General features: G+C 50.1%; 2 protein-coding genes across 3 annotated transcripts in view; one reads left to right on the top strand and one right to left on the bottom strand.

Annotated features, from left to right (window-relative positions):
* The first annotated feature begins 8,918 nt into the window (after positions 1-8,918).
* On the top strand, positions 8,919-31,050 carry VIL1 (villin 1). Its single transcript, XM_056111620.1, has 19 exons — positions 8,919-8,993; positions 9,237-9,311; positions 11,105-11,301; positions 12,155-12,263; positions 12,381-12,491; positions 14,375-14,577; positions 14,657-14,735; positions 14,922-15,020; positions 16,106-16,259; positions 17,414-17,514; positions 17,610-17,747; positions 18,624-18,782; positions 21,091-21,270; positions 21,719-21,864; positions 24,079-24,223; positions 24,743-24,931; positions 26,846-26,914; positions 29,797-29,937; positions 30,937-31,050. The coding sequence occupies exons 1-19, from the start codon at positions 8,919-8,921 to the stop codon at positions 31,048-31,050; spliced, it is 2,484 nt and encodes an 827-aa protein (XP_055967595.1).
* Positions 31,051-35,834: 4,784 nt separating this feature from the next.
* USP37 (ubiquitin specific peptidase 37) overlaps positions 35,835-70,379 on the bottom strand; it is a 65,777-nt gene continuing 31,232 nt past the window's right edge. The window contains exons 10-24 of one of the 2 annotated variants that reach the window (XM_056111618.1): positions 68,250-68,381; positions 68,005-68,128; positions 66,460-66,650; positions 62,029-62,146; positions 59,614-59,693; positions 56,288-56,452; positions 54,405-54,470; positions 51,484-51,625; positions 48,818-49,073; positions 46,620-46,786; positions 42,943-43,003; positions 39,818-39,933; positions 39,296-39,365; positions 38,297-38,435; positions 35,835-36,213 (exon numbers count right to left, since the gene is read on the bottom strand). In XM_056111618.1, the coding sequence (XP_055967593.1) occupies positions 36,126-36,213; positions 38,297-38,435; positions 39,296-39,365; positions 39,818-39,933; positions 42,943-43,003; positions 46,620-46,786; positions 48,818-49,073; positions 51,484-51,625; positions 54,405-54,470; positions 56,288-56,452; positions 59,614-59,693; positions 62,029-62,146; positions 66,460-66,650; positions 68,005-68,128; positions 68,250-68,381 (1,915 nt within the window). In that variant the 3' untranslated portion in view covers positions 35,835-36,125. The remainder of the gene's footprint in view (positions 36,214-38,296; positions 38,436-39,295; positions 39,366-39,817; positions 39,934-42,942; positions 43,004-46,619; positions 46,787-48,817; positions 49,074-51,483; positions 51,626-54,404; positions 54,471-56,287; positions 56,453-59,613; positions 59,694-62,028; positions 62,147-66,459; positions 66,651-68,004; positions 68,129-68,249; positions 68,382-70,379) is intronic. The other variant, XM_056111619.1, reaches the window with a different exon arrangement.

Below are 70,379 nucleotides of genomic sequence, written 5' to 3' on the forward strand. Positions count from 1 at the left end.
TGACTTTGGCAAGCACCTGCCCTGTAAGCGAGAGGCTACGAGTTTCCCAGGGCGTCCACGTGCGTCATGAGTGGTGCCAAGCCTCGCTGTGGTTCCGGGACCCTCTGTGCCACCGCTCTGTGCAGAGTGCCATCTGCAAGAGCTGCGGCCAGGCAGGGGGGCTTTCCAAGCCTAGGGTGCACCCCCAGCTGAGCATCACCTAGGAAAGGGGCGGGGCGAACACTCCCGGGCTTCCTCCTCTTATCAGATGGCCGAGCCGCTGCCACGCCCACCGCTGCCGCTGCGCATAGGCGCACCTTTGCTCCCCAGAATGCCAAGGTGCGGTCACCAGGAGGGGCCGCCCTCACCCAGCCGAGCTCTCACTCACCCTCCAGGGCCCCGTCGGGAGCACCCGGATTCAGTGGTGACCCGAGAAGTTCTCCAGGAGTGGGGGTGGGAGGGCAGGAGCCCCGGACCCCCTCTACCCTGTGCCGCCGTGCGTGCGTGCGAGGCCCCTGGGTTCAGGAGGACGGTGGAGACCTCGGCTTGCCGGCGACGGTGGCCGGGCAGAGTCCAAAGGCATCTCATAAAAGTCCATATGTAGGGCCAGAGAGATAGGACCGACCGTGCGGAAGGTGCTTGCCTTGCACGCGCCCAACCCATGTTCCATTCCCACCATCCCATATGGTCTCCTGAACCTGCCGGGAGTGATCCTTGAACACAGCCCTGAGTCCAGCTGGGTGTGACCCCCCCGCCCCCCGCCACACACACAGCAGGCGGGCCTTGGAAGAACGTGGGGACGTGTACGCTGACTGAGCCTGGCAGCGCTAACTTTGCATGCATCCCGGTTCTGTGCCTTGGCACCACAAGGTCCCCAGAGCACCGCCAGGAACATCCCTGAACATGAGCCTCAGGGAGGTCCCTGAGCAACCCCCCACCCCCCACCCCAAACAAAACAATACGGCACTTAGCCGCCCTGTGGGCCAGGGTCATGCCCAGCACCAGAGACCCTGGGGAGGTACCAGGTCTGCACGCCCATAACATATGCCCCCTTCTCCTCTGGGGAAGGAGCAGGTAAAGGTACTAGGTCCTCTGGGTTGCTGGAAGGAGAGACTTTGGGGTGCTTCCTGGGTTCCCCAGCTGGGCCCTTGGCAGAGGTGTCCATCTCCTCTTAGCACCTGGGTGGGGCTCGCTGGTCAGACAGACAGTGGCTGTGCTCTGGGTTCCCAGGCACCTGCGGGCACCTGCTCCCCGCCCCCCCCCCCCCGCCCCCCCTGCCCCCGCCCGCATCTCTCACTGGGGCCCTGTCTTCCCTTATATGGAGAAGGCAGTTCCTAGAGAAGTAGGGTGGGGACAAAGGTCGCTCTCCTGCAGCCGGGTTGCCAGAACCGCCTGCGCTCTCCCAGGTGGCGGCTGACTCCAGACACCGGTAAGACAACCCCAACCCGGCAGAGGGACAAGAAGGGACCCGGGGAGGTGGGCTGCGAGGACCACACCAGAAGGATCCCAGCTTTGCTGTAGGGGTGAGGCTGGCGCTTGGGGTGCCTCTGCGGGAGTGTCCTCCTTGGCTGGCCTGGCCTCAGCTTTGCCCAGCGCACCGGTTCCTTCAGACCGCCCTGGTGTGGCTGGCGAGTCCAGGTGCCCGCACCTTGGGGAGCAGCCCCCCTCGAGTTCCCAGAGGCTTTGACACTGGAAACGGGGCTGCTCTGTTCAAGGGGAAGCTAGAGTCAGTCCTTCTCCCGCAGGCCCTCGGGCCCAGCCCAGCTCCCTGCCCGCTCCTTCCAGGTCAGAAACGCTTCTGGGAGGGCTGGTGGCTCTCAGGGCTTTGCACGGGCTTTGCATGTGGGCGGCTGGGGGTCCATCTCTGTCCTGGTACGGTTCCCTGAGCACTGCTAGGAGTGAGCGCAGAGCACCGAACTGGGAGGTGGTCCTGAGCACTGCTGGGTGTGGCCCTGAAGTCAAAATAGAAAGAAAGAAAGAAAGAAAGAAAGAAAGAAAGAAAGAAAGAAAGAAAGAAAGACTCCTTCGAGGGGGCACCCCAGAGATAGAGCCTCAGACGTACACGGGCAGAGGCTAGAGGGGGGTGTGGGGCAGACTTGGGGCGCTGGGCCACATCCTGCTCCAGCCTTCCAGGGCCAGCCCCACTGACACACACCTGAGATGCTGGGGTGGATGGATGTCGGGGAAGCAAGTCCAGGCCAGGGTGAGGCAGACGCCGGCCGAGATGCCCACTACCCATGCCTTGTCCCTGAGGGTCCAAGTCTGCAGGGGATGGAGCAGGTAAAGGTACTAGGTCCTCTGGGTGCTCAGGAAGGTCCCCTTTGGCTACGACTGCCACACCCCCAGTTCAGAAGCATTTGACTGGGAACTGGACGGTCAGCACCCAAAGTCCCCAGCACCCGCATTATAAGGACAGCAGAGAAGGACACAGGGGTCCGGGCAGCAGAAGCTCCCTTCCTCCAGGACCCAGGAAGGCCTCCAAGACCCCAGTCCAGTGCCGCGGCTTAAGGCTGTCCCCAGCACCTGCTGTGTGCTGGGTTGGGGGGCTGTAACGGATGAGCAGACTCAGATATGGGACTGGGGTGTCAGGCTGACAGGGTCTCTCCCCCCACACACACCAAGACCCGCAGGGTTCTGCTGGCATGGGGGTTCCCCAGGAGGGGGCCCCAGCCTAAGCCTGGGGAATCTGGGAAGGTTGACAAGGATTGAGTCTAGGGGAAAATGGGTTTTGGGGTGGTGGTGCTCAGGGCTGACTCCAGTCCAGGGGAACATTGAAACATCAGTGAAGAGAGGAAGCGCTGGGAAGGTTTGCAGTAAAATTGCTGTAAGAAATAGCACAAGGGCACTTGCCTTGACACAGCCAACCCAGGTTTGATCTCTGGCACCCCAGAAGGTCCCCTGAACACCCTCACCAGGAATGATCCCTGAGCGCAAAGGCAGGAGTCAGCCCTGTGCATTGCTGGGTGTGGCCCAACCTCCCCCCATAAAAAAAGGAATCAATAAATAAAACAAATAAAGTGGGAGGCAGCAGAGGGCTGAAGGAGTTGGAGTGTGTGTGTGTGTGTGTGTGTGTGTGTGTGTGTATTGGACAGAAAGACAGGAAAGGGACAGTGTGGCACAGATGGTTCTTTTTTTTTTTTTTTTTTGCTTTTTTTGGGTCACACCCGGCGATGCTCAGGGGTTACTCCTGGCTCTGCACTCAGGAATCACTCTTGGCGGTGCTTGGGGGACCATTTGGGATGCTGGGAATCGAACCCAGGTCGGCCGCGTGCAAGGCAAACGCCCTACCCGCTGTGCTATTGCTCCAGCCCCCACAGATGGTTCATTTTGTTGACGAAGTACCTCCCCTCTGGTTGAATGAGACAGGGGACAGAGGGACCAGGAGACCAGGGATGGTAAAGGCTGAGGAATCGGGCGGAGAGACAGGGGAGAGGCAGCCAAGCCTGTGCCTAGCGGGGGAGCCGATACCCCTACTCCATCCTATAGGTCTGGGGAGACCCAGTGGTTGGGGAGGAAGGGGGAGCGTTGACTGGAATCCATGGGGCACCCCAGAGAAGGGCACCTCTCCACCCCCTTTCCTGCAGGCTCCTTAGCCCCCCATGACTCTAAGAAAAGAAAGAGTCCCCCAGTCAGCCCTCTGTCCTCTGGGGCTCTGGTAGGATCGGGGGTCCTTTAGTCCATGCCCCCACCCCATAAAGGAGAAAGGGGTCTGCATGCTCTCAGCTACTGAGCTCCGGAAAAGATATGGCTCGGGGAAAGGGCAGGTGTAGACTGCAACGAAACCAAATGTTCTCCTTGGACCAAATTGGTTCTTCTGAGCCAGGGGTCCTGGACCCTTGGGATCTCAGCAGGGTATGGGGGGGTGGGGACCTCAACAGCTGGACACTCAGCTTCCCAGCCCAGGGCTGGAGCCTGGGATAGGCCCGGTCTTGGGATGGCAACACTGACCCTGCGGTGGACAGGTGATTTCACCCCTACACTCTGTATCCGGGTGACTCCTCAGGTCATGCAGAGGGAGTTTCCCAGGAGTGGAAGGCCAGGTCATTGTCCCAGCAGGTGACTCAGAGTCAAGGTACGGTAAGGAGAGATTAGGCTGGCAGTGCCTAAGGCCGATCCTGAGCATTGGTTGACCCTTCGCTCATTATTAATTGGTTCAAGGAGCAGTCAGGGGTGAGAGCACCAGTGACAATGGGGTGGCCTCTGGTCGGGGGTGGGGTAGGGCGGGGGCGCAGAGGAAGGCAGGAGAATGGCCGGAGAGAAAGGATTCTCAGCCACAGCTCACCTTCGCCTTCTGGGGGAGTTTTCTTTTCTTTTTCTTTTTTTTCTTTTCTTTTTGGGTCACACCCAGTGATGCTCAGGGGTTACTCCTGGCGGTGCTCAGGGGACCATATGGGATGCTGGGGATTGAACCCAGGTCAGTTGTGTGCAAGGCAAATGCCCTGCCCTCTGTACTATTGCTCCAGCCCCCTTCTGGGGGAGTTTTCCAACCACGCAGGCGCCCTCCAAAGGGAGCCGGCAAAGGTCTTGCCCAGTGGGAGCTGACTCTGGGGAACGCAGCCTGAGCAGCAGAGCTTAAGTGTGGCTCAGGGTCCCCCGAGATTCTGATGAGCAGCTGGAGTGGAGAACACAGCAGGCAGATCTAAACAGGAAGCAGCCTGGGACAATCCATGCTGGGAGTTTGGGGGGGTCCTTCCAGCACAGTCAGTGGAGGGAGGTTCACGCTGTCATTCACTCCATCATCTGTGAACCCACCCGCCCATCCATCTATCCACCCACTTACCCATCCACCCACCCTCTTCCGCACGTCCTCCTCCCTCTAGGCACCCATCCCGCACAGCTCTATCCATCCTCCTCCCCTCCCCCCACTTTGTTGAAACATCGTGTTTTGCAAAGTTGTCCGTGATGGTCTGTTCCAGGCATTCAGGATTCCAACCCGACCCCCACTGTCAACCTTTCCTCCACCGTTGTCTTCATTTCCCCAAGCACCCCTCAGGCCTGCCCACCTAGTGGGTCCACCATAATTTATTTTATATTGCTTATTACTCCTAAGTGGCTAATGGAATGATAAAAAAAAATATTTCCGTAGAGGAACATATGTGAAAATTGTGGTACCTCATCGTGAGGACATGAAGTCCTTGTCTGAGGGTTTACTCAGCTGCTTTGGAAGTTAACCTTCTGCGGTGATGTTTATGTTACTCAAGATTGGTTGGCTTCTATGTTACATCCCAGTCATCTAACTACTGTGATGTCAGTATTGGAGATACCGGAGATGTCTCCAGAAAAATCCAGAATTCTTAACTGGGCAGTCCAGCTGAATTAAGCTTTTTTTGGGGGGGAGGGGGAAGGGTCACACCCGGCAATGTTCAGGGGTTACTTCTGGCTCCTCACTCAGGAATTACTCCTGGCGGTGCTCAAGGGACCATATGGGATGCTGGGAATCGAACCCGGGTCAGTTGCATGCAAGGCAAATGCCCTATCTGTTGTGCTATCACTCCAGCCCCTGAGTTAAGCTTTTAACTGGACGGTGGCTTGGAGGTGTGGGAGCAGCTGCCAGGGCTTGGTGTGGGCAGGAGCGCCCTGGAGGTCTCAGCCAGGAACTGGAGTTTGAGAAGTTTTTGCAATTAGGTGATCTCTTTTGAGACTCTCTTTTTGGCTTTTTGGGTCACACCCAGCAATGCACAGGGGTTACTCCTGGCTTTGCACTCAGGAATTACTCCTGGCAGTGCTCAGGGGACCATATGGGGTGCTGGGAATCGAACCCCAGTCGACTGCGTGCAAGGCAAATGCCCTACCCACTATACCATCACTTCAGCCCCTCTTTTGAGATTTATTTGAGTATCTGGAGCAAGGCAGCAGAAGCCCACACAGACTTCTACATCCACCCACCAAGACATTAATTGTCATGCATCCATCTATCCATCCATCCATTCATCCAACCATCCATCATCTGTCCATCCACACATCCATCAAGCCTTCCGTTATCCGTCCCCCCACCCATCCTTCCATCTTCCATCCACTCCAACATCCATCCATCCATCCTTTCCACTCCACATCATTCATGCATCACCCAGCAGAGTGTTGGCCCTGGGTAGGAACCTGGGAATTGAGTACCAAATAAGCAAACATGTGCCTGGTGGGGCCACTAGCAGAGGGAGGGAGGAGTGTTTAACCGGAAAAGCAAGAGAAAAACTGCTGCTTGCACTTTATTTTCCTGGTGCTAAAATATACATTACCTAGGAGTCAGCATTTTAGACACTTTGGGTCTTTTATGTTTTGGCGAGGGGCGGGCGTGTCATATCTCACACCACTCAGGGTCTGTTCCCGACTTGCTGCTCAGGGGTCATTACTGCTAGTACCGGGGAACCACATGGTGCAAAGGAGAAGAACTGGGGATCCCTTTTGCAAAGCTATCTCTGTACCCCACCCTGAGTCCCACCATTTTCACTCCTTTAAAGCACACTGTTGGGGGCTGGAGTGATAGCACAGCGGGTAGGGCATTCACCTTGCACGTGGCTGACCCGGGTTCGATTCCCAGCATCCCATATGGTCCCCCGAGCACTGCCAGGAGTAATTCCTGAGTGCAGAGACAGGGGTGATTCCTGAGTATCACCAGATGTGACTCCCCTAAATAAATAAATAAATAAATAAATAAATAAATAAATAAAGCATACTGTTTAGTGGTATTTGGTACATTGGCGATCTCCGTTCTCTAGCTCCGGAACATTTGCATTATTCCAAGTGAAAATTCTGTGCCCCATGGCAGTTTCTCTGCCTCTCCTTCTCCCTGACAACCTAACAGCCACTAATCTCTCTCCTGGCTCCATCTATTGACCTGCGCATGGGGCTGTTTCAGATAAAGGGAGTCTTACAATCACAGCCTTTTGTAGCTGGTCCCTTTCACTGAACACAATGTACTCAGGATTTCATTCTTGTTCACGGCTGGATAATATTCCTTTGTGTGTGCTGCTTTTGTGTCCGTTTGTTTTCCCATTTGGCTGTTGACAGACATCTGGGTTGTTTTCCACCTCTTGGCTATTGAGAAGAAATAATTGCTATTATTTTCATGTGAAAGGTTTTGTTGGAACACCTGTGTTTTCAATTCTTTTGGAGTAGACACCTTACAGTCCTTTTTACTTTGCTTTTTTTTTTATGTAGAAGTACTGCTATTTATTCAGCCACTGATTAGGCTGATTGAATTGGGCATGAACTCCACACTTTTTTTTTTTTATTTAAACTCTGTCTACATTTAATTTTTTTTTCCTGGTGCATCAGAGCTGAACACGCTGAACACACTGAACACTTTTTTGGGGCTGATGTTGTGACTTCGAGATCCTGGTGGCAGGGTTGCCGGGACGGTTCTAGGCAAGTGAGAGGCCCCAGGACTGAACTCTGCCTTATGCCTGCAAGGAGGGTGCTTAACTGCCGAGCCTCCAGCCAGGTCTCATCTGCAAGTTCTTTGATAAACAACTTCTTTTTGTTTTGTTTTTTGGGTCACACCCAGCATTGCTCTCCTGGCTCATGCACTCAGGAATTATTCCTGGTTCATGCACTCAGGAACTACTCCTGGCGGTGCTTGGGGGACCATATGGGATGCTGGGAATCGAACCCGGTTCAGCTGCGTGCAAGGTAAATGCCCTACCCGCTGTGCTATTGCTCTAGCCCCTGATAAACAACTTTTTTTTTTCCTTTTTGGGTCATACCAGCGATGCACAGGGGTCACTCCTGGCTTTGCCTTAAGGAATTACTCCTGGCGGTGCTCGAGGGACCATATGGGATGCTGGGAATTGAACCCAGGTCAGCCACGTGCAAGGCAAACGCCCTATCCGCTGTGCTATCGCTCCAACCCCAATAAACAACTTTTAAAGAGAGATAGGGCAGAGGTTAAGGCACTTGCCTTGCACTCAGGCGAACCACAGTTTGATCCCTGACCCTGCCTAGGATTCTCTGAGTACTACAGCTATGACCCCTGAGCACAGAGGCAAGAGTAAACCCTGAGGCTTTAGTCAGAAGGTACAAAGTGTAAGGGCTTCAGCAGGTAGGGCGTTGTTTGCCTTGCACGTGGCCAACCTGGCCGACCCGGGTTCTATTCCTCAGTCCCTCTCGGAGAATCCGGCAAGCTACCAAGAGTATCGCACCCACATGGCAAAGCCTGGCAAGCTACCTGTGATGTATTCAATATGCCAAACACAGTAACAACAAGTCTCACAATGGAGACATTACTGGGCCCGCTCGAGCAAATTGATGAACGGGAGGACAGTGACAATGACACAGAATAGGTAAAGCCTATGTATGTAATCCCCCCCCACCACACACACACTTTATATAAACACGGTGGATTACAAAGTGGGCTATGGGGGCAGGCTTAAGGGGCAGTTGGTAAAATTGGAGACAATGGTGGAAGGAAGATATAATGGTGGTAGGATTGGCATGGAATATTGAATGCTGTAACAAATTACCATAAACAAATATTGTTATTTATTTATTTATTTTTATTTTATTTTGCTTTTTGTGTCATGCTCAGCAATGTTCAGGGGTTACTCCTGGCTTTGCACTCAGGAATTACTCTTGGCAGTGCTCAGGGGATCCTATGGGATGCTGGGAATCGAACCCGGGTCGGCCGGATTTGCAAGGCAAACGCCCTACCCGCTGTGCTATCGCTCCAGACCCATAAATACTGTTTTTTAAAGGCCTGCTACATATCAGAAATTCAATAAATGTTACTTAAGTTAAAACTTAAAAACAAAAGTAAGGGCTTGAGGGAGAGCAATGGGATCAGAGCTGAGGAGGAAGGCTGGGGTGCAGGGTGGGGTGGCCAAATCCACCCCACTTCCCCTTAGGGCCCTGAGCCTGGGGTGTGCCTGGAGCTGGAAGAGCTTCAGGGCTGGGTGGAGTGGGGGGCAGCACCTCACACTGCTTCTCCCTCCCCTAGGCTCATCACCATGACCAAACTGAGCGCCCAGGTGAAAGGTTCCCTCAACATCACCAGCCCCGGGCTGCAGATATGGAGGATCGAGGTGAGACTGGGAGTGGGGGATGGGGAGCAAATCCAGACACGGTGGGGGCGGGGTGAGGAGATGCTCCGGGGTCCCCAGTCCAGCCCTCTGTGTGTCCCCAAACCCTGTCCATCTGTTCTCCATCCTCTCCCATCTCCTCTTGCTCCTCCCCTCCTCCTCCTGTGTCCTTCTTGTCCCAAGAGGGGTGACTCTGTCCAGGTGCCTGATTTCCTCCTCTCTCACCTTCTCCGTCCCCCCATCCAGGCCATGCAGATGGTGCCGGTGCCTTCCAGCACCTTCGGCAGCTTCTTCGATGGGGACTGCTACATCGTCCTGGCCGTGAGTGAGGGTCACGATGGATGGAGAGACCCACTGTGGGCTCGGAGTTGGGGGGAGAACTGGAGGCCACGGGGGGTGGGGGTGGGCAATGACTAGGCTTTATCGGGGGGCTCACAGGGGCCACCCCAGTTGGCAGGAGCTCTGCGAGGTCAGAGGTGCAGGGAGCCAAGCCCCCAGCTAAGGTGCCCTTTTTGGGGAAGCTTCTGAATCTGCAAACTGGTGTCCTGCTAAGTGCACATTTCTAAACCCCATAGTTATATTCACACCCCGGTACCACCCAGACTATTCATGCCTCAAACTTTCCATGACTGGCTCTCTTCAAATACCATAAAAAAAAAAGGTAGGGCTAGAGTTTGAACCCTGAATATCCTGCCCTCCCGCTGCACCTCAACCCAGCCCTTTCCTTTAAAATGGAAACAGGGGCCTGAATGATAGTAAAGCGGGTTGTGCATTTGCCTTGCATGTGGTCAATGCATGTTCGATCCCCGGCGTCCCATATGGTTCTGCCAAGAGTACTTGCTGTGTGCAAAGCCAGGAGTAACCCCTGAGCATTGCAGGCTATGGCACCCAAACAAACAAACAAATGGAAATTGAGAGCCAGAGAGATCATATAGAGTGTAGGGTGCTTTCCTTGCATTTGACTGACCTAGGAATTCTATCTCAGCATCCCGTATGGGTCCCCAAGCATTGCCAGGAGTAATTCCTGATTGCAGAGCCAGGACTAACCCCTGGGCATTGCTGGGTGTGTAGCTCCCTGCCAAAAAAAAAAAATTAAAAAATTAAATGAAAATAGACAGGGAACTGAGGTGATAGTACAGTGGGTTGGGCATTTGCCTTGCACATGGTTGACCCGGGTTTGATCCCTGGTATCTTTTATGGTCTCTCAAGTACAGCCAGGAATGGTCCCTGAATGCAGAGCCAGGAGTAAGTCCTGAGCACTGCTGGGTATGGCTCCAGAACCAAAAAATAGAGTCCAGAGAGCTAGCTCAAGGACTGGAGTAGGAGCTTCACAGAGGGGCAGAGAGACAGTCCAGGGGGGAGGGCACTTGCCTCTCATGAGACTGACCCAGTCTGATCCCAGGCACCACATATGGTTCCTGACAACTCCTGAACACAGAGCAAGGGACAGACCCTGAGCACCATTGGGTGTTCCCACAATTAAAAAAAAATAAATACATTAATTGAAAAATAAAACTCTTGGGCCCAGAGAGCTAGGACAGGGGGTAAGACCCTGGTCTTTTGTGTGATCGACCGGGGTTCGATCTTCAGCACCACATAATGTTCCCAGAGCCCTGCCAGGAGTGATCACTGAGCACCATCAGGTGTGACCCAAATGCTACTCCTCCACCACCACCAAAAACATCAAATAAAAATAAAACCTGGGGGCTGGAGATGTGACTTAGCAGTAGAGCCCTTATCTCACATGTTTGAGGCCCTGAGATCTCTCTTTGCAAACACACAGACACATGGACACACAGACACACTCACAGACACACACACACACACTACAAATACAGACACACACACACACACACACATATATATATATATATATATATATATATATATATATGAAAGTCTGCCTGCTGCTCACCAGTGGGAAACAGATCTCCATATCCCAGACGGAGTTTCTGTGGCCGTTGCGACCCTTGCTGGTGGGCTCCTAGTCACCTCTGTTGGCCTGTTGTGCTGTTGGAGTCTTGGCCCCAGAGCTTCTCGGAGGCCAGCAGTGAGTTGGAGCCTGGGAATTTGGACCTGTGGGTGGTCCAGTTCCCGCTGCTGTGTCTTTGCAGATCCACAAGACGGGCAGCACTCTGTCCTATGACATCCACTTCTGGATCGGCCAGGCCTCGTCCCAGGACGAGCAGGGTGCGGCGGCCATCTACACCACGCAGATGGATGACTTCCTGAAGGGACGGGCTGTCCAGCACCGCGAGGTCCAGGGCAATGAGAGCGAGACCTTCCGGGGTTACTTCAAGCAGGGCCTGGTGTAAGGAGGGGTGCCGTGGGCTGGGGGGTGGGACAGGCTGGGCAAGGAAGGTGACCTGAGGCCATGGGGGACAGCCTACAGGAGACTCACAGTGGACTTCCTGCGTCCTTGGGCTCCCTCTGAGTGGCTGTCCAGAGAGGTCAGTCTGAATTCTATTTTCTCAGTACCGTGAATACTACCCTGGTTGCTTGAACTTCCTAACAGGTTGGGGCCAGAGTGATAGTACAGGGGGTAGGGCACTCGCTTTGCACACGGGCAACCTGGGGTCAATCCCTGGCAGCAGAAAAAGTGACCCTGGGCCTGGAACAATAGCACAGCGGGCAGGGTGCTTGCCTTGCACGTGGCCGACCTGGGTTCGATTCCCAGCATCCCATATGGTCCACTGAGTACTGCCAGGAGTAACTCCTGAGTGCAGAGTCAGGAGTAACCCCCTGTGCATTGCTGGGTGTGACCTCAAAAGCAAATAAATATATAAAAAAGAAAAGGAAGAATGACCTTACCTGGGGCTGGAGTGATAGCACAGCGGGCAGGGCGTTTGCCTTGCACGCGGCCGACCCGGGTTCGATTCCCAGCATCCCATATGGCCCCCTGAGCACTGCCAGGAGTAATTCCTGAGTGCATGAACCAGGAATAATCCCTGTGCATCGCTGGGTGTGACCCAAAAAGCAAAAACAAAAACAAAAACAAAAACAACAACAAAAAAGAATGACCTTGCCTGCCCATGACATTGAGAGTGGACACCGGGTGCCCAGCATCTCAGCACCCCCAGGGGGGCTGGAGAGAGCCAGGTGGGAGGGGCCTGGGCCTGCCACACCCCGGACTCTCCGTGGGCTCAGCGGGGCTCTCTCCCCAGGATCCGGAAAGGAGGCGTGGCGTCTGGTATGAAGCACGTGGAGACCAACTCCTACAACGTCCAGCGGCTGCTGCACGTCAAGGGCAAGAGGAACGTGGTGGCTGGCGAGGTGGGTACTGGGGGGGTGGGAGGTGGGGGAGGCATGGCCTCGGGGAGGGGAAAGGGGACAGGCCCAGATGACAGACCACATCTGAGTGCCAGGTGCGCCTTTTCCGCGGCACCGTAGGTGGAGATGTCTTGGAAGAGTTTCAACCGTGGGGATGTATTTCTCCTGGACCTGGGCAAGCTCATTATCCAGTGGAACGGGCCTGAGAGCAACCGGATGGAGAGACTCCGGGTAAGCTGCCCCTGGGATCTGCCCCAGCCCCAGCCGTGCCCACGTGCTCCTCTCTGCCAGCCAACAGGCCAGACCTCTGCCTCTCCCCGACCAGCCCCGTTTTGGCAGCCCTGCGCCCACTGACGTTGGGGCTGTGACCTGAGGTGGGATGGGGGGAGGGGGGAAACGCATGTATGTTGGAATCCTTCAGCATCTTTTTTTTTTTTTTTTTTGCTTTTTGGGTCACACCCAGTGATGCTCAGGGGTTATTCTTGGCTCTGCACTCAGGAATTACTCCTGGCGGTGCTTGGGGGACCATATGGGATGCCGGGGATTGAACTCGGGTGGGCCGTGTGCAAGGCAAACACCCTACCCACTGTGCTATCGCTCTGGTCCCTCCTTCAACATCTTAATGGCTGATGCCTGCCCCTGGGGGTGTCCTGCTGTGCACTAGACTTGGGGGTCCAGGGGTGAATGGAATGGCAGAGCTGACCTTGGGGAAGAGGGGTGGAGAGGAAGGGACCCAGGGTTCTTGGGGAGGAAGAAGTTGAGAAGGTGGGGAAAGGGGAGAGAAGTGGCTGGTGATGGGGAGAGGGGGACTGGCAAAGCAACGTCGAAGAATGAGATTTGGGGGCTTGGAGAGGAGAGTGCCCAGGTGGGTGGAGGGGTTGGGGAAGGGGCTGGGGTGTTCTCAGTGCCTGCGAGCTTATCCTGACTTCTGTGCTCAGGGCTCACTCCTGGTGGGGCTCAAGGTATACAGGGTGTGGGGGTTGAACCCAGGTCAGTCACATGTCAGGCAAGTGCCCTGCCCGCTGTACTATCTCTCTGGCCCTTATTCTGATTTCTGAGTGGCAAAGGGGGGTGGGGAAGGGTGTGTGTTTCCTTCTGGTGAGAACTGGGAGGGGGGGTGTCTTACTCTTAGGATTTACTGCGTGTGGGAGTAGGGAGAGCACTGAACTTGGAGGGTGGCGGCAGAACTCAGAGCACTGGGCTTGAGCAACTTGTGGGGACAGACGGGATCCCCGGGCACTGAGAAAGGAAGCACCAGGAAGCCAAGATTGGGGTAGAGCGTCAAGAGTTCAGTTTGGGAGGTCTTCAAGGGCAGTCTCGAGAATGCTGGATAACTTCGAGGGTGTGGACAGGTCTGGGCCCTCAGTTGTGTGCAGAGCCCGTGCTGGCTCATCCAGGGCCCAGGAAGGGACAGAGGAGCCTTGGTCAAGGGCTGGGAACTGGGTGTCCGAGGGCCAGCAGGTGAGAGTGTGCGTGCGTCCGTGCGTGCATGAAGGAGAGTATGCGAGGCTGTGCTCTGAGCCGGTGAACACACATGAATTGCTTTTTTTTTTTTTTTTTTTTTGGCCACACTCAGCTGTGCTCAGGGCTGACACCTGGCTCTGCACTCAGGGATCACTCTGGGTGGGGCTCAGGGAGCAGATGGCGTGCAGGGCATGGAACTCAAGTGGGTCTGCTCTATCCGCTGTACTATATCTCAGACCCTGCTCAGATGACTTCTTTGCCTTGAGCATGGGAGCCTGTGGCATGAGGACCTGACTGACTACTCTATGTGTGTGTATACATAGTGTATACATAGAGTGGGGCCCCGTGCATGTTGTGTGTGCAGCCAGCCTGCATGCATCAGGAAGAACCCCCAGGAACTCCGAACTTCGGGGCTTGCTCTGGTGGCCAGCGCTGTGCTGTGAAATCCCACCTTCCCAACTTGGTCCACCTGCTGGGGGTGAGGCATTGCCAGCGAGCTCCTCTGGCTAACCTTCGAGGCCACCTAGAGGGGGACCAGGGTTGGAGGCTCACTCCTTTGGATTGCTTCGGGGTGCTGGTGTGCTCCTGGTGGGCGGGGTGCGGAGGCTCTGCCCGCCAGCCTCCATGGGTGCCCTCCTGGCCCTCCGCAGGGCATGACCCTGGCCAAGGAGATCCGGGACCAGGAGCGCGGCGGGCGCACGTACGTGGGCGTGGTGGAGGGCGAGAAAGAGAAAGACACCCCGCAGCTGATGGAGGTGATGCTGTACGTGCTGGGCCCACGTCGGGAGCTGAAGGCCGCGGTCCCCGACTCGGTGGTGGAGCCCGCGCTCAAAGCCAACCTCAAGCTGTACCAGTGAGTGTCGGGCGATGGGGCTGGGTCACGGCCCTGGACCTTCCCCCCTTATCCATGTGACGGTGCCTTTGTCTGGCAGCGTGTCCGACGCGGAGGGAAAGCTGGTGGTCCGAGAAGTTGCCACGAGGCCCCTTACACAAGACCTGCTGAAGCACGAGGTGAGGGCTCTTGTGGGGTCCCCGGGGTGCCAGGTTCACCCGGCTAATGCCCTGGCCCCGCTCTGCAAGGGGAGGAGCCGGTCCAGAGGCCCACGGGTGGGCGAGTGTGGGAAGGAAGGGGGATCTGGAAGGCTGCAGTTCGGCTAGCCCGCTCAGGCTCTCGCCCATCTTTCTCTCTGCCCCTAGGACTGTTACATCCTGGACCAGGGAGGCCTGAAGATCTTCGTGTGGAAGGGGAAGAAAGCCAACAACCAGGAGAGGAAAGAGGCCATGAACCAGGCGCTGGTGGGTGTGCCGTGGAGGTGGTGCCAGGAATGGGAGGGCGTGGCCTAGGATGGGGCGTGGTCTAGGGATAGGGCGTGGCCTGGCGAGGGAGGGCGTGGCCTGGTGAGGGAGGGCGTGGCCTGGTGAGGGAGGGCGTGGCCTGTGGTGGGCGTGGTCTAGGGATGGGGCATGGCTAGGAGAGGGAGGGCGTGGCCTAGGGGTGGGGCGTGATCTGGAGAAGAGAGGGCATGGCCTAGAGATTAAAGGGCATATGGGGCTTGGTCTGGAGGAGAGAGGGGCCAGTATGGGGTGGGGTATGGGAGATGGTGGGCGTGACCTAGGGTGGGGCGGGGCCTGGGTGGGGGGCGTGGCCTAGAAATGGGGCAGGGCATGAGGTGAGGGTGGGGCCTGGGGTGGGGCGGGCCTTTTATTGGGCGTGACCTAGGGTGGGGCGGAGCCTGGAAGAAGGAGGGCGGAGCCTGGGGATGGGGGACCTGGAAGATAGTGAACAGGGTCTAGGAACGGGGCGGGGCCTGGAAGGAGGGCGGGGTCTGAAGGGTGGGTTGGCTTCAGCCCAGTCCATCTGGCATTGGGGGTGGGGTTCAGTGTCTGAGCCCTCTGTTCTCTGGGGCTCTTTGCACAGCAGGGAATCAATTAACAGCTAGCTGTGGGGGCCTCCTGGTCTAGACTACTGTCCACCTACATTTGAACTAGATTCAAGGGAGGTAGTAATATAAGGAAGAGGCAGATTTTACCTAAAAGGGTATTTGAGACCATGTGAAGCCAAGTCAGCGTCATTGTTGGGGGTGGAGCCATAAACCTCAGCTGAGCTGGGGTCAGTGTTAGATAGGCAGGTTGGGTTTAAGGTTGGATATGGAGGTTGGGGGGTCAGGCTTAGATTGAGGTAGGGTCAAGTTTTGACCCTGGTGTTGGCCTGGAGCAGGGTTGGGGTGTCAGCCTTGGGCAAGTGGGGTTCAGGTTCAGGCATGGGCTCAGAGGGAGGTTTGCTGTGGATGGTGTCTGATTGGATTAAAGTGGCTTTGGTCGGCCTTTCGGGGGTGGGTTGTCAGGGAGGGGTTCAATCTGAGTGTCCCCTCTCTCCCTAGCACTTTATCAAGGCGAAGCAGTACCCCCCCAGCACACAGGTGGAGGTGCTGAATGATGGTGCCGAGTCTGCCGTGTTCCAGCAGCTCTTCCAGAAGTGGACGGTGCCCAACAAGACCTCGGGCCTGGGCAAAACCCACACTGTGGGCTCCGTGGGTAAGTGCCTGAGTGCTTAGGACAGACCCCTGCCCATCCCTGACATGGCATCTGTGACCTGGCATCTGTGACCTGGCTCTGGGCTGTGTGGCGGGGGCAGGCTGACTCAGAGCAGGGACACCTCGTTCCCTCTACACCAACCACTTTCAGGTCCTGTTTGCTAGGGAAGCTGGGAGCCAGGCAGAGACTGTGTGTATGTGTGTGTGTATGTGTGTGTGTGTGTGTGTGAGTGCTCACATGTGCTTGTCAGCAAATGTGTGTATATGTGTGCGTGAATGCACACCTGCATGTGTGTGAGTGCATATTGGTGTGGATTACATGTGCATGTTTGTGTTTATGTTTTCATGCATGTTGTGTTTGAGTACATATCCACATTTGTGTGTTCACATCTGCCTGTATGTGTGTGCATGTCTGCCTGTATGTATGCATGTCCATCTGTGTGTGTCTACATGTCTGCTTGTATGTGTGCATGTCTGCTTCCATGTGTGTATATGCTTGTGTGTGCATGTCCACCTGTATGTCTGTCCACCCATATATGAGTGCATGTCTGTATGTATGTGTGTGTCTGCCTGTGCGTGCATGTCTGCTTGTATGTGTGTGTCCACTTGTGTGTGCATGTTCACCTGGATGTTTCCACCTATATATGAGTGCATGTTCGCTTGTATGTTTGTGTTTTCTTGTATGTAGGTGCATGTATTCACCTTATGCATGCATCACTGTCACTGTCACTGTCCACCCGTTGTTCATCGATTTGCTCGAGCGGGCCCAGTAACGTCTCCACTTTGAGACTTGTTGTTACTGTGTTTGGCATATTGAATACGTCATGGGTAGCTTGCCAGGCTTTGCCGTGTTGGCGATATACTCTTGGTAGCTTGCCAGGCTCCGAGAGGGGTGGAGGAATCAAACCCGGTGCAATATTCACCTTTATGTGTGTGTGCCTGTGTCCATGTGTGGAGCGTGGAGAGGGAACAAGGGGAGAGAGTTCCACAGACCGAGGGAGGGAGCCCTGCATTCTAGCCCAGCAGCCCTGGTTCTCAGGGCAAGCCTCCAAATGCAAGCCGGGAGCAGCCCCTAAGGACTGCTGCTGTGGCCGGGACTTCCGGCTCCCACCTGGGGGGGGGGTGCTGCTCTGAGGATCCCATCCTCCCCCACAGCTAAGGTGGAGCAGGTGAAGTTCGATGCGGCGTCCATGCATGTGCAGCCGCAGGTGGCCGCGCAGCAGAAGATGGTGGACGACGGCAGTGGCGACGTGCAGGTAGGAGACGGCAGGCTGTGTGTGGGGGTGGTGGGGGGGTGGCCCGTGCAGCCCACCTTGCTGGGCCTCACTGCGGCCTGCTCTCCCGGCCCCAGATCTGGCGCATCGAGAACTTGGAGCTGGTGCCTGTGGACAACAAGTGGAAGGGCCACTTTTATGGGGGCGACTGCTACCTGCTGCTCTACACCTACCTCATCGGCGACAAGAAGCACTATCTGCTCTACATCTGGCAGGTTAGGGGCTGCCCGGGCCAGCACCCCAACCCTGCCCCGTGTGGGGTGAACCCACTTTTCCATTTCCCTGGTGAACGCCTGCTCTGTTTTCTAATTAATTTTTTTTTTTTTTGCGGGGGGTCACACCTGACAGTGCTCAGGGGTTACTCCTGACTTTGAGCTCAGGAATTACTCCTGGCGGTGCTCAGGGGACCCTCTGGGATGCCGGGGATTGAATCTAGGTTAGCTGTATGCAAGGCAAGTGCCTTACCAGCTGTGCTATTGCTTCAGGCCCTGCTCTGATTATTGCTTTGTGTGGCTGGGAGGGAGTTCGGGGGTGCTGGGGTGTGAGTGCAGTGGGGTCCTGGTATATGCCTGGGAAAGGGCTGAGGTCTGGGTCAGGCTGTGGGTGGACAGGGATTGGTCTGGGGTGGGAATCAGAAATGAGGTGGAGGACTGGAGTGATAGAACAGTGAGGGGGGTGCTGGCACCCATCAGGAGGACAAGTTAGAAGGGATCCTTGAGGGCAGAGCCAGGAGTGAGCCCTGAGCACCACTGGGTGTATCCCCAAAACAGAGCTTGGGGCCGGAGGGACAGTATGGCAGGTAAGGTGCTTGTTTTGCATGCAACCAACCCTAATTTAATCCCCGGCATCTCCTGTGGTCCCCTGAGCATCACAAGGAGTGATGCCTGGGTGCTAGAATCGCTGAGTGTGACTTCAACACCCCCCAAAACAGAAGTGAGGTGGGTGCACCTTTGGTCGGGTCCAGGGTAGCGTTAGGTGGGGGAGGCAGATGCATTTGGCTCCTGGTCAAACTTGGGGATGGATGGTTGCTGGGCCTGCCCATGCTGGGACAGGGGTCCCCATGTCCCCTCTTCCATTCTGCTCGAACCCAGGGCAGCGAGGCCAGCCAGGATGAGATTGCAGCCTCAGCCTACCAGGCCGTCATCCTGGACCAGCAGTACAATGACGAGCCAGTCCAGATCCGCGTCCCCATGGGCAAGGAGCCACCCCACCTGATGTCTATCTTCAAAGGACAAATGATCATCTATAAGGTGAGGTGGTGACACAGGCTAGGCTGGGGGTGGGGCAGGGACTGGGGCAGGCCCCTGCAGCTCTACCACTGGCCGGAAGTGGCTGTAGAAATAGTCATTTGGTGCTTTAAAAATCTGCGCTGGATACTTTATTTTTTTTTAATTCATTTATTTTTGATTTTTATTTATTTATTTTTGGGGCTGGATACTTTATTAATAAATATATTAAAAAGCATTTTGAAACACGATGGGCCCTAGGAGAAGAGTAAAAAAAAGGTTCAAATAATTTAAAAACTGACAAATTTTGGTTTGTGCCTGTTGGGTTAATGATGGAAGTAAAAACAAAACAAAACAAAACAAAAAAAAAACCCAAAAAAATACCCAGAAAATATAATTTAAAAAAAAAAGTTTGGGCTGGAGAAACAGTGTGAGGGAAAGGAGCTTGACCACGTGGGCCACATCCGCACCTTTATTTGAATCCTGGCACTGCGTGCGGACCCCTGAGCACTGCCAGGCGTTGCTTCTGAGGTTCACCAAACAAAAACCACCAAAAAAGGCATTTTTAACGTTGATTTGTTTGGGGACTACATTTAACAGTACTCAGAGCCTACTGTGCTCAGGAATCCCTCCTGGCAGGGGTGACAGGATTCTGCACCTGGGTCAGCCATATGCAGGGCAAGTGCCCTACCTGCTGTTCTCTCTCTCTCTCTCTCTCTCTCTCTCTCTCTCTGTAATGGTTTGAGAGATAATAGTGGGCTCAGGTGATGCCCCCAATCCTGCTTCAATCCCTGGCATCGCAGCATACTCTGAGAACCTGGTGTGACCCTCAAGACTCCAAGTACCACCAGGTCACCAGGTGACCTAAGCTCTGGGTTTGATCCCTGGCACTGCGTGAACCCCCCACCCCTGCCCCCCTGCCCATCACTACTGGGTGTGGCCCCCACAACTAACACCATAGCACACACAGTGCGAGCTGAATCTCTTAGCAGAGGTAAGATGAGGGTGTACGAGCCAGGGGCAGCCAGGGTGAGCTCAGAGGAAGGACTTCAAACAAAGAAATGCTGAATTGGAGGGTCTGTTTCTTTTTTTGGAGGGTGTCTCATACCAGGTATTTCTCAGATGACCCTGCAGTGTGGGGGCTCAAACCCGGGGCCTCTTTTTTTTGCATTTTTTAATAGTTTTATTTATTGAATCACCAGGAGAACAGTTACAAAGCTTTCGGGTTTAAGTCTCGGTCATACAATGAAACACCCATACCTTCACCAGTGCCCATTCTCTACCACCAAACCCCCCAGTATATCCCCATCCCACACCCTCCCCCTACCTCTGGGGCAGACGATTTCCACATTACTCTCTCTCTACTTTGATTACATTCAATATTTTGACACCAGACCCACTGTTATTGAGATTTTACCCCATCACTCAGATCTGCTGAAAAGGCAACAGTAGACAACTTGTTTTCTATTCCTGGTTATGAATAACATACATTGTCGCGTGGCTGCAGTAGTGGCCACATGATTTTGAAATTCCGAAATTTTAACAATTAAATCTGGAGGGATTTCTGCCAAAACCTGCTGGGTTCCGAGATTTGTTCCTGAGTCTCTTGGATCATGGCTGTTAAGCAGCTTGATCAGGAGCCAGAAAGGCCGTTCATGGGTGGCAACTTGGGGTCTCGTTGGGATGGGGAGGAAAGGGCTGGCTCCACCCCCATCCCAGGAGGCCCTCCATGTCTCATCACGGAGGGCCTAAACCAGACTGTCCAATGGTCTCTGGAGGATGGCGGCCAATGAGCTGCCTAGGGGAGCAGGTGGAGGGACAGCACCCTTACCCCTCCCCCTGTAACCTACTGCGGGGACTGAATGCATTTCTGCCAAAAGCCACTGGGTTTCGAGAGTTGTTTCTGAGTCTCTGGGATCATGGCCATTAAGCAGCTTGATCAGAAGCCAGAGAGGCCGTGTGTGGGTGGCGACTCAGGTTCTCGATGGGGTGGGGAGGAAAGGGCTTGCTCCACCCCCATCCCATCAGGCCCCACATGTCTCGTCACTGTGGGCCCCAGGGCTCTTCCATGCTTTCTTCATGAACTCAATGCTCAGGGGTTCTTCCTGGTTCTGCTCTCAGGAATCACTCCTGGCGGTGCTCAGGAGACCATCTGGGATGCCGGGGATCAAACCTGGTTTGGCCACCTACAAGGCAAAACGCTCCACCCGCTGCACTATGGCTCCGGTCCCCAGGGGCTGGGTGTAACACGGATGACTTAGCAGCTGGAGGAGCAGCCGGATCCCACCCTGACGTCTGTCTCTACTCCTTTCCTTCTGCCCCCACCCCGCAGGGCGGCACGTCCCGGGAGGGCAATACGCAGCCTGAGCCCGCCACCAGACTGTTCCAGATCCGGGGAAGCAACGCCAATAACACCAAAGCCATCGAGGTCCCGGCCCAGGCCACCTCCCTCAACTCCAACGATGTCTTTGTCCTCAAGACACAGGCCTGCTGCTACCTGTGGTGTGGGAAGGTGTGTGCAGGGTCATAGCCCCCGGGGTCTCCGTGAGTCCTGGGCCGGGTACTGCTGCCCTCGGTGCAGAATTCCCAGTTGTTGGCTGCCCGCCGGTTCTGTGTCCGCTTGGTTCATCCTTCCTGGGCTGGGCTTGGTCCATCTGCCTGTCCCGAACGAATGCCCCCTGGCTGCCTCATTGATGATCTCTGCCCTGAGTGGTCTGGGGGGATGGGAGGGGGGGAGCTTTCTGTGTCCTTGGAAGGGGCGTGCAGCCTCTCTGGTCCCCTCTCCTGTTCTTTGAGGGGGTGGAGGGCAGAGGAAAGGGTGCATGTGTTCCCGAGCCAGGTGACCCCCCCTGGATCCAGGAGTTCCTCTTGAATCCCGGTGCTCTGGGCAGCGAACGGGCTGGAAGGTGGGGCAGGGGCTAGCGGTGTCTCCTCCAACACTTGCCTCGCCCCCTTCTCAGGGCTGTAGCGGGGATGAGCGAGAGATGGCCAAGACGGTGGCTGACACCATCTCCCGGATGGAGAAACAAGTGGTGGCGGAAGGACAGGAACCCTCCAACTTCTGGATGGCCCTGGGCGGGAAGGCCCCGTACGCCAGCGGCAAGAGGTGAGTCCCGGCCGGCGCCGGGCCCAGAGCTGGTGTGAACTGATGCCTCTGGGCTCTGCACGGAGTAAGGGGCACGGGGCCTGTCTGTGCTATTGATCTTGGCCTGGGGGTGGGGTGGGGGCAGTTTCCTGGCACTGGGGTTCATGTGCAGAAGAGGGCTGGAGAAATGGTATAGCAGATGAGGCTCTTCTGACCTGGGTTCATTTCCTGGTACCCCAGATAGTCCCCGCCACATAGTCAGGAGTGATCCCTGAGCATAGCCAGGCTTGGCCCTCCGCCCCCCACCCAAGATTGCCCTTTGGAAAGAAGCCAGAGCCCACCCCTCCCCCGCTCCTCACTGCTGGCATAAGCCCCAGATATAGGACCAAAGGGCTCAGAAGGCTTTGCATGTAGGAGCCCCGAATTCCATCCCTGGCAGCGCATGGTCCCTGGAGCACCATAGGAAGTGATCCCTGAGCACCACTGGGTGTGTCCCCAAAGCCAAATATTACCTGGCTATGGGCTAGAGAGATAGTATAGAAGCGAGGGCACCTGCCTTGCACGCAACCGATCTGGCCTTATGTATGCCCCCACCCCAGCCCTGCCAGGAGTGATCCCCAAGCTCAGAGCCAGGAGTAAGTCCTGAGCACTGTTGGGTGTGACCTCCCCCTCACCAAAATAAATAAATAAATAAATAAACAAACAAATAAATAAATAAATAAAAGGACCCAGCTGCTTAGCACCCATCTTCAGCCCTCTTCCAAGTGGCTTTTCAAAAGCTCCTTGATCCGTGTTTCCCAGCCACAAAGTCAAAAGTCAACCAGCAGAATGGCAGGAGGCACAGAACATCAAACCTCTGGCTAGGAGGATGCACAGCCAGGAAAGCCAGAGACTCTCCTGCCCCCACCCAGGGGAGAGTGGGACACCTTTTGGCAAGCCAAAGAAAGCCTTTTCCTGGGGCCAGAGAGATAGTCCAGCCAGTAAGGCTTGCATGTGACCAACCAGGATTTAGTCCCCAGCATCCCATATAGTCCCCTGAGCATCCCCAGGAGTGAGTCCTGAGCATCACTGAGTGTGGCCAAAAAAAACTGAAAAAAAAAAAAAAAGACTCATAAAAAAAGTAGCTATGAAATTTGCTTATAAATGGGTAGATATGAAGTATCATGCTGAGTGAAATGAGTCAGAAGAAGAGGGACAGATATAAAATGACTGCACTCATTTGTGGGATGTTAAAAAAAAAAATTAGTCTGAGACTAATATCCAAAGCCAGGAAAAACAGTGGCCAGGAGGGCTGGTCAATGGTTGGAAGCTTGTCACAAGTCTGTGGGGTTCCAACTGAGTGTTGAAAGGAGGTACGGGGAATTACAAGATAACCTTTCAGAATTTGTATTGCAAACCATAATGCCCAAAGGAGGTGAGGAGAGAGAAGAAAAAGGAAGAGGGGAGGAGGAGGAGAAGAGAAGAGGAGGAAGAAGAAGAGGAGAATGAAGAGGAGAGGAGGAGGAAGAGTAGAGGAGGAAGAGGAGAGAAGAAGAGGAAGAGAGGAGAATGAGTAGGAGAGGAGAGAAGGAGGAGGAGGAGAGAAGAGAAGAGGACGAGGAGTAGGAGAAGGAGGAGAAGCAGAAGAAGGAAAAGGAGGAGGAGTAGGAGGAGGAGAGAGAAAGAGGAAGAGGAGAATGAGGAAGAGAGGAGGAAGAGAGGAAGAAGAGGAGGAGAGGAGGAGGAGAAGAAGGAAAAGAAGGATTAGGAGGAGGAGGAGAAAGAAGAAAGAGTGTCATAGAGGTGGAGGGTAGAGGTGGCATGGGGGAAACTTGGGGACAGTGGTGGTGGGAACATACACTAGTGAAGGCAGGGGTGTTGGAAGATTGTGACTGAAACCCAATAAGTAACTGTGTATCTCACAGTGATTCAATTGAAAAAATTTTTTTTTCTTTTTGGGTCACACCCAGGGCAATGCACAGGGGTTACTCCTGGCTTATGCACTCAGGAATTACTCCTGGCGGTGCTCGGGGAACCCTATGGGATGCTGGGAACCGAACCCGGGTCGGCCGTGTGCAAGGCAACCGCCCTACCCACTGTGCTGTTGCTCTAGTCCCTAAAAAATATTTAAAAAATTTAACATCAAGCCTTTTCCTCGGAGGCCTTCCGCACGGGGGGTGTGGGGGGTGTGGGAGTGATGTACTCTCAGTCCACCCACCCCATCACCCACCCCCTAATGTGGCCTCCCCGTTGCAGACTGCAGGAGGAAAACATGTCCATCATCCCCCGGCTCTTCGAGTGCTCCAACCAGACGGGCCGCTTCCTGGCCACAGAGATCCCAGACTTCAACCAGGATGACCTGGAAGAGGATGACGTGTTTCTGCTGGATGTGTGGGACCAGGTAGCACGAGGGGGCTGGGGACACCTTCCTGCCACCACCTGGGTCCCCAGGGCCAGGGTCACGCGGGACTCTTGGGCTGCGAGACGTAGGCTGCGGGCCCTCCAAGGAACCTCAGGAGGAAGATGCAGGCAGCAGGGGTGCAGCGGGCGGGCAGGATCTCCCCCGCTTCCTTCCCCAGGCAGCAGATTCCTTTGTTGGAGGCTCTGACAGTTTTTGTGTTTGGTTTCTGGGCCACACCTGGAGCGGGGCTGTTCCAGGTCCTGTGCTCTAGGCTCGCTCCCAGAACCACTGCAGTGACCAGGCAGTGTCAAGTAGGGCACCCGGGACTCTGTCGTGGCATGCATGAGCTCAGCCCATGGAGCTGCTTCCCTGGCCCCCGAGGAGCTGGGATTCGCACACTCGCAGAGCCCCCAGAGCCCTTTCCCAAGGAGCCCCTTCCTCACCAGCCCGTATGAACCACAGGGGACACCCCCTGCCCCAGAAAGTGGGGAGCACTGAGCCTGCCCCACCTGCCCCCAGGTCTTCTTCTGGATTGGGAAGAACTCCAATGAGGAAGAGAAGCGTGCTGCGGCTGTAACGGCCCAGGAATACCTCAAGACCCACCCCAGTGGCCGCGACCCCCAGACCCCCATCGTTGTGGTGAAGCAGGGCCATGAGCCACCCACCTTCACAGGCTGGTTCCTGGCCTGGGACCCCTTCAAGTGGAGTGTGAGTTGTTGAAGCCCTGCCCTCTCTTGGGTGGGGGACCGGGGATTGGGGGAGGTGCGGGGAAGGGGCTTCTTTCTGACCCTGGGAGGGGGCAACTCTGGCCTTTCTTGCTTGTGGGGATCCGTGCTCCATGAAACATTTATAAAGGGTCCAGAAACAGTTTTGTTAAAGAAAAAAAAAGGGGAGGTTGAGGCCAGAGAGACAATGCAGGGGTTAAGGCATTTTCCTTGAACATGAACAATCCTGGTTCAATTAAGCTTTGCCAGTTGTGATTGCTGAGCACAGAACCAGGATTAAGCCCTGAGCACTGCTGGGTGTAGTTTAGATTATTAAGCCCGTACTGAGTGGAGGGACAGAATTTACTAAATCCTTACTGATTTCTGCTGGGATACTGGATGGGGCCCCCAAAAGTTGGATTCTATCAGTTTAGTGGTGTGTGGGGTTTGGGCAGTGTTTGGGACTACTCTGTACCCATGTTCTGAGAACCATGTTATTCTGCGGATCTCACTCCCGAATGCAAAATCGGCACAAACATTTCTCTCATGGCTAATGGCTAATCATACCATAGAGCAGAAAAAAGGAACATTTTCATCATCACGAAAACTTGGTAAAGCACGAGGAAATGTTTTCCTTTCAGTACATTCTAAGCAACATGGGTCCCATCTATCCGCCCATCTGTCATTTGTCCAGCTATCTATCATCCATCATCCACCCACCTATTCATTCATCCACCCACCCATTCATCCATCCTCTCACCCATACACCCATCCATCCATCCATGCATCCATGCATCCACCCATGCATCCATGCATCCATCCATCCATCCATCCATCCATCCACTCATTCATCCACTCATCCATCCACTCATCCATCCATCATCCTCCCTCCCTTCCTCCCTCCCTCCCTCCCTCCCTCCATCCATCCATCCACTCATCCATCCATCTACCCATCCATCCATCCATCCATCCATCCATCCTCCAACTGGAACTCTTTTTTCTTAAATTTTTTTTTTTATTGTATCACTGTGAGATAGTCCATTACAAAGCTATTCATGGTTGGGTTTCAGTCATACAGTATTCCAGCACCCAACCCTCCACCAGTGTGCATTTCCCATGTCAGTGTCCCCAGTTTCCTTTCCACCACCCAGCGCTTTTTTTTTTTTTGGTGTTTTGGGGCTGCACCTGGAAATCTCACCAGTTATTCCTGGCTTTGTGCTTAGGAATTACTCCTCAGGGGACTCAGTGGGGTGCTGGGGATTGAACCCGGGTCAGCAGCATGCAACACAAATGCCCTACCCGCTGTACTGTGGCTCTGATCCCTCTTTTTCTGTTGTTCTCATCATTGTTGTGGCAGTCAAACTCCGTTGGGCTCAGGGCACCAGGTCTCCACCCAGTGGCATTTGGGGGCCGTGTAGTGTGGGAGGTTGAGCCCAGGGCATATGTACCTGCTTTACCACCACTCAGCCACCTCCATACCCAAGTGGAGGTCTAGGGAGGGTTAGGTGGGGAGTCAGGTGCTGGGACCTGGAAATGGGGCTCCTTAGGGATCCCTGGGCCCTTTTTCTGCCTTCACTTCTCTGGAAGTGAGAGGAAACTCCAGGTCTCCAGGACACCCCTCCCTCCCAGTCCCCCAAAGCTTCCCCACTATTGGCAGGCTGTATTGCGGGGGTGGGAGAATAAAAAATTCTCTCATGCCTCTTAAGGAACTGGGTGGGTGGGTGGCAGCACCCCCACCTGGCTGGTAGGTGTTTGCCAACACCATTCACCCGCTTTTCCAGAGAGCCCCCCTGCTAGCTTCCGCCTGAGCCCCTCTCCATCCCCAGAGCCCTGGTGGGGCTCTGTCAACTCCTGAAGAAGCGTCTTGGGTCTCCTCTCAGAGGCCACGGTCTAACGGGTCCTTTATTTTTTTCTGCAGAACACCAAGTCCTATGAGGAGCAGAAGGCGGAGCTTGGAAACTCTGCGAACTGGGGCCAGATCACTGCTGTGAGTACCTGGAGACCAGCCCAAGTGGGGTTGGTCCAACTCGGGGTGGAGGGGACAGAGAGTTCCTGGGAGATGCTGCCTTTTTTTTTTTTTTGGTCACACCCGGTGATGCTCAGGGATTACTCCTGGCTTTGCACTCAGGAATCACTCCTGGTGGTGCTCAGGGGAACCATATGGGATGCTGGGAATCGAACCCATGTTGGTCGCATGCAAGGCAAACACTACCCGCTATGCTATCGCTCCAACCCCAAGATACTGCATTCTTTATTTTTTTGGGGGGAGGGGGGGCGGGAGGAGGGCATACTTGGCAATGCTCAGGGGTTACTCCTGGCTCTGCACTCAGGAATTACTCCTCGTGGCGTTTAGGGAACCATATGGGATGCCTGGGCTCGAACCCAGGTCTGTGCATGTGAGGCAAGTGCCCTCCTTTCTGTGCTAGGACTCCAGTCCCAAAGCCATGATCTGTGCTCTCCTTCCTGCCTGTCACTGTGGCCAGCCGTGCTCCTCATGGATACGCTGGTGGGCAGCGGGCGAGCCCCCATCTGTCTGTCTCCCCCACTCCCTAGGAGAATCGATTTGCAGATTCTCTCATGCCTGAAGTCTGGGTGCTGGGGACCTGGCAGAGGTGGAAACTTTCGCTGCAGATACCCAGACCCCAGTTTCAGCAATTCTGGGTTTTATTTATTTCGTAGGCTTTTTTGTGTTTTGGTTTGTTGCCACATCTGGTGGTACTCCGGGCTTACTCCTGGCTCAGCAATTACTCCCAGCAGGGCTCAGGGGACCATATGGGACGCTGGGGATTGAACCCGGGTCAGCTGTGTACCAGGCAAGCGCCCTCCCCACTGTACCATCTCTCCAGCCCCAGACTCTGGTCTTTCAATTAGGTGGAGCCCCAGGAATAGGTAAGGGCGTTTGTTTCGGGGCCTCACCCAACTCTGTGCTTGGGGGTCACTCCTGGCAGTGCTTAGACCATGTCATGCTAGGGTTCGAACCCAGGCCTCTGGCCCTGTGAGTTCTCTCTGGATCCTCAGCATTCAGTGAAGTATTTCAGACTCTGATTGGGTCTCGAGCTTTGCTTTACATCATTACATCAGACCCTTTATTCTCAGCTGACACACTGCTGCCAAGAACTTTTCCTCCATCCCGAAGAACCATTAGTAAACGCCTCCCCACTTGTGGGTTTCAGATACATATATATATGTTATTATATATTATTCAGATATATAAAAGATGGGCTGGAGCGATAGCACAGCAGGTAGGGTGTTTGCTTTGCACACAGCCAACATGGCCGACCTGAGTTCAATTCCTCCGCCCCTCTCGGAGAGCCTGGCAAGCTACCGAGAGTATCTCGCCTGCATGGTAGAGCCTGGCAAGCTCCCCGTGACGTATTCGATATGCCAAACACAGTAACAAGTCTCACGATGTTACTGGGCCCGCTTGAGCAAATCAATGAACAATGGGAGGACAGTGACAGTGATATAAAAGATATATATATATATATATATATTTTTTTTTTCTTTTTCCTTTGGCCACTCACAGTGGAGCAAGGGGGCAATCGGGCAGTGCTGGGGATGAACCCCTGGGCTCCCACATGTGGCTCCCTTTGAGCTACCTCCCAGTATTTGTGCTTTTAACAAAGAGCGTACCTTTGTTTATACCTCATGTCCTGAGTCATGAACTGCACATAGGAATTCATGCTTCTTCTACAAGGGCATGTGGAGGTTCCTCCTCCATGAAAGAGCGCAGCCCCTTCCATCTTTCAGGGGGTCAGAAGACCGTATTTATTAATCTGGTTTTTGGACCACACTGGCAGTGCTCAGGACTCATCCTTGGCAGAGCTTGGGGGACCCTATGGGGTGCTGTGAATCAAACCTGGGTCTCCCACAGGGCAGGCAAGCGACCTACCTGCTGTACTATTACTCCAGCCCCTCAGGAACCTATTTGGTGTGTGATCCTAGTCCTGGTATATGCAACTAGATCAGCGTCTTTCACAGAAGTCCAGAGTTTCTAGTCGGAAACAAGACAGAAAAGACTCAGGAGAAATCGGTCCAGAACACAGGAGCAGCTTCTCAAGCATGCGGAGGGGCTGGAGTGATAGGACAGCAGGGAGGGCACTTGCCTGGCACGTGGCTGACCCCGGTTCGATCCCTGGCATCCGACAGGATCCCCTGAGCACGGCCAGGAGTGATTCCTGAGTGCAGAGCCAGGAGTATCCCCCTGAGCATCGCCAGGTGTGGGTCCTGCCAAATCTAAAAGCCCCAAACAAACAAGCACACGGGAAATGTGCAGACAGCCAGAAGCTTCCTTGCGCCTCCCTCCGGCACAGCTGCCCAGGGGTCCCCACACCACAGAGATTACCCTTGGGGCGGGGGGCTCCCAAGTGGTGTTCAGCAGGCCTGGGGACCTCCCTGGCAATCCTTCACCAAGTGGGCTGGAGGTCTTATGCCAGGACCCAGGGATGTCACGGTGCTTATGCCCTGTGGGTGTGGGGCGCTGAGCTCTGGGAATGTGGGGGCCTAGGGGTGCACCTGGGAATGTGGGGTCTGGGGGTGCCTGGTGCACCTGGGAATGTGGAGGTCCGGGGGTTGCCTGGAATCACATCTGGGCTGGTTTCATGTCCGGCACGTAAGCTGATTATTCCCTGGCTTCCCATAGTGCCTTCTTGATCAGTGGACAGGGAGGTGGACAAGTACAGAGACGTCCCAGCCAGGGAGGGTGACGGCAACAGGAAGGGAAGTGTGGGTCTCCAACACCCAACCAGGGAAGGCTTCTTGAAGGAGGTGTCTTGGGATCCATTTGACTTCAGAGAGAAAGGCTGCCGGGAAGTAACCTGTTACTTCAGTAACAGCTGGAGTAACCTGCGACTTGCTTTTCTTCCTCAGGAGATCACAAACCCTAAGCCAAATGTGTTTGATGCTAACACCGGCCTCAATACTGGGCCTCTGCCCGTCTTCCCCCTGGAGCAGTTGATGAACGTTGCCTTGGAGGATCTCCCCGAGGGGGTGGACCCCAGCCGGAAAGAGGTGGGTCAGCCTGAATGGGAGGAGGAGGATGTGGAGATACGGTCCACCCCGAGCCACCCTGCAGAGGCTTGGCTGCTGGGTATCTGTCACAGGGGATTCCTGGTTGGGGCTTGGCCTCAAACTTCAAACATGCTCCCTGCTCCGAGCTGGAGCAATAGCACAGTGGGTAGGGCCGTTTGCCTTGCACGTGGCTGACCTGGGTTCAATTCCCAGCATCCCATATGGTCCCCCGAGCACTCCCAGGAGTGATTCCTGAGTGCAAAGCCAGGAGTAACCCCTGAGCATTGCTGGGTATGACCCAAAAAAGCAAAAAAAAAAAAAAAAAAAAAAGTTCCTCCTGGGGGCTGGAAGTGCACAGCTTTGGGTGCTTGCAACTGCACCCAAATTCCACCCCTGGAACCCTGTACATGGGGTGCTTTGAGCTCTGCCAAGAGTGATCCCTGAGCATGGAGCCAGGAGTAAGCCCTGAGAACCGCAGGATGTGACCCCACCCTCCAATAAGAGAACCCAGAAATTCTTCCCACTCAGAGAAGGAACACTGGGGCTGGAGTGATAGCACAGCAGGTAGGGCGTTTGCCTTGCACGCGGCCAACCCGGGTTCGATTCCCAGCATCCCATATAGTCCCCTGAGCACTGCCAGGAGTAATTCGTAAGTGCAGAGCCAGGAGTAACCCCTGTGCATTGCCGGGTGTGACCCAAAAAGCAAAAAAAAAAAAAGAGAAGGAACACTAAGGCCTCGAGAGAGGCAGCCTCTGACCAGGACAAGGTGGCGCCACTTTAGGGCTAGTGTGAGCTGGACCCGGATGCCTCTCGCACTGTCCTCTTGGTGCTGAGACTCGGGCATGTGCCTGTGGACTGTCCGTCCGTCCTTCCTTCCTTCCTGCGTCCTGCTGGCAGGCAGCTGCTCATCTGCTTTCTGGGCTGTGCCTGTGAGTCTTGGAGCAAACCTCGCAGATCCTGTGACCTGTGACCCTTGCCCTCGGGGCTGTCTCCTTCCAGGCGCACCTGTCGGTGGAGGATTTCAACAAGGTCTTTGGGATGTCTCCGGAAGCGTTCTCTGCCCTGCCCCGGTGGAAGCAACAGAACCTCAAGAAAGCCAAAGGACTCTTCTGAGCCGGAGGCCAGGCCGCCCGCCCCCTGCCCGCTTAGTCTCCTTTGGTTGCTGGGTCCCATCCCGAGGCTAAGTGCGGGGTGGGAGACTCCTCAGGAAGGGGCCCGCAGCCCATCCCCTCCAGAGCCTTCCCCTGCCTTCTTCAGGTGCTGTTCCAGGGACCCCCACTTGTGCCAGAGGGCAAGAGACCAAGAAATGATCCCGTTAGGTTTCACAATTCTTCCTTGTTCCCAGTGGCTTAGAGTTGAGGTCTAAAGCAGGTATGATGAGATGTGACTCTTATTCTATAGCCCCTGTGCCTCCTTTTTTGGGGGGGCACTCCTGGCAATCAAGCTGAACTCTTCCCCCCTCCAACACCCCCCCAGAAGAACCAAGGCAAGCGGTTTGGGTTTGTACCTCTAAAATATTACCCAGAACCCCTGCCCTGCTGCAGACTCCCCAGGTGCTGGTGGGGACCTCACTCCCTTCTTAAGGTTTAACAGCTGCAGGAAAGGCAGAGTCCAAGGTCATTCCACAGCCCTGACAAGCTGGGTGTCCGGTGCCTGCAAGAGTACGTCCCTCTCGAAATAAGTGGAGCCAGTCCAATGTTAATAAAGGCTTTAATTTCACACCCTCGGAGGGGAAAAAAAAAAGGAAAACCAAAACAACTCTATGCATAATTTAAAAGGAAAACAAAAACCCAGGGGGAACCTTCAAGGATACAGAGAAACTGTTCTGCTAAAACACAGATAAAGTGCCGCTCCATACAACACAACGTAAGGAATCAAGAATCCAGAGTCACTTGGGACACAAAGGAAAAATCACCCTACAAATGATGCGGCCAGAGCCGCCAGCAAACCCTGGCGTGCAAGGCTTCCTTCCTTGGCCCCTGCCGTGAGCATCCGGCAAGGAGGCCGGAGAAATGGGCTGGCATGGGAGGAAAGCCCGGGAAGGGGGGGGGGGGGGCGGGGAGGCTCACTCACACCCTGTTCTCAACACGGCTCAGCCGCGTGGGAGGCTGTTTTTGGCCTTTCACCAAACCTGGGTCCTAATTCAGACCCGCACACTCTTGTTCTCTCGCCCGGTGGGGCGGGGGGGGGGGGGGGGGGCCGCGTATGGTCACACAGGCACCTGTATTCCGTGGAAACCTCAGACACACAGCAACACACAGGCAGGGAAGGGTCACTAGCTGTGCCTAATAAATAGGGTACGAGGAAGGAGAGTGTCCCGAGGGCGGACACCGAAGCATGCTGTAGAGGAGGCAGTGACCGTGGTGGCGAGGGGCACAGCAAAGGAGAGTCGTCGCGAAATTCTCGAGGCCTAACGAACTAGTTTTCCAATAAAATATATTATTTATTTCCAGATGTTAATAAGACACGAATAAAGGGAAAAAAATTAGCACGTGGAAGCAATGTATTAGAGAGAGGGTAGAATCTTGCCGGTTCTGCACACGTTGGAGAGAGCATCAGTGTGAAGCCAGAGGGGTGGGTGAAGGGCATTAATGCGTGCTGTGGCCGCGTCTGACACTGGACTGGCTGTCGGGGAAGTTTTCTTGGGGGTGGGGGATCCTCGCTTGTGCTTGAGAGGCGCAGCTACATTTGGATAGAGCGCGGTGCTTCTCCCATGGAAAACGAGACTCCAACTGGGTGATCCATTGCACAGGGAGGGAAAAACAGTTGGGTGACAAGAGTGGACACCGCTGTTGTCGCTCCCGAGGACAGAGAGGAGGGAGGAGGCACCGCCACCATGTCTGTATGTCTCTTTTCAGAACACTAATCAACGCTAACCAGCTTCCTGGTTCTGGTTACCAGACCCCCCCCCCCCCCCACTGGAGCCTCATGACATAAATGCCAAGACTCTCTCCTCCGGGGCATGCCCGATCCTGCTCACTCTACAGCTCACACACGCAGCTGTCCGTGGGTAGCGCTAGAGTTCGTCTAATCACGTAACGGTGAAGGCAATATGGAATTCAGTGAATTAATGAATGCGCTGAGGTTTTAATTCTCGAAGCTTCTGTTAGAAGACTCTAATGCTTGATCAAAAGAGAGAAACAATGTGCAGTCTAGTCTGTCCTGAGGAGTCAATGAGTTCACCTGTGAGTGTCACTGCATACATTTTAAGTGTAAACATATTTCTAACTGATGGAGCCAGTAAGTCGGGCCTGAGAAGCACACACTACGGCAGGAAAGCTTTTGGCGTTGGGACATCCAGAGAGGAAAACAATTCATGGACGCGCTTTTCCTTCTGCTGGCACAGAGCCCGAGGGTGCATCCATGTAGACAAATATATCCACAAAACTGCCTCCTCCTTCTCCGGCTTAGTCATGACCCTAAAAGTGTTAACCGGGCCTAGTCACGCGCCACCTCCCAACCCCAGCTAGAATCAGTGTGAGCAGAGGCGAAGTGCTGTCAGGGCCAACTCAACACGGCCACGTCTGGCTCACGCCAAAGTTAGGTCAGTCACCATGCGGGAATGAATCACGCTTGTCCCCTCTAACTTGTCCCTTCTGGCCCCATTATACCAAACGTCTCATGTCCCGATACTGACTGGGCAACCGATCAGACTGCACCGAAGAAATGACCTGGGTAGAGATTTTAAATATATAGGCAACAGAAACATAAAAACCATAAAACCCCATCAACATGGTCTAGCAGGCATCTCTGTTTCCACCAACGCTTTACGGAACCAAAACAAGGAAGTAATTTAGCAGTGAAAGGGACGAGAGGAGCGAAGGGCGACAGAAGGGAAACCAGACCACAACAGAGAGACAGTGGGTACAACCAAGACCTAACTTGCATGTATCTGAGCGGTGAGATAACTCATGTACCCCACTAGCCAACTCCCAACAAGTTCTGCTTAAGACATGACCATCAAATTAGTTTTTCTGAGCAAAATGTGCTTCAAAACCGTATGCGCGCAAGCTACCATAAGCAAGACACATGAGGACACTTCCCGGGTCACCTAGACTTGTATCTATTCCTCTGTGTACCCTAAAGCAGCCCTCACTTCAAATCATTCCCACTCATTTTTCACAGTGCCTTCGAAAGAGAGACACAAAAGTAATAAATAAAAATAGCTAAAGAATTTGATCAACACTTCACTCGTACAAAACCAGTTATTTTCAAGCAAGAAAAAAACAAAGGCGCACTTGCAGAAACAGAATCGTAAAAAGCTAGTTCTAAAAACAAATGATCGATCTTCCCTCTGTTTTATACTTACTACTCTTGCGTATTCTACCACTGATCCACTTTAGAAACATCCAGAATGATAAAACGTAGGTAGATAGTAGGAGGGTTAAGTCTGTACCAGTAGTAAGCCAAAAGTGATGGGGCCATTTCTAGTTCAAAGACTCAAAAATTATAGAGGAGGGTTACTGTATATCAAAACATATTCGGGGTTTGGAGGGTGGGCCTGGAGCTCCCTTAAGGCAATCTTCCAGAAAGAGGTTGTCCATCTGTGATTCCATACTTTAAACAGTCGTCTCCTCTCGAAAGTCTGACCTAGTTCTGCCCTACCTTAGAAACTGAAGAGTCATCTCGTTTATTCAAAAAGAAATCACACAAATGAAAATACTGCTGTTTTATTTTTGTTAAGCTCAACTCTGTGCACCTAATGATTCAACAAGGGCTCAGAAATTTTATCCTGTGGCCCGACTCCCCTCAAACTCATTCTTCATCCGGTTTCACCAACCGCTTTCCCAGGATGGCCGGGTCAGCTGGCGGCCACCGCCGAGCACTTAGTGTCACAGCCCCCCAACTGAGCCTCCACTCAGAAGCACCTCTGTGAGAGAAATATTATTTCGCACCTTTTACCGTTACTTTTAAAGAAAGCACAGCTGTAACTGCCACCCTGCGTGACGGGCAAAGTCCACCAATGGTGACAGGACTGAGTGATTCTCCTGCAGCTCGGGCACTTAATCTCAGAAGTGTGGCAAAGCATTTAGCTTTTGTGATTCGGGGTTTAGCTTTCACAGGACCCTCCTGCTGGGAAAGAGAGATGGTCACCTTCTCCGCCATCCCTGAGCATATCAGCAGGCCAGACCAACTGGGAAGCTATTGTTTTCCTACCTCCAAAACGTTTTGGTTGTTGCAAGTCCTTTAGGATAACGCTTGCTCTACAGAGAATGAGACAGAAGAAGAACGAGAAAAACACTCTGTCTCCACCACCATTAATAAGGTAGGTGACATACAAGGAACACACTGGTGAAGGAATCTAAAGAAAATGCAAACTGTAAAAAAAACACCAAATGTGGAACCATTAGCACGCTACCAAGCACCGCCAGTCCACTTCTCGGGACTGCTTGTAAATAGCAAGAGCGTTACAAATCCATGAAATATTCTGCACTAAAAAAAAAAAGAAAAAAAAAAATAAGCTCAGGTCGGGCGGCAGGAACGCACTCTGTGCAAGGAGGACAAAGTGTCATGAGTGCAACACGGAGAGCTGGCTTTCCATGGGCTGTATCAGAAAGAAACACACACAAAAGAGACAGACTCGAGCGGAAGTACTCGAGGATCACGCCAGCCCCAAGCCCACGGGTAAGAAACGTGTGGAGACCAGGACAGGAGAACATGTTCCACACACTTCTTGGGTGAGGGGGACTCTGGCAACTTTGTTTCTTCTCCAAACTACTGTGCTATTAATTTTGAGCAGGCATACTCTGGTGGCTCACCCTAACTCTTTTAAGGCTCCATCCATTCCACATAAATGTGTGCGCAAGTACATACATATGAGCACACGTACACACACACACACACACACACACACACACACACTCACACAAATATACATATATATAAATACGTATATATATGTATATATATATATATATATATATATATATTTACAACAGGTACTCCCAAGACAAAAAGGAAGTGCCGCTTGTGTAGGAGAAAGGGAGGATCATCAGTGACCGACGTGAGACCCAAGCTTCCATGGAGCAGGTAGTGTGGAGCACACTGCATCCCCGCACCCTCGTCGTTTGGGCGGCCCTGAGCTGTGTGTTGCTCCGGTCTCGAGCGGAGGCCCATGTCCTCGGGCGGAAGGCAGGCGAGGCGGGGCAGTCCGAGACGTGCAGACGCACGGGGCATCCCTGCGGGCCTCAGGAGGCCTGCCGCGCGCTCTTCCCCACCTCGGCGTTCACTGCCAGAGAGTTCTTTTCTGTTTCCAGCAGCTCGTCAAAGATCTCCCTTCAAAGGAAACAGGAAACCCCATCAGCAAAAATCAAACGAGGAACCCAAACCCAGACATTGAAAAAGCCTGCATACGCCCATTTAGTGCCTACATTTTGGGGGGCGGGAGGGGGGCACCCTCAGCAGTGCTCCCGGCTTACTCCTGGTCCTCAGGGATCACTCCTGGCATGGCTCAGGGACCACATAGGATGTCGGGGGTCAAACCTACGTCAGCTGAGTGCAAGGCAAATGCCCAACCCACTGTACTCTCTCTCTAGCCCCTTGGTGCCCAAATTTTATTAAATACGCACACCATTAATTTGATCATCTAAATCCAGAGCATTGATTTTCTTTTGGGGGGGGGGGTGACACCTGGTGGTGCTTGGGGGTTACTCCTGGCTCTGCACTCAGGAATCACTTCTGGTGCTGCTCAAGGGACCATATGGGATGCGGGTATGGAACCCAGATCAGCTGCGTGCAAAGCAAGTGCCTCACTTGCTGTAGTATAGCGCTGGCTCCAGCACTGATTTTCTGTTTGTTAGTAAGACTATAGGCTGGAGCGATAGCACAGAGGTAGGGCGTTTGCCTTGCATGCAGCCAACATGGCTGACCTGAGTTTGATTCCTCCGCCCCTCTCGGAGAGCCTGGCAAGCTACCGAGAGTATCTCACCTGCACGGCAAAGCCTGGCAAGCTACCCGTGGTGTATCCGATATGCCAAATCTAGTAACAAGTCTCACGATGGAGATGTTACTGGGCCAGCTCGAGCAAATCGATGAATAACGGGAGGACTGTGACTGTGAGTAAGACCATAGCAGGTGGGTGCTCAAGGCTCACTGAACTCCTGGCTCTATGCTCAGGGATCACTCCTGATGGCACTCTGGGATCATATGCAGTGCCACAAGCACAGCAGAGTCTTAGTGGCCAGAGCAACAGTACAGCAGGTCGGGCACTTGCCTTGCACGCAGCCCACCCAAGTTCGATCTCCAGCACCCTATGGGGTCCCCGGAGCACCACCAGGAGTTAACTTCTGAGTGTGGAGCCAGGAGTAACTCCTGAGCATCGCCCGGTGTGACCCCCAAAACAGAAAAACAAAACAAACAAAAAAGCAAGCGCCTCACCGGCTATACTATCTCTTTGGCCCCTGAATACTGATTTTCAGGGCAGGGCTGTGGGACTGGGAGGGAAACGGCCTGGCAAAGGTAACTTACAGCAGAGTGCTGCGTCGTTCCCATTCATAGAAACCAGGCGCTTTAGCCGAGACACGTGGAGGCCGAAGGATCTGAGTGCACTGGAGAGCGTGCAGCAGAGCTGACCTCACGCTTCACACAGAGGTGGCCTGGGCCCCATCCCCCCGAACACTGCTGGGAGTGACCCCTGAGCACCACGTGGGGCTATCTTCTGTGGCCCCCAAACAAAACCACCACCCCCAACCCAAACAAGATGGAAAAAAGATCCGATAGACTGGATTTTATCAAAAAGCTCTTTCTGGGGCTGGGGAGACAGTCCAGGAGAGAGTCCTGGTCCAATGGCCAGCACCCTGGAGAAACCCTAACACTGAAGGGTCCAAGCAGCACCACATCCTGGGTTCCATTGCCTTCTGAACACATGCTTGAAAACACACAGACACAGACACACACACGCCCAAATCTAAACAAGCAAAAACAGCAGCAGCAACAACAAAAACCCAAATCAGTGTTGGGCCAGAGAGACAGTAAAGTGTTACGGTGCCTTGCGTGTGGGTGACCCTGGTTTGGTCCCCACCACCACATACAGTTCCATCACAACACCAGGAATGGTCCCTGAGCATGGAGCTAAGAGGAAGCCCCGAGCACTGCGGGGCGTGTCCCCCAAACAAAAAACCAGTCTTCAGTCGCCTGCAGTATGTAGATGCTGCTTGTAAAGAGCAAATGAGTCTCAGCTGAAAGCAAAATCCCCTGGACTTAAAGGAAAATATCAAGAGCCGAACTCTAAGCAAAGGTGACCAACTAACTCCCCAGGACTGTTCGTCGATTAAGCAACGGGAACATTCTTATCCTCCCTGAGGAGGGAGATTTCAAGGGAGAGTTAACCCAGGGCTCCAGACACAGTCAAGGCTCTTACTTGTGCATGTAGAAGAAGATGTAACCGCTTCGATCCCGATCAGTCTGCACAGAAGACTCTTGGATTTTCGACACCTCCAGATCATTGTAAGTGAACCACGCCTGCTTCTTTATGTCATACACATCACTAATGTAATGGCCTGAAAGACACAAGGTCTTAGAATTGAGGATTCTGGGGGGCTGGAGGATAGTAAAGCAGACAGGGCATTTGCCTTGCACTCAGCCGACCCAGGTTCAATCCCCGGCATCCCGTATGGTCCCTTGAGCACCACCAGGAGTGATTCCTGGGTGCAGAGCCAAGAGTAACCCCTGAGCACTGCCACGTGTCACCCCAAAACAAACAAACAAACAAAGGAGGTAAAATATGTCTAACACCCTATCAGTAAGAGTACTGCAAACCACAGTGATTAAAAGGGGGAATAAAAGAGGAAAAAAGAAAGAGAAAAAAGTGCCTATCGTAGAGGCAGGCTGGGGGCAGGAGGGAAACTCAGGACATTGGTGGAGGGTAGTGGACACCAGTTAATGGACTGGTGCTGGAACACTGTATGTCTAGACTCAGTCATGAACAACTTTGTAATTCATAGTGATTTAATAATAATAATCGTAGCATTGTAGCATTGTCCTCCCACTGTTCACTGATTTGCTAGAGCTGGACCATTGTGAGACTTGTTATACTGTGTTTGGCATATCGAATATGTCACGGGAAGCTTGTCAGGCTCTGCCGTGCGTGCGGCATACTCTCGGTAGCTTACCGGGCTCTCCAAGAGGGGTGGAGGAATCAAACCCAGGTCAGCCACGTGCAAGGCAAATGACCTACCACTGTGCTATTGCTCCAGCCCGATGATGATGATGATGATGATGATGATAATAATAATGATAGAATAAGCCCCCTCCCCCCTTTTTAATGTACAAATCCAGGCACAGAGCAACCTAGTAAGGAGCAAATACTATTCCCTCAACCCCTTGACAAATCACTGAAGCCCAAACAGTGCCCACTCACCTGAAGAAGAAGTGCTTCCGATGTGACTGACGACGCTGATGAGCCGGTAAGAATGAGGAAGATTTCCTGTCTGGAAAAGACGATGGGAGCAACTTTACCTTTCCACCTCGACAAAGGCAAACGTGACCGCGGAATGTCCTGTGGAAGCTGACACATGCTGTCTCGGTGTGCGCTAGAGAGACGCGGTGAAACCCAGCGGCTGCTCTGGTTGCTAGTGTCAGCTCCTGGCCGCAGAGCGACGGTGATGGGACACTCAGCCACTCTCATCCACGTACCCACAGTGGCAGCCACTGCAGCGGCTGGCACCCCTGCTCCCCTCACCCCCACCCTCCCCTCCCCACTGCCCTGGCTGTCCTGTGAGTCACAGGTGCTTGGTGGGCCTGAGGGAGGGATCAGGTGCTCTCAGGACAGTGATGACCCAGGCCTCGCAGTGGCGCCGGGGGCAGAGCACCGAGCTCCCCTGCCGTCCCCCAGACCCGATCTGTACTGCACACACGTTCTCTGGAAGGGACCGCTCCCCACCTCAGCGTTTCTCTTGAGTTCCTCTGCTTCGGCTTCCGTGTACTCCATCTCCAAGACATCCTCGTTTCCAGAGTCCTCGTCGGAGCCCAGGGAATCCAGCAGAGAGCTGTTGAACTCTGGGGGGGGGGAGGGGGGAGGCACGAGAGCAGGGGTGGGTAAAAGCTGTTCAACAGAAACCACGAAAAGAAACCGCTCCAGGAACACATCCATCACCCTGAGGAAACACACGGGTTGCGATGCACCTTGCCCACTCTGGGGAAAACCATTTTAAGGCACCAGAAACCTACAAAAACAAGTGCTCCTTTGACCCTGAAATATGTAAAAGGTGACATGACTCTCATGAGAAAGGAGCAAACCAAGGGACCACAGAGAGAGTGAGCGAGAGAGAGCGAGAGAGCGAGAGAGAGCGAGAGAAAGAGAGCTCTCCTCACTGAGTCAGGAGGAACCCTCAGGCATCACTGTGTGCCCTACAAACACATCCAGAATAGAATTGAATGCAATTTCACTAAATTCTGTAGAACAGAAGTGGTATGTTGTGGGGCTGGAGTGATAGCACAGCGGGTAGGGCATTTGCCTTGCACGCGGCTGACCCGAGTTCGATTCCCAGCATCCCATATGGTCCCCTGAGCACCACTGCCAGGAGGAATTCCTGAGTGCAGAGCCAGGAGGAACCCCTGTGCATCGCCAGGTGTGACCCAAAAAGCAAAAAAAAAAAAAAAAAAAAAAAAAAAAAAGGTGTTTTGCCACCATACACACAGAGCAAAGAAAGTCTTATAAGGGGCCAGAGAGATAGTACAGTGGGTTGGGCGCTTGCCTGGCATGTGGCTCACCTGGGGGGGTTTGATCCCCGACACCCCACATATTCCACTGAGCACCAACAGGAGTGATCCCTGAGTGCAGAGCCAGGAGGAGCCCCCAAGCACTACTGGGTGTGGCCCAAAACCAAAATACAAAACCAATAAACAGAAAGCGTCATAGAAAACCGCTTGCAAAGGGGCCAGACAGGACAGTGAGTAAGGTACTTGCCCTGCGTGAAGCTGAGCAGGTTTGGTCCCCAAATGTAGAGCTGGTAAGCCCCGAACACAGCTGGGTGTGTGTTCAGCAACAAAACACCAAACAAAAAGCAAATCCACCCCCCGCCCCCCACAAAAAAATCCCCAAACCACCTCCCCTCCAAATAAATCACAAAAAAAAGGGCCAGTAATGGAGAGATAGCACAGTGGAGAGGGCTCTTGCCTTGCATGTGGCTGACTTGGGTTCAATCCCTGGTACTGTATAATGGTCCCTGAGCCCTGTCAGAAGTGATCCCTGAGCTGAGTGAGGAGTAAGCCCTGACATCTGGTGTAGTCCCCCCAAACATCAAACATGCCCCCCCCCCCAAAGGAGATTTTTCACAGAGAGATGAGAAGGAACCATGAAGACTTTGTGGAACTAAGGTCACACGTGTCTAGATCAAAATGAAACACAAGACAGGTTGCTAACTAACCCAAATTGTATCATAGGGGCTCCAAGGGACATATTAATCTGGGGCTGGAGCACCACCGTCCTTCATGTTGGAGGCCAGTGCTTAGCCTCTGACACTGCATCGGTGCTCCTGGGTGTGGCCCTCCTCCCCGGAAGAGAGAATACAGGGGGTGGAGGTGGCAGGGGGAAATGGGGACACTGGTGGTGGGAAATGGACACTGGTGAAAGGATGGGTGATGGAACACTGTACGACTGAAACTCAATCAAGAATAGCTCCGTAACTGTGTATCTCACAGTGATTCAATAAAAAAAAAAGTCCAGAAAAATAAAAGGCCCAGACCCCATCTCCGAATGTCTCTACAAAACAAACAAGGAGAGACGATCTTCTAAACCTGCAAACAACAATTTTAGACTTTCCATACAGCTATTCTGCATGAAAGACCTCTGACATGGTTCAGAGGAATCACTGAAAAATCTAATCTCTCCTCTCTCTCTCTATATATATATGCATGCATACACATGGAGAGAAAGGAGGTGGCTGGGTGAATTGCATGTGTGAGGCCCTGGGTTCAAACCTTCACACAAAATTTTTAAAAAAATGAAAAAAAAATTTTGTTGAAAGGATAAGAAAAAAATCAGTAATAATAATAGAGGGGAAAAATATGTAGATCGAAGCACCACCACTGTAGCACCTGGAGACTGGGAGGCCTGGCAGAGCCTAGGGTGCATTTAACATGGAACGCTTCCTCTGTCCCCTCTGCATGCCGTGGTATCTGTCCTAGCTTGAAACACTCACTGCAGCACAGAAGGAGCTGGAGAGACACAGCAAGTCACCTCCCGGGACGGTCTCTGTGGGCTCCGGCACCTGCCTGGCCACAGGCCGTGACTGTGGAACCTCATTCTCACACTCACTCCTTACAGTGCCTGTCTCCCCAGGGGAGGCTTACTAACTGCTGCCCCCGGGCCTATTACTGGGAGCGTATGCTTGGCACGCAGGAGGCCCAGACCCAACCCACACACTGTATAAACTGACCCCTGAGCACCGAGTTGGGCAAGACCCCAAGCACCTCTGGGTGTGGCCCCCAAACTACTACTATATATGTATATGACATATGTAATACATGTCATTTCTATCATATACATATGCAGAGCCTAAGGATAAGATGGCCAAACTATTATTATTTCTCCAGTCAAGTTATTGATGACCGACAAAGTTTAGATTAGCAGTTTCCTCTGGGTAGGAGGGAAAATACCACTTCTAGAAGCAGTCTCTAAGGTTCTACTTCTAGAAGTGGCCTCTCAGTTCTACTTCTAGAAGCAATCTCTCAGTTCTGCTTCTACAAGCAGTCTGGCAGTCTGTAAGGTCCTACTTCTTCACCTGGAGATGTTAGGATTCATTACTATTAAAAACAACTGGCTGGGGAGTCACAGGTCCCAAGTGCCGCAACCCTGGGTTCCATTCCCAGCACTGCCTGTGAGTAACCCGACAGAAGTGGGTATGGCCCAAAAGAGAACAGAAAATCCACCCCAAAACCGCCCCTCTCATGTAAAACAAAACCCAAAGTTAAAATATCTTCTATGTTTTCCTGTGTCACGTCACAGGGCTGGGGGTGGGCGGGGGGGGTGGGGTGAGGGAGGAAGGTAAATTAAGCAGTCTATACCTTGAAGACTTAACTCTGTCGCTCTTTTGAGGTCATCGTCTTCTTTCTGTTCCCACGCTTCCTACAGGGACAAAAACCAAATTAGGGTACTTAAAGACATATTGATTTCATTTATTTAACAGGGATAAAATGAAGTATTTGGAAAGTCCTTTCAAATAATGTGTCTGTGAGCTTATCTACTTGCAATGACTTTCTAGGGCTATGTAGAACTTTCCCCAGTACCATCCTAGTAACACATGAGCTGTGGGTTAAAAAGCCCTCTCTGGAGAGAACACAGGGGACTGCCCTGCCACAGAGGCAGGGGGGGATGGGGGGATGGGGGTGGGGGGATATTATCCATGGTGGTGGAAAATGGGCACTGGTGGAGGGATGGGTATCTGATCATTGTATAATCAAACCCAAGCACAAAAAATTGTAAATCTACAACTGTACCTCATGGTGTTTCACTAATAAAAAAAAAATTTAAAAAAAAAAAAAAGCCCTCTCTGGGGCCAGGAAGGTGGTCCAGTGGGAAGAGCTCACTCTGCATATGTGAGGCCCCAGGTACAAACCCTGGAACTAAAAAAACAAAATACAACAACCAAGTGTCATTTCTTCTAGTGGTGATGTTTGCCATGTGAACTAAAGGCCAATCCATGTGACAACAGGATAATTCTCCTTCCCCTTCATCTGTCTCTACTATATACCTGGTACATGGCAGATATGTAGCCAGTTGCTAATAGGGAAATAGTGACCAAAACATTTTTGCCCTCATCTTCTAAAAAACGATTACCTACAAATGATGCAGAATAAACACAATATATCATTTAAACAGAATTACTTTGTACTTTTCTCAAATACTCTTCATTTGTCTATGAAAATGGGTTTGCTCAACTTGCTCCCTAAAATACAGGTTACAAATGAGACCGTGGCCTTTCGCGTTAAAACAAATGAACATGCAGCACTCTTCACAATAGCCAGAATCTGGAAAAAACCTGAGTGCCTGAGAACAGATGACTGGTTAAAGAAACTTTGGTACATCTACACAATGGAGTACTATGTAGCTGTTAGAAAAGATGAAGCCATGAAATTTATATACAAGTGGTACTACATGGAAAGTATCATGCTAAGTGAAATGAGTCAGAAAGAGAGGGATAGACATAGAAAGATTGCATTCATCTGGGGAACAGAAAGTAACAAAATAGGAGACTAACACCCAAGGGTGGCCGAAATTAGTACCAGGAATTCTGCTCCATGGCTTGGAGGTCAGCCACACATGCTAGGGGAAAAAGCAGCTCAGATAGAGAAGGGAGCACCAAATAAAGCGTGTTTCGAGGATCTTCCCAGGATGGGAGAAGCATGCTGAAAGTAGACTATAGACCAAACATGATTGCCACTCAATGCCTCTTTTGTAAACCACATCACCCAAAAGGAGAGAGAGAACAAAAGGAAATGCCCTGCCACAGAGACAGGGTGGGGTGGGGGGATGGGGGGTGGGAGGGATACTGGGATCCGTGGTGGTGGGAAATGGGCACTGGTGGAGGGATGGGTATTTGATCATTGTATAATTGAAACCCAAGCACAAAAATTTGTAAATCTACAACTGTACCTCATGGTGTCTCACTAGTAAAAATTAAAACAAAAACAAAAACAAAAAAAACAAAAACAAATGAACATAGGGGCTGGAGCGATAGTGTAGCTAGTAGGGCGTTTGCCTTGCATGTGGCTGACCCAGGTTCAATCCGCAGCATTTCATATGGTCCCCCCAAGCACTACCAGGAGTAATTCCTGAGCACAGAACCAGGAGTAGCCCCTGTGCATCTCCAGGTGTGACCCAAAAAAGCAAAAAAAAAAAAGAATATATTTATAAAATAGCTGGGCATACATACAACTTGACAAGACAGCCAGAGAAGTACTTCTTATAAAGAACACAGACTGGCTAGGAAACAGTTTTAAAGCAACAGCTCTTTACACTTGGGCTGGAGAGACAGTATAGCACGAGACAGAACCAGGTGCCAATTCCTGGTATTCACTATGGTCACAGAGCCTGCCAGGAGTGATCTCTGAGTGCAGAGTAGTAAGCCCTGAGCAGAGTTAGATGTGGCCTCAAAACAAAACAAAACAAAAAATAAAGGAGCAGTTCTTAATCTGGTCACATTTTAGAATAACTGGGGGAGTTAAAAGAAAAATCACCTTTATTAGAAGACACAAAGGAAAGAGAGGGGGGAGAGGATGAGGAGAGGAAGGAAGACATCCAAATAACCACACCATACCCTATGGTCGATTACTTTACAATTCTAAGAGACAGAACAATCCAGATATCAGTTTTTTTTTTCAAAAAAAAAACAAAAAAAACAAAAAAACAAAAACAGGAGCTATTCCCAGTGGTGGCCAGGAGCCATATGGTGCCTGACACCAGACATGACGTTCTTTATTTTTTGCTTTTTGGGTCATACCCGGCGATGCTCAGGGGTAACTCCTGACTCTGCACTCATAAATTACTCCTGGCAGTGCTCGGGGGACCATATGGAATGCCAGTGATTGAACCCAGGTTGGCTACGTGCAAAACAAATGCCTTATCTGCCGTACTGTTGCTCCGGCCCCCACAAGGGTCTTTATAACTCCCCAGATACGATTAGCGTGAAGCTAGGACTGAGTAACAATGTTTGAGAGAAATCAGATTTCTGAATTTGATCATTCTGTGGATACCCTCTGCATACACTTGAGGGAGACTAGGTACAGTCTTATTCCCAACAGTACCTGGATGGCACTGCAAAGGATAAGGAATACATAATCCTTAGGAACCTCAGAAGACTGCGACAAGAAGAAAACCAACAGCTTTCGGGGCCAGGGATACAGCTTCTGTGGGAGAGGCCGTGTACAAGGCCCGGGGAGCAACATGGCACCACCCAGCCCCTGAGCACCTCTGGCAGGTGAGCTGGGGCCCTGAAAAATACCAGGTATAGCAGGAGCAACAACAACAAAGCCAACCAGCTCTGTCAAGCATAAATGGAGAACAGGTTATGCATCTGGAGCAGTAAATGGTAGTCTGTGAGCAGTACCTAAAACGTCAGATACTATTCTGGGTTCAAGTGAATCAAAAAATTCATACTGTGAACCGCAGATAGTGGCCTAAAAATATTAAGGATATTAAGGATAAAATCCCAGTGCACGATCTCTACAGCTTACAAAATATAAGTGGGCCTAGGGATGGATGATTTCAAAAGCCCTATCCTGCATGCAATGAATTAAAGAGGAGGTAACTAACGATGTATATTCTATCACCTTTGGATTTTCAAAGAATGAAAGCCTGCTCGTTGTATCCAAATCCAAGGTAAAGTCCCAAAGAAGCCTTTCGTTTTGAGAACGAATGACCCTCGGCAGGGGCTGGGGCAACAGTACAGCGGGTCGGGCACTTGCCGTGCATGGGGGTGACCCAGGTTCGATCCTCAGCTTCGCATTTAGTCCCCCAAGTCCACCAGGAGTGACTCCTGAGCACCGAGTCAGGAGTCAGCCCTGAGCACCACTGGATGCGGGTTTCCCATATGCCCCCAACCCCCAAAACTCCAACAAGAACAACTTCCTATATGCAAACTACCTGGATCATGCCTGACACAAGTGCTCGGCGGCACCCGGAGCACTCTACTCTGTGGGAAAGGCGGGCAGGCAGAGAAAGCCGCATGACAAGCGTGTCTTACTTGCTCCTGGAGGCTCTGGGCCAACGCCTGCTGCAGCTCTTGTTCTTCTCGCTCACGCTCCATGTCGTACTGCTGAAGCCAATCGACCTCTCCCTGAGAGCCTTCCGGAGTCTTGTTCTCTTTATTCTCATCACAGTCTTTGGTGATCTCAGTAAAACCGGCAGGATCTGAAGCGGCAGAATGGACACAAACGGGAGGTCATCTCATACGGACTGAAATCTGGGGACAAGGGCGCCACCTACTGCTAAACTCATGCAGGACGTGCTGGGAAATACAGTATTCATCCTGTCACACTGTGCCTAAACTCGAGGTTACTCGGCCACTGAGTAACATCCTTGGTCTCTTACTCATCTAGTTTTGGTTCTTGGGGTCTTGGGTGACAGAGCCTAGCGGACCATGGAGGGTGTTGGGTCGGACGCACGCAAGGCAGCACCCTGCGTGATATATCATCGCTCCAGCCCCCAACTTACTAAATGCCAGGAACCTTTTCCCCAACAGATGAGACACTCAAAAGCAACAGGCTGGAGAGCGAGAACAGACACTGAGGTGCTGGCCCAAGGGCCGGTGACTCCGGTTCCATCTCTGCATAGCACCTCGTCCCCCCATCACCACCAGGGACGATCCCAGCACAGAGACAGGAGAAAACCCCGAGCACCCAGTCCCCTCACGCCACCCCAAAATCCACTTGTTCATGTACTGAACAAGTCCATGGCGATCTCTCTGTTTAAAAGCATTAACCCCGGAAAATCAGAACCACCTTCCTCTTTCCTTTTGGTTCCTTCTCCATGTCTCAGTTACTATTTCCCGAAGTGGGCAATGCCACCCACTCAGAATACCTGCGCAATCCAGAGGCCGCGGCAGCTCCGGTTGCGATTAGGGGCACTTCCTGTCTGCTAGCTTAACATTCCCCAGGGGACGAGGGTACCAAGTAATTTCACTTCTGGAAAGGAGACAGGAGGGTCAGGAGCTCCTTCTGGGTATTTGAAAATGGAGTTATTTACTTTTTGTTTCTCTGGTCACAAATGCCCGATTATTGCTGCGCTGGCCCTTCCTCTGGTTCTTTGTTTCCCTAACAGTTCTGTTTTTGTTTTTAAGCCCACCTGCCGGTACTCAGGGGAACTTCTGAGCCAGGACTGGACTGGGAACGGCATCACGCAAAGCATGTTCTGAGCCCTCTGGGCTACGTTCTGGCCCTCGTTAACTTTTAACACGGGTGAGAGCGGGGAGCAGAGGACATTTAATATGGATGCACACAATTACTTTATCAAAGTAAAAAAAAAGTTGATCTTTACAATTAAATTCCCATAAAAAAGAAAAAAAATAGGAAGGGGCAGGGAGACAGGTCAATGGGTTTGCCTTGCAGAGCTGACCTCAGTTCAGTCCCTGGCATTACTAAGTTATAATCCCTTAGAAAAGTCAGGAATGAGCCAACATCCCTGCCAGCACAAAAGTACCTTTGAGCTATATCTGGTATATCCCTATATAAAAAAATATGAAAAATGAATCTCAAAAAGGTTAAAATCGGGGCAGAGTGATAGCACAGCGGGAAGGGCGCTTGCCTTGCATGTGGCCAATTGGGTTCTATTGCCGGCATCCCCATATGGTTCCCTGAGCCTGCCGGAAGTGATCCCTGAGTGCAGAGCCAGGAGTCAGCCCAGAGCACAGCTGGGTGTGGCCCCAGACTGAAACAAAACAGGGTAAACTATTTAAAATTTCATACAAATGATACAGCCAGGACCACGAGACTAAGACCTCTATGCAAAGAAGAGAGAACTTACACTATACATTAAAATTTGGTGTAACTTTTATTTGGGGGTGGGGTGGGGATAACACCCAGCAATACTCAGGGGTTACTCCTGGCTCTGCTCTCAGGAACTTCACTCCTGGTGCTGTTGGTGCCAGGGATCGAACCTGGGCCAGCTGCATGCAAGGCAAGTGCCTGACCCACTGTACTCTGATTACTTTGGCTCCCACTGGTGTAGCTGTGACTCAGAAAAATGAAAACTGAATCATTCAAGTTTGTGACCTAGTGGTGAGAGAAAGTGATCCAAAGTGACATACATTATCCAGTGCACCCAAGAGTGCATTTTTGCTCTCGATGTACATCTAAAGCCACATTTTAACCAGTAGTGTACCACTGTAAAACACAGTTATACTTTATACCTTGTCCAAGGAATCCTTATTTTCACCAAACCTACCCAGCTCTGCAGCCGTTCTGGGTTTCTCGGGTTCCACAGAGTCTGGATTTTCGGGCATTTCTTGAATATCATCTTCTGCGAATCCAGTGTCGGGGCTGCTGGTTGGTTTGTCGTCATCGTCGTGACTCAGAGACGGTGAAGTTTCTCGTTTACTGATCTCTAACACGGCGGCTAGAAGCTCTTCCTCACTCATCCCTTCCAACCCTGGGGTCTCCAGCTCAGCCTTCCCAGGCTCTGTTCTGCAGAATTTGGAATCCTGAACAAGAGAATCATTTTTAGAGGAAACAGGAATGCATACAAATACAGCAATCTTCAAAGACTCTGAAGTGAGAGTTTATGTCAACAAAGTTTCCTTTCTTTGATGCTTGAATTATTCAACAACCAAAGGCTAGTAACTACCTAATACAACTACCTAATACATAAACTCAGCAGGTACACCAAAGTTTCTTTTAAAGACATTCAGAATCCAGCACTTGGGAGATAACTACTCAACGTATTTTGGGTGGCTTTTCTCCCAAATACATTTGGAATATACTGTAAATAGTCTATCACTATATGTAGTACTTCTTTTTACTTTTTTTGGGGGGGGGGGTGCATACCCAACACTATTCAGGGCTTACTCCTGGCTCTGGGCTCAGAGATCGTTCTTGGCAGTGGTCTGGGGACTAGATGGGGTGTGGGGATTGAGCCCAGGATGAGTGCTGCAAAGCACTGTTACCTTGGAGGAACATCCCAAGCCCCGCCTCCCACCCGGTAAACACCAAAATAAAAAAACACAGCAAGTAAATACTCAGAAGCTATTTTCTGAATTAACTTTCATTTCTGGAATACTTCTGACTTAGTCATTTTTCATTCATGGTAACCAAACTAATAGCTTAAAAGAGAGATGAGGAGAAAGTCAGAACAAAAATGAACTTAAGGGAGATCCAAAATAAAACCAGTTGCATAAAATGGCACAAACTCCAAGAAAACATGTTTCTTTGAGGCACATGCTCTGTATGTGGAACGTCTGGTTTGCCCATGCTCCTCTCAAATGTCAAGATAGACAGACGATGATGTAGTCATGCATTTGAATTACCAGGCTGGCCTCTTGATGCAAAACATTTATCATGGTTCCCCCATATCCAACTAGTACCAAAATAGAACAAGTAATTACTTGAGGATGAATACAGAAAAGAAGCTCTGAGAGCTAACGAGAAAGCAACTTATTCATCACTTTGCCATTTCTTCAATTTCAATGCATGCTTAAATAGATTGGTTTTTGAAATGAGAGAAAACAGACTCCTTAAACTATTTAAAGTGCTGGACAGAGGGGATATGGTGCTGCCAGCAGGTCAATCTGTATCTGTGAGGCAAGTGCATCAGCAGCCTGATGGCGCCTTCAGACTTCCAGATACCCTAAAATTGCTGCTGTGCTTTTGGTCAGGCCCCAAAAACTTAGGGCAAAGTTTACCAAATAAGTAAATAGCTAAAAGTTAGGTATGTGGGAGACACACCCACAAACCAACTCCAGTTCAGCTATATAATTGGAGGCAAGGCCTCTCTGGATCTGATCAAACTGCTTCACGGCCATGATCCCAGAGACTCAGAGACAAATCTTGGAACCCAGTGGCTTTTGGCAGAGATGCGTCTGGTCCCCGCAATGGGTTACTGGCACCGGACCACCCCAGGGGGGAATGGGTGTTGTCCCTCTGTCTGCTCCCTCTTGGCGGCTTGGTGGCCTCTATCTTCCAGAAGCCACTGGACAGTGAGGTTTGGGCCCACAGTGATGAGACACGTGGGGCCTTGTGGGATGGGGGTGGAGCTGGACCCTTCCTCCCCGCCCCAATGAGACCCCGAGTAGCCGCCCACGAAAGGCCTCTATGGCTTCTGATCAAGCTGCTTAATGGCCATGATCCAAGAGACTCAGGAGCAAATTTCAGAACCCAGCAGGTTTTGACAGAAATCCCTCCAAATTTATTTGTTAAAATTCTGGAATTACAAAATTGCAGCTACTACTGTGGCCACGTGACATCATATGTTATTTATAACCAGCAATAGGAAACTGTCTACGGCTGCCTTTTCGGCAGATCTGCGTGTTGGGGTAAAATCCCAAATAATAATGGTGGGTCTGGTGCTGAAATATTGAATGTAATCAAAGTAGAAAGAGAGAGTAATGTGGAAATCATCTGACCCACAGTAGGGGGAGGGCGTGGGATGGGAGGATGTTGGGGTTTTTGGTGGTGGAAAATGGGCACTGGGTGTTTCAGTGTATGACCGAAACTTAAACCCGAAAGCTTTGTAACTGTTCTCACTGTGATTCAATAAGTAAAATTATAAAAAACGAAAAAAAAAAAAAAGGTAAGGTAGAGTTCATGCCCAATTCAATCAGCCTAATCAATGGCTGAATAAATAGCAATACGCCTACATTAAAAAAAAAAGTGCTGGACAGAGATTAAGGTTAGGGGTAAAGGTTAAGGCGTCCGTCTAGCATACAGCAGCAGCCATGACCATGGTTCAAATCCCAGCAGCACATACGGACCCCTGAACTCCACCAGGAGTAGCTCTGGAGCACAGAGCCGGGAGTGCCTGAGAACAGAGTGGTCCAGAAAATAAGACAAACCAAACCAAGTCCTACCCGCTGTGCTATCTCTCCAGCCCCAGTATCTTAATGAGGAGTTACTTACTTTCTCCAGGTCTTCCTGCAGTTGTTCACTACCTGTTATTTCACCAAGTCGCTGGCTCAGGGCCACAGAACGTTTAAGCTCATCTTCACCATCCGAATCAAGGCATAAAGCCAAGGAGTTCTTGGATTTAAAGGTAAAATTCCTGTAATTTAAGGAAAAAGAACATAACCTGTAAGTCTGACAAATACTTGTCCCCATTAGTCTTTTGATATAGAATATAAAAACAAAAATCTTTTCCATTTTGGAAAATACACAGAGGAAAAAAGGGGAAAAATATGTGTATTTTAAGCATTACCTTCGCCACACTCCAAAAAAGCCATGCTTTGAAAAATAGACAACTCTTATGCTATCCTATATCACCCGTAAACCAATCACTTTGTGCCTTTTTTTCTTTTAATGATTAACCCCAGAGAAGTTTGTTGTTTTTCATAAAGCAAGTATTCTTGTGAACGCATGCAGACACACGCAATGAATAAATGTTTTGGACTAGTGTGCATGAGGACTAATTTTTGATATTTAAAATTATGACTCATGCACATTAATTTAACAGTAACATTCCACTTATCCAATTATATGTAGGTCAATTTCTGGCAACCTTGACCTTACAAAATACAGAGATACCAAAGTAGAGGAAAAAGATATTTGAGGCAGGCAGCCGTTTCAAAGCCCATGCATTTGACTCATTTGGTATGGACCCTTTCTTTCCCAGGAAAAGTTGGATAAAACAATGCTGCAAGTCCATCAAGAAATGAGAGCGAAGAAATGAAAAAGTTATAAACACAGAAAGGGGAAACGAAGAACCAGAAAGCCACTTAATATGCAGATAACCTGTCTCACAAGAATTAAGTGCCTTTGAAGGCATGATCAGTAAAATGCAGCACAAAATGGGAAAGGTATATTTCAGGTTATTCCAACAGATTTTAATATCACCAATGTATTTTATTTAACAATTCTGTAAGGGGACAATGAATCTGATCTTCTAAAATAAGTAGAAAATTTTAAAGATTTTATTTGTGCATTTACTTGGTTTGTGGAAGTGCACAGGGCTTACTCCTGGCTCTGTGCTTGTCGATCACTTCTGATGGGCTCGGGGTGCCAGGGATTGAACCCAGGTCAGCTATGTGCAAGGCAGGCACCCTTGCACTACTGCTCTGGCCCCAGACAGAAAAAGTCTTAAGGATTAATGAATGCTTTGAAAGGCAAGCTTCAGTCCAATTCACTTGCAAAATATCAACAACAATTGTTCTGCTATGATCCCAGATAAGTAAGGTGTTACTGTGAGCTGAAAATAAAACTAAAGAAAAAAGTAGGAAAGGTCACAGAGCACAGACTTGCTTCCATGGAGGTTCACATAAATTCATGTCATTCTGGAAAAAAGAAAATAAAATGGAAATCGGAAAAAACTTAATTCAAAGGTGGAAACTGTAAAGAAACACGTAGAGTGATGGTACTGAAGAATGAGGCCACAATGGAAGTCAGGAGGACTGGACAGCAATGTGGATCAAAGAAAAGAGGCAAGTGGTCAGTGATAAGCCCCAACACAGCCTGCGGCTGCGAGCGGCCAGGCTATCACTGCACTTCAGGCTAAACACGTGACTAGCCTCCCACCAAGTGTTTAAAAGGGTTCTGCGGAGAACGTGAGAGACAGCCAATTAGCCATCTTCGTTCCTTACTTCTGATTGCTCACCAAGCAAAACCGAACGGATTAATTTGTCCATCCCAGTAAAGACTTGGCTGCAGTATTAACTACAGTACCAGGGTCAAATGTGACGAGGGACACGGTAAGAGAACCGGTAGGTATTTTGGTTCTTAACTCCGCCTCTTTTAAGTTTGATCGGCATGACAGGTCTTCGAGGGCCTAATCATCCTTGGAAGAACAATTCTCAGATTCTCACACCAGTAGACCCTGGAGAACATATGTCCATGCCAAGTAAAATGATGCCCAATGAAACCATCTCCTTCGTGGAACTAGTGATTCGGTACATAAAGAGTGCATTCCATTAATAATTACTGTATTCACAAAGGCAGCTTGCCTGTAGCAATGAAAAATAGTCATCCTGTAAATGCATCACTTGCTCACTTTCTAAGCAGCCAAGTGGTATTGCTCATGTGTATCTTGAGAACGGGCAAGAGTATTCATATCGGGACCATTTCAGATTTCTAGTCATGTTAGTCATCTGGTTTTAATTGCACTGAAAAATAATTAACAGGAGGAAAAGAAAAGAGCAGTTCCCAAATGTCATTTGATGGTTATATAAAGCCCCCCAATAGCCCTTATGCAACAGAAGTGTCTCTTTCCTAAATGTACTTCGGGATGTCAAATTTTCAGGAAGCCTGATATTAGAGACAAATCGCACCCAAGTCAGCTAGAACTGTTCTAATCAGGAACTGTGGTTCCGGTTCAACCAAAGAGGAGGCATGTCCGAAAGCATATTATTTGCTTCTCTCCAAACGTTTGCAGAGCAGCCATGATCCAGGGTGTGTCTGCATCCCTGGCCCCTTTCCAAAGGCTCCGGGCTCAGCGCAGCGAGCCACGCGTGGGAAGCTGTTTCTGGGATTTTCATGCCTATCTTTAGGAAAATGGTGCTCTGTACAAAGAGGTTATTTTATTCTTGCAATCCTTAAAATTCCTTTTCATCAACTTCTGGAGTTGTCGGATGAAAACACTACAGATTCGGAGATTTTATGTTTTAAAATAAAATTTTAAGGATCATCTGAACTTGCTTCACTGTTAAAAATGTGTTATGTTCTAGATTACAGAGTAAAGCAGATCGAGGGAAAATTTAAAGTATGATAATAGAGAGTAGTTATCATGCAAAAAAGAGAAATAATAAAGAAAAGAGAAGGGGGTGACTTTGGAAATTAGGGTAAGCCAAATCCTTTAAAGTACAAATTTTGGGTACACAAGAAATATAACTCACTTTGAAGGTGTAGAAGGGCTGGTGACGCAGGAATTCACCATTTGAGAGGCTTTCAATGGTCTAGAACTATCAGAAAATTGGAAAATATATAATGTATATGATTACATTAAAATATATATATTTGTAACTTATATTCTCTTAAAAAGACAGTAAGACTTTTACTAGCAATAGAGGCCAAAAGAGAAAACAAAATACCATCTCTAGGCTCTCCCTGCTCCAATACTCTAAATAGGATGGGAAATAAATTGAATATAATATGGATGAAGAGAACGAGGAAAAATTACCTTGTCTTGGCTTTTTGCTTTTTAAGCAATAATAACAGCTCTCCTTTGTTGAGGACTTAAAGGTGCCAGGCACTGAACTAAGAAAGAAGCACGTGTGTATGGCTTCGCATACCGCTGAAAATCACTCAACTGTTTTTCTTACAATCACAGCAAGGAATCTGTCCAAAGGCTTTTAACGCTACTGAGGTGCAGTGTCAGAGAGCCTGGGCGCATGTGGGGGGCAGAGTCCAGAGAACGCCAGTCTGACACGGGCTACTGCCAGACACTATTGCTCCGCCTGCAGAGAGCAGCTGCGATCAAGCAAAAAACGTCTGCTCCAAAGCAAGGCCGCTTAAGAGAAACTTAGATGCTCGGGCCTTTATCAGTGACCCACGGGGGTCTTCATATCAGTTTATACGATATAGCATAGATCTCACTAATGGAAGGGGAAATACATTTTACAAAACCACATCAATGAACTTCATCCATCCTGTGAAATGTTTATCATCAATGGCACTTCTACTTAAATCTCCTTGGTCTTTTCTACAAACTAAAAATTTAGACAAAAATCTTTGAACTCCCCAACACCATCACAACCATTGTTTCTTGGGCCATGCTCAGTGGTGCTCAGGGTTACTTGTGGCTCCGTGCTCAGTGATCACTCCTGGTGGGGTTCAGGGGATCAGAAGTAGCGCTGTGGATTGAACCCGGGTTGGCTGTGTACAAAGCAAGCACCCTGCACACTGTTATCTCTCCGACCCTCTAAATTCCCGTTGACCATGGAAATTCTAGAACTTTATGACTGTGCCAAATTAGTGTTCACGAGTCAGAAGTGCTGCTGAATGGCCCCCAAACAATGCAAATACACAGAAAACAAGAGATTCAGAAGTCGTAAGGTCTTCCCAACGCACATGGTGAATCAAAGTCAAAAGGAAAGGTTACCTCTGTTCTCATGGACAGTTTTCTAGAAAGCATTGAGGTTCCTGGTTCACATTGGTAATAAAACATTGTAGAAAGACGTACCCGATTTTAGGGTCCCAATGTAAGACTTAGGTATACTGCTTCTCAAATCTGCATTTCTCTAAAAGCCACCAAAGCTATATGTTGAAGTTACTGGTTCCCAAGTCCTATCTCAGATCCACTGAAACAGAACTTCTTGGCAAAGAACACAGGCACTGCTATTTTTAGTGTTTCAGGTGGTTCTTTTAATCAAGTGAAGTTGGGTTATACACCCAACATGGATGAAACTGTCTTCTGGTGATCTAAAAGAGTAAGAGCACTTACCCCAAAAATAACTCACTAGAAGAGGCAGCCAATGTATTTGGAAGAATTGTTAAATCTTTTCATTTCATCACTTCAATCAGGCTGTAATTTAGCACTAAAACTCCAAAATAAAGCAGATTCTTCCACCTTTACCTATACTTATGTTTTCTAGTGCCTCTCTCCACCCCCCACCCCCCAAAAGATGCTAAAGTCTACTTTGAAAGGGATGACGAAGAGTTATTTCTTAGACAGGAGGTCACTCACAGGTGGAGCACAGGCTTTCCATATATGAAACCCAGGATCTGAGGCCCAGTCCTGCTCCCCCCCACTCCGAAACAGAACCCTCTTGGGACTTACACTGTGGTGTGTGTGCTCCCACTGAGCGTGCAGGGTGGTTTTGTGTTTTCAGTGCAATGGGACGACAGGGTCAGGTATCTGGGAATGATGACTTGTTGCCCGACCTTGTTGTTAAGTGAGAGGGCGACGTTGAAACTGTATCGCTTCAAATGAAGAATAAGGATCCTGAAAAACAGCAGAGGAGGAGGGGGGAAGGTTAATGGGTCACGCACAGGGGAAGTTTCCTTACAGGAAAAGAGCAATCCCTGGTGACCGCCTCTGAAACAAAGAATAATTCTGGTTGACCTAAGAAGCCTTTCAAAGGACATTAACCAAACACTTGCCACACATGGTGCCAGGTACTAGGAACGTAAGTAAGAAAAAACGGACCAGAGACACTGGAAGGCTTGCCGAGGACAGAGCAAAATAGTCATGTATTGAGGTTCCTTCTAGGAGGCGAGAGGAAGGTGATTTTGGTCACTCTTGGAGGTGCTCAGGGAACCACGTGGTGCTGGGTATCCGGTGGCATACAAGGTGAGTGCCACAGCACCAGTGCCCTCTAAGCCTGCTGCTTCTTTTGTAACACCAAACAAAAGGCGAGAGACGAAGAGTTCAAAAAATTTTTAATGTTAGTAACGATACTGGGTTAAATTCTTAAATTATCTACTGTAGTATTACCTAATTCATTAAAAAAAAGAATATAATTGATAAACATGAACAGAATTTAAATTAAAATGTCAAGCAGCCTTAGGCCAGGGCAACAATACAGGGGACAAGCTATTCCCCTTCCAAGCGGCCAACCCAGGTTCTATCCCCAGCACCATGTATGGTTCCCCAGCACTGCCAGGATCGTGATCCTGAGTGCAGAGTCAGGAGCAAGCCCTGAGCACTGCGGGTCTGGTTCCACTCGGCCCCTCCAAAAGCCAAGTGGTCCTTATATTTGATGATGAACATTAAATTTTTTAACATGATCTGACAAAGGGCTGGAGCGATAGCACAGTGGGTGGGGCGTTTGCCTTGCACACGGTCAACCCAGGTTCGATTCCTCCTCCCCTCTCAGAGACCCATGAAAGCTACCGAGAGTATCTCGCCCGCACGGCAAAGCCGGGCAAGCTCCCCATGACGTATTCGATATGCCAAACACAGTAACAACAAGTCTCACGATGGAGATGTTACTGGGCCGGCTCGAGCAAATCGATGAACGGGAGGACAGTGACAGTGACGGTGACCTGACAAGAACATCTTTTTTTCAAAAGGAGGAAAAGGAGGAGGAGGAGGAAAAGGAGGAGGAGGAAGGGGACATAGAAGAAGAAAGAGGAGAAGAGGAAGAAGGGGAGGAAGAAGAGGAGAAAGAGGAGGAGAAGGAAGCCATGCATGCAACAGACCCAGATTCAATCCTCGGTGCTACATCTGGCTCTGAGAGCCTTGCCAGGAGCGATTCCTGAGCTGAGAGGCAAGAGTATGCCCTGATTACCGCCAGGGGTAGCCCCCAAGCAAAACAAAATCCAAGTATCTAGAGAATAGAAAAGGGAAGTCATTTAACTCTCTAATTCCAACAAGTTTCGGTTGGTGTTTATGCCGTATACCTAGATGCTCAGGGGCTGCACCTGGCTTTATGCTTAGGGCTCACCCCTGGCATAAGATGGCTCTAGCAGGCCGAGCAAGCATTTCAGCCCTGGAGCTACTGCTCTGGCCCTATAAAAGCATTTTCAATTGTACACTGGTTCTGAGGCCCAACAACTGACAACAATCATCTTCCTTAAGATTTCTTTCCCTGTTCCTATTCTCCTGCCTCAAAATATTTATAAACAAGAAAGGATAAGCCTCTTCAGTTAAAAATACATAGAGGCTTGGGGAACTAGTACAGGAGTTAAGATGCGTGCCTTGCATGTACCTGACCCTGGTTCTCTCAGTTACCACCCTCCCCCCAGCATCATGGCTGTGGCTCTGGAGGCCCCTACACCACTAGGGTAGTCCTGGTGCAAGCCAACACCATAAGGCTTAAATAAACAGCACCATGTCCTCCAGCCCTAGCACTGAACTGGACCAGATGGCCAAGAATCAAGGGGAGTGCCCCTGGGTGCCTGGTACTGCTGGGAGGGCAAGAGTGGAGGGATATAGACTATGGCCAACACATTAATATTGCTATGATTTGAAAAGTCATTAGAAAATCAATTTTCAAGAAAGGTTATGGAATGTGGGAGAACTAGTTTCTAGGGCAGAGGTCCCCAAGCTTGTTTGCCCAATTTGCCTCTTTTCAGAAAATAAAATCAGAGCATAAACCTGACCCTTAAAATTAACCTTTAGCAAGACAGCTGGCACTCCCTCCACCCCCACTTCCCCTCCCTTCCCCACCATTCAGCATACCACTTGCCCCACTCCCAACCCACTTCGGTAAACACTGCTCTAAGGTTCCAGAAATTCCGTATTTACTAGAAAACTGAGGCTCAAAAACAAGGTCAAGTACTCGGCACAGTGCCATGCAAACACTTAATGTAAAAAAACAAGCTGTTTGTGGGTGAGAGTTATTCTTGGAAAGAATTAAAAGTTGTCTTATAACCACATCACATGTGTTATGACTATCTGTACAGAGTTAATGCAACATAATATCATTCCTAATTCAGAAAAACTGTCTTATGATTACAGAAAACTTACTAACTTATAGGATAAAGGAACACAAAATCCAGGAAACTGCTACTCCTATTTTATTTTTAGTTTGGGCGCCGTGCCTGGGGGCTGATCCTGGCTCCGTGTGGAGGAAACCTAGGCACCTTGCAAGCAGATCATGCACTCGCCCAGCCCGCTGAGCTATTTCTCTGGGTCCCCGAGTTTAACAGACACACACTGATGGACCTATGGCCAATTCTTACCGCGCTGGAGATAAAGGAGGCAGACTTCAACAAGCAGGACAATGCACGATTACAGAACGTTACATGTTAGCATTCACTTAAAATCGATTTCATTAGCCAGTCCTTATCATCATTCCCGCTGTCCTCGTGGGATTCCGCCAACTGTCCTCATGGGATTCTCAGGAATCCCTTGTCTTCTCCAGTATTTGCAATCCTTTCCCCCTTAAACTGTTTTGGGTCACATGCCACAGTGCTCAGGGGTTACTCCTGGCTCTGTGCTCAGGAATCACTCCTGGCAGGCTCGGGGGACAATATGAGATGCCGGGGATTGAACCCTGGTTGGCTGCAAGCAAGGCAAGCAGCGCCTCAATCGCTGTACAGTAGCTCCGGCTCTCACTCCAACATTCCGTGCTCTACCTTCTTCAGGTTCACGGACCCACAAGTAAACCTCACATATTCAGAAATAGTTAAAGTAAAACCGAAAAAAAGCAACTGTACCTGGGTAACCTGTTGAATTTGTGCCTAACGAGAGCACATTTCCCACCACACTTCTCACAGGAATACTCAAGCTCCTCTGCCTGCAAAAAAACAGAGGGAAAATACAGCAGCATGAAGTTGAGTCAGCATTACCCCACGACACGCCAATAGTCCATTCTAGTCATACTAGATCTGGGGAAAGATGGTTCTTGAATCTGTCTTAATTTTTCTGACTGGAATCATAAACCTGTTTTTGGTTTTGGCGCCCCACTCCGTTGGTGCTTAGGGGTTTCTCCTGACTCTGCACTCAGGAGTTACTCCTGGCAGTGCTCAGGGGACCATATGGGATGGCGGCGAACAAACCCAGGCCTGCCGCATTTAAGGCAAGAGCCACGCCTACCATGGTTCTGGCCCCAGGAGTCATAGTCTTATTAAATAAATACCCAATCTTTAAAACAGTCATAAAATGTGCCTTATTTCAGAGTCCCTGATTTTCTGTGACACCAAAGAAAACGTCTCTCTCTGACACAGTAACTAGACTTTTTAAAAAAAAAAAAAAAAACAGTAACTAGACTGTACAGAAACAGCTTCTCATTCCTTCTCCTGCGGATCCGCAGAAGCAACTGCAAAAGACACATCCAGACCCAAATATTTGGTCACAGCAAAGTAAGCATTTTCAGGGTAGGCAGAGTTCTGGGTCAGTTAGGTGTAACTTCGTATTTATTATAACTTTCTTCTAATAAAACCCAATCTTCTAGAGACACTCCACTAAGAACAACTGCTATAAAAGCATCCAAGTTTGGGGTGCAGATCACTGCCTAGAGAAAATCGGGGAAAAAATCCTTTAAAAGTGGTGGGGGGCTGGGGGCCCAAAGATACACAGATGGGAAAAATTAAAATTCTATGATAATGGGAATAGTAAGGAAGGATAAAAACCAAAGAGAAGAGCATTTTTTCTTTTGGGTCACACCTGGTAATGCACAGGAGTTACTCCTGGCTCATGCACTCAGGAATTACCCCTGGCGGTGCTCAGGGGACCATATGGGATGCTGGGAATCAAACCCGGATTGGCCACTTGCAAGGCAAACGCCCTATCCGCCGTGCTATTGCTCCAGCCCTGAGAAGAGTATCTTTGGGTCGAGTTAAGCGTTCATCATTTAGAGAATATAATTTTTTTTGAATTAAGAAGACAATCTTCTTTAACTGCTAAAAGAAAATGAGCCACTATGGAACAGACAAGGGCAATCCAAGCACTCTCTTGGCAGGTACGGGGACTGCAGCATAACAGGTCGAATTATGCCCTGGAAACTTTCTGTTCTTCTTTTGTCTTTTTGGGCCACACTTGGTGGTGACTGGGGCAGACCACATGGGGTGCTAGGGATCGAACCCGGGTCAGCCACATGCAAGGCAAGTGCCCTACCTGCTGTACTATTGCTCTGACCCTCAGAATCTTTCCGAATCTCTAACATCATGGATACAAATACTAATCTTTAGCTTTGGATGAACAGGACTCTTCACTTTTATTTCTTAATAGGACACACAACAACCTGAGGAGGAAAAGTAAACTACTTTTTCATTCCTTAGATCTTAGTATATTATAGTAGCTTATGCAGTGTCTCCAATTTTATAGCAAAATTTAGCTGTTAATGTTTCAAAATAATATTTTGTTTACAAGTGACGTTTATTTTTTTCTGTTTTGGTCACACCCAGTAGAGCTCAGGGGTCACACCAAATGGTGCCAAGGATCAAATCTGGGCCTTTTGCATGAAAGGCCTGTTCTCAGCCTGCATGCAAAGTAAGGTATCTTTCTAGCCTCTGGAAGTATTTTTTATTCACACTCAGTGATGCTGAGTGATGCTGAAGATCACTCCCAGAGGTGCTCAGTGGGAATCAAATGCCAGGGATCAAATCCAGGGTGGATGCATTGTAAGGCAAGTGCTTACTCCAGCCCAAGGAACGATTTTTAATGCTGTCTTTTAAAACACTGACTATGAGGGGTGAAGAGAAAGTATAATCAGCAGGGCACCTGCCTTGTATGCAGTTGACCAGAGTTTGATCCCCAGAACTGCAGACAGTCCTCTGAACCCCAGCCCTGGCTCTGCTCAAGGATCAGCCCCATCCCACTGATTCTCAGGTAGAGAGCCAGGAGTAAGCCCTGAGCACAGCAGTGTGTCCCCAAAACAAACAACAACAACAAAAAAATCCCAAAACAAAAATCACTGGATATTGCAGCAAACGATTTGAATATTGAATCAAAGTAAGCAGTTACGTCTTTAATGAGTTGCAATTACACTCATCAAGATTTAAAAAGTCATTACTATCTTTTTGTTTTCCCTGCTAAGCAATTTTCTCCAAACTCTGATTTAAAGAAACCAACTTCAAATACATTTAATATATAAAATTCAATTATGCAAAAATACCACAAGTATTATTTACCCTAAAGAAAAGATCAAGGGAATCTTGAATGGAACGAGGAGGAAGTGGTTTTTTCTTTCGAGGAAGATCTATGGAGAGGTCATTAAACTGTTCTCTTTTGGGAATAATTTCTCCACAACTGTAGAAAACAAATAGCAAGTGTAAGCACTGAGAAGTTGAACTGTGCAGTGTAAAATATAAAACTGAGAAATACTACACCCCCACCTCCCTGACACAAAATTTACTAGGAGCTCACAAACTATACCGGACATGAAAAACAAATTTAAAACAAATATGAGACCTCTTTATTTAACCGTTATTAGTAACAATTATAAGTTCTTATACTTTTAGTTAATTTTTTTAAGCTACTAGAAAAATATTTTACTGAAGATATTTTAAGCGCCGTGGTTTCCAAACTGCTACTGGTATGGTTTCTTAGAGAAAACTTGCAGCACCAACCGTCCACCAGTGTCTGCTTTCCTCTACCATCATCCCCCAAAATTTCAGGCCAAGGCTCTAGCTCAGCGGTAGACCACTTGCTCTGCACACGTGAAGAAGCCCTAAATTCAACCCCTGAACCACCAAATACACATTTAAAAACTTTAAACACTACTTTGTATTTTCAAGAAAATCCCAAAATTTAAAAACAGACAAAAGTATAAGGTGTAAAAAAAGTGTAAAAGTGAACCAACACACAAACTTTCAAATTAAGAAACAGAACATACAAACTTCCCAGAAGCCCCATCATAAGCCCTTTTCCATTTTTTCCTCCCAAAAGGTAACTTGTAGAATAACATTGCCACAGGGAGCTTAGGTTTATTGGGTTACACCCATGGCAGTGCTCCCTAGTCACTCCCATTCCTCTGTTTATCTGTAAACTCTTCTCTGTGCTCTCCTCCCCAGTGGTTAATCACATTTTCTCCCTAATCAGATTCTGTTAGCTCATGAGATCAGATCCTTCTAAGGACACTGAACTTGTACTGTAAGTTAATGTCTTTTGCATAGTTTACCTTAAAGCAATGTCCTTTCTGTATGGACACAGGAAGACAGCTATATTATGCTTTGTAACTTGGGAGTTGATTGACTCTGAATAATATTTACTCCTGGGCATCTGCTTTCTTGACTCAGTTGCCCTTAGTTCCTACCACCCCAAAAGCAAGGTCTCGACGAGGGACTGAATGGACACAGGGAAAGCTGTGAGCTACCCTGGCATCGAAATGGGCCAGGTCAAAGCGCCACGATACTCAACTCTAAGTTGAGGGCATGATCATGGACAAATGCGGTCATGATCCAAAAGTAAGTAAGTAACGACGACGAGACTAGGACCCTGCTGGGGCTAGGAAGACTAACGTGGCCTGAGGACTGCGGAATATATAGTGAGATGTCCTCAGGAAGAACCAAACTGTAAATTTATCTCTTACTGTGCTCATACAGAGTGACATTGCTAGAGATATTGGATGTTAGATTTACTGCAACTATTTAAGTGGATTACTAGCTGAGGAAAGAACACACCCTTGTTGGGATCCCACCGTTGAGCAGATCTCCTAGTAATCTGGAATAATCTCTTTAGATGAGATTTTTTTTTTTAATTTATTTATTGAATCACTGTGGGAAAGGTTACAAAGCTTTCAGGTTTATGTCTCAGTCATGCAAATATCAAACACATTTCCCTTTACCAATACTTATTTTCTCCCATGAAGAACCCCAATAAAACCCCACCCCCCACCCCTCCCCGTCCCTGTGAGGCAGATGAATTCTAGTTAACACTCTATCCGCTTTGATTAGATTGTTTCAATAAAAGATTCACCACTATTATTTAGAGTTCCCCCCCCCCCCCCCAAATCAGACATGCTGAAAAAGCATTGTGAAGTGATTTGCTTTCTACAGCTGGGTTCAAGAATTAAATGTTGGTTTTGGATTTCTGCTATTTTACCTATTGACCCTGGAAGTATTTCTACTGAAAGTCAGATAGTTAAGAAATTGGTTTCTGTGTTCTGGAGTCGTGGCCGTGCTGGAGAGCCGCTCGTGGGGGGCAACTGGTGGCCTCGGTAGGGCGTGAAGGGCGGAGCGAAACGCCCCCCTTCCCATGAGGTTTTAGTCGCCCCCACACTCCCGGCTCATACCTGCTGTCCACAAGGCTCCCATGTGGCTGCCATCTTTCTTTCCAGAGAGGAGAGGGCGAATGGGGCAACACCCTTTCCCCTCCGGCAGACTTGATGGGCTGGATCAACGCATAGTCCGTTCACTTTTCTGCTCCAAGCTGCTGGGTTCTGCATTAAGTCCTTGTGCTTCTGGGGCCATGGCCGTGCTGGAGAGCCGCTCGCGGGGGGCGACTTGTGACCTCGGTAGGGCGTGAAGGACGGACCGGAACGCCCCCCGACCCATGAGGTTTTAGTCGCCCCCACTCCCCCGGCTCATACCTGCTGTCCACAAGGCTCCCATGTGGCCGCCATCTTTCTTTCCAGAGAGGAGAGGGCGAATGGGGCAACACCCTTTCCCCTCCGGCAGACTTGATGGCCTGGGTCAATGCATAGTCCGTTCACTTTTCTGCTCCAAGCTGCTGGGTTCTGCATTAAGTCCTTGTGCTTCTGGGGCCGTGGCTGTGCTGGAGAGCCGCTCGTGGGGGGTGACTGGTGACCTCGGTAGGGCGTGAAGGACGGACCGGAACGCCCCCCTTCCCATGAGGTTTTAGTCGCCCCCACACCCCCGGCTCATACCTGCTGTCCACAAGGCTCCCATGTGGCCGCCATCTTTCTTTCCAGAGGGAGGAGGGCGGAAGGGAGCAACACCCTTTCCCCTCTGGGCAGAAATGATTGCCTGGATTAACGCATAGTCCTTTCACTTTTCTGCTCCAAGCTGCTGGGTTCTGCATTAAGCCCTTGTGCTTCTGGGGCTGTGGCCGTGCTGGAGAGCCGCTCGTGGGGGGCAACTGGTGACCTCGGTAGGGCGTGAAGGACGGACCGGAACGCCCCCCTTCCCATGAGGTTTTAATCGCCCCCACACCCCCGGCTCATACCTGCTGTCCACAAGGCTCCCATGCGGCCGCCATCCTTCTTTCCAGAGAAGAGAGGGCGAATGGGGCAACACCCTTTCCCCTCCGGCAGACTTGATGGCCTGGATTAACGCATAGTCCTTTCACTTTTCTGCTCTAAGCTGCTGGGTTCTGCATTAAGTCCTTGTGTTTCTGGGGCTGTGGCCAGAACTCTGACTTTCAGGGAGAAAGATTGGGTGGTTTACTTCTCATTGATCACTTTGTATATAGAGAGATGTCGCGCGGTTTTTTCTTTTTTCTTTTCCTCCGGGATCCCGCACCCTCCATGTGTTCTTTCTCTTATGCTTAAGGCTTCAAAGATGGCGCTGGGGGGCGGGCTGTGGGCGTGACTTCCGGAATCAGAGGTTACCTGAGAGGTGTAGTCCGGCAGATTTGAGAAAAAGTCCTCGTTCCCGCATACTCGAGCTGTGTTTGTAGAGGGTTCTGGTCACCAGGGTTCCATCTGGGGGAGGCGAGATGCGGCGCCTACTCCATCTGGAACTTGCGGGTGAACTCGGCTCTTTTTGGAACCTGTTTTTTCTTTTTTCTTTTCCTCCGGGATCCCGCACCCTCCATGTGTTCTTTCTCTTATGCTTAAGGCTTCCTAGATGAGATTTTATCCTTGAGTTAATCTCCTCGATGAGTGGTCTTACCTCTCTTTGCTGATTTGTTAAGGTTCAACCCACCTTTTTTTTTTCTTTTTGGGTCACACCCAGCAGATGCTCAGGGGTTACTCCTGGCTCTGCACTCAGGAATCACTCCTGGTCATGCTCAGGAGACCATATGGGATGCTGGATCAAACCCGGGTCGCCTGTGCAAGGCAAACGCCCTACCCGCTGTGCTATTGCTCCAGCCCCCGGTTCAACCCACCTTTGTGTCACCACCCTATGTGATTGCTATATAAACTAAGACTGTAAGCTCAGAGGGGGCTTGGGCTCAAGAGGGCAGAGTCAGAGGTGAGACTGAAGACTGGAATAAACTACAATTGATACCGACCAGCCTGGCCCTCGTTCCTTCCTTTTCCTGCCCATCACCATTGACCTCCCCGGGGTGGGGGAAGCAGCTAAGACTACTGAACGCGGGCGGCGGGAGAGACAGAGTGCCGCCGGACCTTTTGAAAACACACAGTAACTAACATCCCGATTAATCGTTCTGTGTCTTTTTGAGTCTTCTTCATTATTTATTTATTTATTTATTTTCTTCTTCATTTTTTAAATTTGCCGCTTTGAACCTCACTGTAAGATCAGACCTTCCTTGCTACACGTGACTAGCTGGCTTTCACCCATTACTTAGTTTTACAGAAAATACGTATTTATACATTGCTCCAGAATACAAGAAGATCGGAACTAGAACTTCCCTGAAGAATTATACACCCATCAAAAATAAATGGAAGGGAAAAGAATTTTCTACAAGCTACTTACGCTTTGCAGATAATGGAATGCTGAACCTCAAATTCCAAATTGGTAATAACAGGGCACGTATACACTCTGGTGGCTGAAACATCTGGAGAATTTTCTTCACCAGGGATAGATTCAGTCTTCCAAGTTTTATTCAATTTTTCCATATCCTCTTTTAGCTGATCTAAGCACTGACTTAAAAATTCATGAGCATCCTGAGAAAAGCATGACATTCTGAATCAGATCCAAACATCCCTTCTGGCAGCACACCGCACTGATTTACCCAAGCACAGCGCTCAGAAGTCAACAGCACGCTGGAGAACAGACTCACTGTTACGGTTCTGAAGAGTGAATCTTGAGAATAAATATAAACGACAGAGAATCTTTGTAGGGGGCCACACTCAGTGGTGCTGGGGGAAGCACGAGATGCCAGGGATGAGCCTTGTGGTTCCCACTAGCAAGGTGTAAACCCCGCCCGCTCCGGGATCTTCCCAACACTATCAGACAACACATGCGCAGGAAAGAATAAATCAATCAATCACACATGACTTTTTGCTTTTCAAAAAAGTTATTTGGAGAGCCAGAGAGAGAGAAGTGCCTTCGCTGCCTTTGTGGGAGGCAATGGATTCAATCCCTGGCCTCATGTTGATCTGGAATACTATTGGAAATGAGCTGTGTGTGTAAGGGGGTGGAGAATGACACCCTGCCCCCCCCCTTTCCCCAGCACTGCTGGATAGGAAAAAAAAGACAAGAGAAAGTTTTTCTAAAATAGCTACTGTATCATCCCTTCCCCTGTCTCCCTGCCCCTTTGGGGTCCCTACTGTCACGCCCACTGCCTCTGGGCCATATTTAAGCAAGCCACCGGGCCTTGATCCAGAGACTCACAAGTGCATCTCAAAATGGATTAGCTCCCTACAAAGATGTCTCTGGACCCCAATCATTTATTTAGATTTGCCCAGCTGCTTTCAGCGCCAATCGACCTCTCATTATATTCGTAATAAGCAACAGAAAATAAATGATCTAGAATCTGCCTATAACAGGCAGGCTTGAATGGTGGTAGGTAATTGGTTTAATGGTGGTGGGATTGGTATTAATACATCGAATGTAAATGTAATCAATTAATGTGAACAACCTTATGAAAATAAAATTTAAAAATAAAAAATATTTTAAATAGCTATTATATCTAAAAACAATCCAAGTTCCTGCGACAGCAAATCACTTATTTATGCTTTAGGGCCACGCCCAGTAGTGTTTGGAGCTTACTCCTGGCTGGCTCTCATCATTCAGCCAACAGTCCTCATGGTGCTCAAGGGACAAATGTGGTGCTGAGGACTGACCCTGGGGCAAATGCATGCAAGGCACATATCCTACCTGCTGTACTACTGCTCCAGCCCAGTAAATCAAATTATTAAAACCTGATAATATGCACAGAAAAGTCATCTTGAATCTGTTAAGTGCTCTAGTATTTCAAATCAACACACATATACCCAACCACGTTAAAAAAAAAAAATCAAGCAATACACTGAAACCATTTCCCCTATCTCTAAAGTATTTAAAAACAGTACTTACATTCTGCATATAACCAGAGAATCTCTCTGCTGTAGCTGAAATGGCATTTTTAACTTTCTTGAGTAAATCTTTTTTGGTCTCTGAATTACAGATATCTTTTTTAACAAGCAAGTGTGCAAAGCGTCTGGTGAAAGTAAAAACACTGGTTTGTTTCACAAAACATCGGAAAATGGTATTTTAAAGAAAACTTCGTTAGTCTACAATTAATAAATTAAAGGGTTATCCACCATGTTCGGAACAATTACCTGATAAGTGCATTGAGTGGAATCTTCTTCCATGGGATACCTTGTTTAAGCAAGTCATTTGCAAATGACTGCAGCGAAAACAGAGACTGTAAAATAGCATTCATATAGCAGGTATTTCCCAAATTGGAGAAGCTGAAATGAAAGAAACAGTACTTTTGAAGACAATGGTAGGTCCTGGTAATCCGTCCACTACAGCAGGGGGTCCTCACTACAGCAAACACCAGGCATCACCTGGGGGGGGGGGGGTTGGTGTAATATGTGCTGCTAACAACCCAACTAATTTCTGACCCCACACGTGCATGGGGAGGGAGGTACAAAAATGTGCATTTTAAACTGGATTCCAGCTGCTGCTGCTGCTGGTTCGGGGAACGCCCAGTAAGAACCAATGCATGGCTGCAAAGATGCTTCCAGATTCTGTGCCAGGCTGATTCTCATCTGAAGCCCCCTGGAGGCGGGTGGGTGAGCCCACCACCAAAGCAACAAACATAGCCCCGGCAGCCAAAAACCTCCAGAACCAGATTGCCGCCGTGCTCACAGCAGATCTCCACAGATTTGGGTCTAGCCTCATCCATGAGAATGAATCTGCTGAAAAACTCAGGCATACGGGTTGTGTGCCCGATCTCTCCAGGCTCTCAGAAGTCGGGAATGGGTGACCTCCCCCCATCTCCCTGTTCTTCCGAGAGCCTGGCAGTTACACCCATGAACTGCTTCTGGCGCCATATAAGCTCGTTAATGGCCATGATCCAGAGAATCACAAATAAATCTTGGAAGAGAGCCACAAGCTGCAGAGATGCCTCCAGCCGCCAGAGTCACCATCCAGTTAAAAATTTAACTCCAGCTGTATCACTCTATTTAAAATTTTGTAATTCCTTGAGCACATGGCCGCAACATCTCCTACTCTACATCACTGATATACCAAGAGTAACATATCACACTGGATGGGGTGTGGTGGTGGGAAAAGTAAAAATAATGGTGCTGGGAAGGAGGGATTGGGGTTGGAATATTGAAAGTAATAAATTATTGTGAACAACTTGTAAAATGAAATAAAAAAAAGCACAAATGTATAACTTTGCAACTTAATTTCACTTCAAGGAAAATAACAACCGCCCCCCAGGTTCTGATAATTTTTTTTAACTTCTCATTTTTATTTATTTATTTTAATTGATTCACCATGAGATACAGTTACAAGCTTTCATGTTTGAGTGTCAATCATACAATGATCAAACACCCATCCCACCACCAGTGCACATTCTCCACCGCCAATGTCCCCAGTATAACCCCACGTTCCGCACCCCCTCCCCCCGCCTCCATGGCAGACATTTCCCCCCATACGCTCTCGTTCTACTTTGGGGCATTATCATTTGTAATACAGATACTGAGAGGTTATCCTTTATCTACTTTCAGCACACATCTCCCATCCTGAAGGATTCCTCCAACCATCACTGTCTTGGTAATCCCTTCTCTATTCCAGCTGCCTTTCCCCCCAGCTCATGAGGCAGGCTTCCAACTATGGGGCAATATTCCTGGCCGTGAAGATAACACATTCAAAACCTTTTTTGGGGGGGAATTGGGGGGGGGTGCACCACTGTATTGTATCACTCAACTCTAAGATATATCTTTTAACTTGTTTTGGACATGTACTTTTCAAAATTCCCCAATATTTACAGGAGATTTCTATCATCTAAAATTGGACTTTCTCTTGGCGCTGGAGAGAGTACAACAGGTAAGGTGCTTGCCTTGTACTTGGCCAACCAGGGCTCAATCCCTGGCCCCATATGGTCCCCCAAGCACCACCAGGAGTGATTCCTGAGTTCAGAGTCAGGAGTAAGTTCTGAGCGCTGCCAGCTGTAGCACCCACCCCAGAGAGAGTTTTTTCTTAAATCAATGCTTGTTTGCTGTAGACTTGTTTTCCACAATTCTGGTAAAAAAAGAGATGTGATAATTTTGATTTTCAGTATTAGAGAACTCAGTCACTTCACTGATATCTTGTTTTCCCAGGTTTTAAATTGGAGACTTATTTGGGAGCCTGTGGATCCAGGGATCATTCCTGATGACACTGAGGCTAAGGTGCAAATCGGACAGGTTGAAAACAGGCACAGCAATTATGGGAGTGTCTGGGGTGCCACCAGG

Source organism: Sorex fumeus, unplaced genomic scaffold (assembly GCF_029834395.1).
Source record: "Sorex fumeus unplaced genomic scaffold, SorFum_2.1 ptg000014l, whole genome shotgun sequence".
In the NCBI taxonomy this organism is placed as follows: Eukaryota; Metazoa; Chordata; class Mammalia; order Eulipotyphla; family Soricidae; genus Sorex; species Sorex fumeus.

What these genes read in the sequence shown, in the direction of transcription:
- VIL1 (XM_056111620.1), top strand. Translation starts at nt 8,919, where the DNA reads ATGACCAAACTGAGCGCCCAGGTGAAAGGTTCCCTCAACATCACCAGC. An exon ending in ACGGCAGTGGCGACGTGCAG is followed by an intron (nt 17,515 to 17,609) that starts GTAGGAGACGGC and finishes TCCCGGCCCCAG; the next exon opens with ATCTGGCGCATCGAGAACTT. An exon ending in GGGACCCCTTCAAGTGGAGT is followed by an intron (nt 24,932 to 26,845) that starts GTGAGTTGTTGA and finishes TTTTTTCTGCAG; the next exon opens with AACACCAAGTCCTATGAGGA.